Genomic DNA, 70,516 nt, shown 5'->3' on the forward strand with positions numbered 1-70,516 from the left:
CATAGCAAGCAATATAGGCCCATCTCTTCTGACATGTATTCTCAGTAAGACTAAGGGTTTTTAAAATCTTGATTGTATTGTTACATTTAGATAGGTAATACTATACATCATGTCCCTCGGGGGCATATCCCTTGATAACAGCCAGTGCGTCTGTGAGAGTCAGGCCAGTCCTCTCGCCGTCCCCCAGAGCCAACACATCACACAGGGTCAGAGCTGTGGGCTTCCCCCCTCTCTCTGACCGGATGTCATACGACTTCAGCTGGGTAGATAAGGAGAGCGGACAGTGTTTTGAGAGCAAGTGTTTTAGACAAACTCAGACGACAGCTAAAGAGACAGACATACAGAACACACATTCCCTCATCCCTCCCACCCACAGGGTGAGTCCTCACACTCATGAACACATTGATATGGCAGTCCAGATGTTCCCAAACATCAAGCATGTCTCTGTCTGCTACAAATTATACTCATTGGGTTTCTATCTCAGTATCTTAAAGTTGCTAGTGAAAGTCTACACCACTTGCAGTCTTCACATTTTTTCGGCCTTAAAATGTAATATTAAAAGGGATTAAATTCGATTTTTTCCCCCCCCTACAGATGCACACAACCTATTCCGTATATTCAAAGTGAAAGAAAGAGACATTTTTAAAAATGTATTCAAAATAAAATAATGAAGTTGTCTTGATGTTGTCTTCACATCCTAGAGTTAATACTTGGTGGAAGCACAGTTGGCAGCCATTACAGCTGTGAATAATTTTGAATAATATATTCTACCTACTTTGCACAACTCTTAGGGCAACATACAGTGCCTTCAGAAAGTATTCACACACCTTGACTTTTTCCCACATTTTGTGTTACAGCCTGAATTTACACACCCAATCCCCCATAATGTAAAAGTGGAATTGTTTTTAGAAATGTTTACTAATTCATGAAAAATGAAAAGCTGAAATGTAAACCTCTTTACTATGGCAAGCCTAAAAAAGTTCAGGAGTAAACATTTGCTTAAGTCATAAGTTGCATGGACTCTGTGTACAATAATAGTGTTTAACATTATTATTTAAGGACTACCTAATCTGTGTACCCCACACATACAATTATCTGTAATGTCCCTCATTCAAGCAGTGAATTTCAAACACAGATTCAACCACAAAGATTCAAGTTTTTCAATGCCTCACAAAGAAGGGCACCTATTGGTAGATGTGTAAAAAAAAAAAAAGATATTAATTGCACAGATACAGGCGTCCTTCCTAACTCAGTTGCCGGAGAGGAAGGAAACTGCTCAGGGATTTCATCAAAAGGCCAAACTTTAAAACAGTTACAGAGTTTCATGGCTGTGATAGGATAAAATTGAGGATGGATCAACAACATTGTAGTTACCCCATAATACTAACCCAAATGACGAAGTGAAAAGAAGGAAGCCTGTGCAGAATAAAAATATTCCAAAACATGCACCCTGTTTGCAATAAGGCACTAAAGTAAAACTGCAAAAAATGTGGCAAAGAAATTAACTTTATGTACTTTATGGCAAATACAACCCAACACATCACTGAGTACCAGTCTTCGTATTTTCAAGCATGGTCGTGGCTGCATCATGTTATGGGTCTGCTTGTCATCGGTAAGGACTAGGCAGTTTTTTAAATAAAAAGAAACAGAATAGAGGTAAGCATAGGCAAAATCCTTTAGGAAATCCTAGTTAAGTCTGCTTTCCAACAGACACTGGTAGAAAAATTCACCTAAAACACATGGCCAAATATACACTGGAGTTGCTTACCTAGATGACATTGAATGTTCCTGAGTTGCCTAGTTACAGTTTTGACTTAAATAGCCTTGAAAATCTATGGCAAGACTTGAAAATGCCTGTCTAGCAAAGATCAACAACCAACTTGACAGAGCTTAAATATTTTTTTAAATAATAATGTGCAAATATTGCACAACCCAGGTGTGCAAAGCTCTTAAAGACATGCCCAGGAAGACTTACAGCTGTAATCGCTGCCAAAGGAATACATTCTAACATGTATTGACTCAGGGATGTGAATACTTACAGTGCATTCAGAAAGTATTCAGACTCCTTGACTTTCTCCACATTTTGTTACATTACAGCCTTATTCTAAAATGGATTAAATGAATAAAAATCGTCAATCTACACACAATACCTAACCATAATGAAAAAGTGAAAACGAGTTTGGAAGTTTTTGCAAATGTATTAAAAATAAAAAACAGAAACACCTTATTTGCATAAGTATTCAGACTCTTTGCTATGAAACTCAAAATTGAGCTCAGGTGAAACCTGTTTCCATTGATCATCTGTAACGATATGCGCTGAGAGTCGGGAAGCAAGTTCAGGGAGTGAGTGTTTTAATAAAATAAACATAATCCAAAACAAGAAACACTAACAACGCACAGACAGGAAACTGAAACTGAAACAATAACGCTTGGGGAAGGAACCAAGGGGAGTGACATATTTAGGGAAGGTAATCAAGGAGGTGATGGAGTCCAGGTGAGTCTGATGACGCGCAGGTGCGCGTAATGATGGTGACAGGTATGTGCCATAGCGAGCAGCCTGGTGACCTAGAGGCCGGAGAGGGAGCACACGTAACAGTACCTCCCCGACACGCGGCACCAGCCACAGAATGCCGACCAAAATTACGATCCCGGGGATCAGGAGAGGACCGGTCACCCCTGCTGATGCACCTGACAGACCGGCTGAGGCAGGGGAGCCTCCTCAGTAAAAAGGCACATGACAGCCCGCTTGGAGTTTGCCAAAAGGTACCTAAAGGACTCTCAGACCATGAGAAACAAGATTATCAGGTCTGATGAAACCAAGATTGAACTCTTTGGCCTGAATGCCAAGCTTCATGCCTGGAGGAAACCAAGCACCATCCCTACGGTGAAGCATGGTGTTGGCAGCATCATGCTGTGGGGATGTGTTTCAGCAGCAGGGACTGGGAGACTAGTCAGGATCAAGGGAAAGATGAACAGAGCAAAGTACAGAGAGATACTTGATGAAAACCTGCTCCAGAGCGCTCAGGACCTGACTGGGGCGAAAGTTCACCTTCCAAAAGGACAATGACCCTAAGCACACAGCCAAGACAATGCAGGAGTGGCTTCGGGACAAATCCCTGAATGTCTTTTGAGTGGCCCAGTCCGGCCTTGAACCAGATCGAACATCTCTGGAGAGACCTAAAAATAGAGGTTGAGAGGATCTGCAGAGAAGAATGAGAGAAACTCCCCAAATACAGGTGTGCCAAGCTTGTAGTATCTTACCCAAGAAGACTTGAGGCTGTAATCGCTGCCAAAGGTGCTTCAACAATGTACTGAGTAAATTGTCTGAATACTTATGTAAATGAGATATTTCTGTATTTCATTTTCAATAAATTAGCAAAAATGTCTAAAAACATGTTTTCACTTTGTCATTATGGTGTATTGTCTGTAGATGTGTGAAAAAATAATTAATACATTTTAAATTCAGGTTGTAACACAAAATGTGGAATAAGTCAAGGGGTGTGAACACTTTCCAAATGCACTGTATGTTCCTTGTTTTTGTCAAAAAGGACAGCAATATGCAAACTTTGTCTCTGATTTTCAAGCAAATTTAAGTCAGGACTGAGACTAGAGCATGCAGGAACACTCAAAACCTATTGGAAAGCCATTCTGGTTTGTCTTTGGCATAACAATTTGTGTCTCGCTGAAAATAAAACTATCCCAGGGTTAGGTTTTCGGAAGACAAAGGCGTGTTCTCCTTTAACTTTTTACCTGGGCTTTGATCATTTGATATTTATTTTGATTCTGACAAACTCCCCAGTCCCTGCAGATGAAAAGCATACTCATAACATGATACCACCACAAGGTTGATAGAATCTTATTCAAAATGATTCACAGATGTAATGGCTGCCAAAGGTACTTCCACCAAGAATTAACTCTGGGATGTGAAGACAGTGTCCATTAGAAACCAAAAAGGTCAGATCAGGTTTGCAATAAATAACTTCAATCAGACCTACTCTCACCCTAGAGGGGGAAGGAAGAACTAGAGGGGGTTAACAACTCACGCCCTGTTGTAAATCAAGGGAGAAGATTCAGGTCTGCTCTCTCAAGATTCACCAAAGGAATGTCCTTTGTTTCAACAGACTTTTTACTACTGAAACTCTAGCACGTTCAAAAGCGAATACTGGAACAATATTTCTAACATAGAATGTAGGGAATGGTCTATGATATCCCATTTTACCAGAGAGAGGGGGTCACTGGGGAAGAATCTGGTCTCCTTCAAACCGGCCAGCCAGTCTCTGAACCAAGTCAGGGTTCTGCTGATGGGTCCTCCTGGGTCAGGAAAATCCAGCTTCATCAACTCTGTCAGATCTGTGATGTTCGGAAGAGTCCTTCTCCTGCCTTTTATTGGCACTGCAACATAAGGTTTCATCAAGAAGGTATAGTGTCTGTAACAAAGAGTTTTTAGCATATAAGATTGATAATGCCTTGACAGAGATAGAAAGCTAAGGAGTAACATTTGTAACAGACAGAGAAATGCTTGATGCTTGAGAACATCTGGACTGCCATATCAATGTGTCTCTGAATGTGAGGACTTGCCCTGTGGGTGGGAAGGGATATATACCAAAGATACTCCCCTTTCATCTATGGATATACTGTATGTTTGTCTTTTTGGTGGTTATTGTCTGAGTTTGTCTCTAACAAAACTAGCTTACAAAAGACTGACAACATTGTCTGTCCTCTCTCTATCTACCCAGCTGAAGTCACATGACATCCGGTCAGAGAGAGGGGGGAAGCCCACAGCTCTGACCCTGTGTGATGTGTTGGCTCTGGGGGACGGTGAACCGACTGGCCTGACCCTCCCAGACGCACTGGCTGTCATCAACGGGCACGCCCCCGAGGGACACAAGGTAGGTAGCATTTGTTTTCCCTCTGGGGGTAGCAATGTCTTCATGATGATTCCTAGCCTTGCTTGGGATAAAGATCAAAGGAACCTCCATGTAATATTTTACTGAACATGTTATATTATTAACATATTATTCACTTTGTAACCAACTTACACACATTATAGCTAACATAGGGACAGGGCCGTGAACCCAATAGGGTTAACCCAGTTGGTGGGAATTATAACATGGCTCATTACTGGACCGCAACAATATTAATTACGTTTGCTTTTTATGGCAACACAATGACGTTGTCCAACACAATAGTTTCAAAGTGATGCGCCCATCAAAGCTGAGACTTCAGGTTACAGACCTAATCCATCAGTAAATGACCAAATCCATTGTGCGGTGTTTGTTTTGAATGCCTGCCAAGTCATGACCACCAGTGAGGACCTTACAGAGACACTGAGGACACTTCAAGCTGAAATCTCAGACCTAGGTGAGATTTCAGAAACACACACACACACACACATTGACTACTGTATACAGATGTAGGATCTTAATTAGAGCTAGTTTGCTACAGCAGGAAATGTTAATTATTATGTGGATTATAATTAATGCACATTTTTGCAGAGGTTGATACGTTTTACATAAGGCAAATCAAGTCTGAAATTTCAACGTGGAAATTACAAACTTTAGAAGACTTTTTAAAACTCAAATACACTACAAGTTTGCATTCTCAGCAGCAAAAGAGTGATAAAATGAAGATCCTACATCTATATGACCCTGTGCCCTCCAGACATCCCCCAGGTGGTTCTGTTGACCCATGTGGACCAGGTGTGTCATGCCGTCCAAGAGGATGTGAAGTTTGTCTACTCCAGCCGGATCCTACAGGAGAAGGTAGGCCTACTTCAAAAGTTGAAGAGTAGGTGTAGTTTAATGTGTTGTAAAACCGTTATATCTGCAATCCATCTTCTATCTTGTGTTTTGCTGTGCCACAGATGCAGAAAGCAGCAGAGGTGGTGGGGTTGTCTGTGTCCCATGTGTTTCCAGTGAAGAACTACTCCAGTGAACTGTCTGTGAGCTGCAACACTGACATCCTGCTGCTGAGTGCAGTTCATCACATTCTCCAAGCTGTGGACGACACATTTGAGGATTACTGCCCTCCAACCCCTGCAGATGCCAGTCCAGTGACTGTTTAATCTTTGATAAGTAACTGGGTAAAAGGTGTCGTGCTGTAATGCATGTGTCATTAGCAGTGTTGGGAGTAGTTACTTGAAAAAGTAATATTACATAATATTACATGAAAGTAATGCGTTATATTACTTGTTATATTACTTTGTGTTGCTTTCATGAAAATAAATCTCAAAACCTCAGTTTGTTTAACTTTCTGAGCCTCAGAGGGAGTGAGGTAAGCCTCACACGCTCTACAAAAGATAGGTTCATCTAATTCATTTTTTTTCTTCCTTCAACCCGATCAGGAACATCTTGGTCACAACTATTTCCTAAGTGGTATATTCTGATCTATTCACTGATGTATTTATGTTTGCATTGAAGATTATACCAGAGTATAGGTAACCTCTCACACAAGACTACCTTTTTATGCACTGTGAGATGCACAGGAGGTTGGTGACACCTTAATTGGGGAGGACAGGCTTGTGGTAATGGCTGAAGCGGAGTAAGTGCAATGGTATCAAATACATGGTTCCATGCGTTCCGTTCCAGCCATTATAATGAAGAGTCCTCCCCTCCGCAGCCTCCACTGGTGAGATGTAGGCTAAGCACTGTTGTTTTCATCCATTTACAAATCAAGAAAATATCGCCCTACTCTTCTGTAAATTCAACCATCTAAATCAATAATTCCATGTGTCCTCCTTTGGCTTGATAGAAAACACATTGTACAAATTGATCATCCACAAACCGCAGCCATATTCCAGCGCACTGATCATAAAATTGAAAGTCTGTCTAAACAATGCGCAATGGTAATTTATAGTCTATATGCATAGGCAATAGGCATACATACAAAACTACGAGTAGACCATGCTATTTGCTGAATCATTTCATGAAGATGGATAATTTGGAACAGGGAAATAATTTTAAGAGAGTGCTGTCAGATAAATTCCCTCGCATTGGGAAAGTTAAACTAATGAAAAATAAAAGGTAGAAAAATAGGAATTACCTATTTATGTCATCCAATGAAATGGTTGTTGTTGCACAACGAGCCTATTATATAAGCAAAATCTCTGTATTTCCTTTTCATTCACAATATGCCGCCATTGCATAGAGCGCACATTTGCCACGAGACGGTGAAGCCCTCTACTGGTTTTGCTATCACAGAAGCGATCAATGGCAAAGATCAGAGGTGCGCCCTCTATCAATTTTTATGGACAGCTGTTGTGACAATTCTCCATATAGCTTTCTCCGCTCGCCGGAGGACCAAATGAGGAAACAAGTCCAGATCGGATCATGGAAACGGTGGTGAAATCTTTTCTGAATAAGTAACGCTTTACTTCCCCAACATAGGTCATTAGAAGATGTTTGTAATGTCTATGTATGTCTTTAAATGGTACTGTGAGCTTTCTCATGGATTTAAATGGGGTTCATAGGTTGGTTATTTTTCTAGATACTGTCAGGGCTATACACTTTTTTTTAAAGCTCCAAAAATCAACTCAGGCTATCTTTCACCATTGTTATTTTTTTCCCGCTCTGTTTCAAATGTCAATAACTCCGTTTTTTTCGAAACCTCCTAATGCCTCTTAGGTTATTTTAAACAACTCGCCATTGGAGTACAGTCAACATAATAATCATTGCAATATAAAAATGTAGAACAAACTATTGTTTTGTACTTAACAGCTAGCTTCTGATCATTGGAAATATGAAAATGTAAAAAAATATGTATTTCAATAAAATGTCTACTTGTTCCAAAGATATTCCTAGGTTTTACACACAAGAGTAAAAAATACTGAATGTTTTATTATTTCCACTTCATAAACTGAAGACAATTTTATTTTAAATGGACCACAGTCCTGAGTCGACCCCAGTCCTGGGGATAAGCCTGGACTCCTCTTAAGTTGTGGGATCCCAGCCACTATCTCTGATTCGATGCCACATTCGTCCTTTCCCTGCAGGATCTTGAAGAACCCTTCAAAAGAGAATACAGATCAGTAAGAGCAAGCGGGTTGACAAGTTTTTTTACAAGACTTACAATGTTTTATTGTAGGCTGTGTAGTAACATAGTTGGTGCTACTATAAATGGAGCAATACCATTTAACAGTATGACCCTTCAAAAAGCAGCCACTTTGACATTTAGGTTTCCAATGATGGACCATAATGGCGTGTACTATTAGCCCTTACCAGTGGTGATTTTAGCATGTAAATCTTGGTGGGGCAAAAAATAAACAGGTGGAATGCATGCCAGCAAAGGCACAACACAGCACTAAACAATACATTAATTGCACTATAACGGTGACAAACGGTGCCCACAAACTGTTAGGACTGCTGTTGGGACAGCTTTTTGTAGGCCCTAACATATTACCACTGCTACACCTGGCTATCAGCAGAGCCTTGTCTGGCAGCTAAACAGTTCATTCAGCCTCATTTACTGCCTTTAAAAAAAACATAGCTGATATGGCTGACTTGATTAAACAAATGTGGTTTCTAATGACAATTGAGATGTACAAACTATGGCATAAGGGGATGACAAGTGGATAAGAGGCAATCCGTAATTTTGATTAAGACAATGAGTGAGCTAGGACGGCCGTAACGTTAGTCAATATAACTATTTGTTTAACACTTCTGAAATGTACAACGACAGAATACAGAACATGGGCCGTTCTTACAGTTCTTACAGGGGCGGCAGGTAGCCTAGTGGTTAGAGTGTTGGACTAGTAACTGAACGGTTGCAAGACCAAATCCCCGAGCTGACAAGGTAAAAACCTGTGGTTCTGCCCCTGAACAAGGCAGTTAACCCACTGTTCCTAGTTAACCCACAGTTCTTACTGTTCACCAAGTTAGAACCTGTGACGTAGAAGTCCGTCACTGGCCGCGGGCAGCATTTGGTTCTTTAACGCACGCACACATTCATCACTCCTCCCTGCTCCGTTATAAGATAAGTTAACAATGTGGGTCGACACACAAATTAACTTCTGTCTTAGTACATACATTTCACACTTGTCAGTGTTCATATTTAAGATATGCAATATTTATTATACTTATCAATGTTGTGGATGAACGCTTTGTTTGTTCGTTCTGTTCCTCTCTCTCTCCATCTCTGTAGCTTCTGGGTATGCTGGAAAAGGACCCGAGCTAAGGGATTGGGCTGACTTTATAGTGCCTGTCCCAAATGGCTCATTAATGTAAATGGGCATATGGGCATATTGAAAGATACTGTCAGTAGTGATGTAATGTTGTAAATGTTATGTTGTGATATTGTTTAAAACCGTGTTGCAATGTATATCCTTTAGTAGGTTTAGTTAATGGAAAATGTAGGTTTGTATAGTTAATTGCTTAATTAATTAGTGTTATTTGTTCTGAGGGGAGGGGCTAGCCCTAAAAAAGGAGCCTCTCTTTCAGTTCATGAAAGAAGCATTTTGGATCGAGCTGTGGATGGGGACAGGTTGTTATTGGACAGCTTGTTTTTAAAGCTGTCCAATAAGGTAGACGTTTGATGGCAGTACTGTTGTTTTTTGTTCCGGATTCACCTTGTATATAAACACCTTTGCACAGAAGAACTTTGCGGCTCCGCCATCTTTTTATTTTGATAGAGGTTAGGTTTTCCAGTTTAGCCTTCTGGCCTACTCTACGTGACAGAACCGTAGGATAAATAAAGGGGGCGGCAGGTAGCCTAGTGGTTAGAGTGTTGGACTAGTAACTGAACGGTTGCAAGATCAAATCCCCGAGCTGACAAGGTAAAAACCTGTCGTTCTGCCCCTGAACAAGGCAGTTAACCCACTGTTCCTAGTTAACCCACAGTTCACCAAGTTAGAACCGTAGGATAAATAAAGGGGGCATATAAGCACACAATGAAAGCGCTTACAATATTTGATGTTTACATTTCTCTAAAGCAGGTTATAGGCTACAGTAGAATAGTAGGCAAAATTAACAGGTGTAAATAGACCAAATTGTTAGGGTGAGGCACATGGGCTACTAACCTCGTACTACACAACATACACTTAGTATTACTTTCTTAGCTACAGTATGCATATCTCCCTGGCATATTACATAATTTATGAAGCAGCATACAATACATTTTTGGACTCACATTGTTGTGCTCGGTTCACTTGAACAGGAAGGTGGCGCGTTGGTCCTCCGAGTTAATAGTTGTTTTGAGCGCGGCACAATCATGCTTCATTGACAGCATGGCCAATGTTGAATGTTTATCATTTTAACTTGGAAAAGAGCCCCTTAATCCCAGATTTGGGACCACACAGCCACTGATTCCTTCCTAACCACTCATTGAATTTGCGATTTCCAACTTGTGTAATGTTTATGGCCGATGAGCCCCGACATGTTTTATCTATAATTTCTCTCCATTATTTCTCTTCATATGACAAGGATTTAAAAGGATTTGCCAGTAGATTGTCAACTTGATTCATGATGACTGCTAGCTAAGATGGTGAAAGTATGATGTTGACATGATCAGTCCAATTGAAGCTACTGTACATATAACGTGTTTTGACGTCCTTTTATCTGTGGCCAATGACCTTGAGCCTTCATGGATGGGCACTTCTATGGCAGCAGCCAAAGGGCTCGAATTTTCAAGGTCTGCTCTTACACTTGGCAGTGATGTAAAGTCCCCATGAGTGACAGAACACTGAGCCAATCACAGTGCAATGTTCTGTATTTTCTGCTGGCTTGCCCCACCACCACAGAAAGCACTGAGCTAGGCTGAAACACCTGCATTTTGGAGCTGCCATACTCAAGAAACAAAAAAGAGACCATGTTTGTATGTGGCTTTATTAAGTCAATGATATAGATTTTTTTTTTTACATTGTTTCTAAACTAATATGTGACAAGTGTTAATGCCAAAATAACATGCTGTCACGCCCTGACCTGTTTTCTTTATATTTTGGTTAGGTCAGGGTGTGACTAGGGTGGATATGCTAGTTTTTGTATTGTCTAGGGGTTTTGTATTGTCTAGGGTTTTTGTATGTCTAGGGTTTTGTAGGTCTAGGTATTTGTATGTTTATGGTGGCCTGATATGGTTCCCAATCAGAGGCAGCTGTTTGTCGTTGTCTCTGATTGGGGATCATATTTAGGTAGCCATTTCCCCTTTGGTGTTTGTGGGTTCTTATTCTATGTTTAGTTGCCTGTCTGCACTATTTCATATAGCTTCACGTTTCGTTCGTTTTGTTAGTTTGTTCAGTGTTCTTTCTTTAATAAAGAAGAATGTACGCATACCACGCTGCACCTTGGTCCGATTCATATGACGAACGTGACACATGCAAAACAGGCAAGCCCACCCAAAAATGTTTTGCTAAAAATGTGGGGCTCAAAACCCTGAATGACAGGTCGCCACTGACCCTTACCATTCTCATCCCAGTCTGTGTTCCATTATTTGGCAACCAGCCAGTAGGGAGTGTTGTTTTCCCAGGATCTTGATGGCATAACCCCCCAGCATCTGTCCTGTGAAAGGGTTTATTTACTGTACATTCCTGGGTGTGTGAGTGCAGGACATCCTCATAGGTGGATACATGTGCGCAAAGACGGAACGTCTTTCTAGCTTGTTGTAGACCAGGCAGTCCTTATTATACTAGTTGTGTGTGTGTGTGTGTGTGTGTGTGTGTGGCACCTGTATGTCTGTGCATGTCTGCAACATGCATGTCTGGGGCGGCAGGTAGCCTAGTGGTTAGAGTGTTGGACTAGTAACTGAACGGTTGCAAGATCAAATCCCCGAGCTGACAAGGTAAAAACCTGTCGTTCTGCCCCTGAACAAGGCAGTTAACCCACTGTTCCTAGGCCATCATTGAAAATAAGAATTTGTTCTTAACTGACTTGCCTAGTTAAATAGAGGTCAAATATATATTTAAAAAAAATAAGAGACGGTCTCACCGGTCTTGTAAAGGAGGAAGTCCTCAGACAGAGAAGGCTGCCTCCACCGGAAATTACAGACCGTTAATTTCAGAAAATTTGGGTAGGGTTAGGGTCAATTTAAGGTTTTGTTTAGTCAGTTTACGCATCAGCAGTGTCCTAATAGTCTCTCCAGCCTCTACCGTGCCGTTCTTTTAGAGCTCAGACATGATCTGCTGTTCCTTGGAGAGAGCGCAGTATGTCTACTTTCCTACAGGGGGCGACAGAGTGGTCAGCACCAACACAGGATGTAAACAGAGGGCAAAAATATAGCTGAAGGCTATTGATCTACTTCATGGGAAATTATGCGAGGTTATGATAATGTGACAGACCAGATTTAGCTTGGAAGTCATTTAGATACACTCGTACAACGTTGTTTAAGTCTGAGGTGCTATTTAACAGTGGTACACAGTGAGGTCTCTTACCTTAGCTTTTGTCCTTCATGTAGGAGGGGTATCCAGGGTTGCACTGGGTCACACAGTTAGGGGTGTTTCCCTCACCTTTACAGGGAGGACGGGTGCTGTTCAGATGATGCTCACAGGGAGCAATGCTGTAAGGTCTGCAACCTGTACGAGACAAACACACACAGTAACTAGGATGTAAGGACATAATTTAATCCTCTAGAAAGCCAAACTTATAGTCCATTCAATTGCATCCATATTGGAGGCTTCACAATGCCAGTGCCAGAGTCATCCAGAACTCACCTACAGTGAGCTCCAAAAGTATTGGGACAGTGACAATTTTTGTTGTTTTGGCTCTGTACTCCAGCACTTTGGATTTGAAATGATAAAATGACTGAGGTTAAAGTGCAGACTGTCAGCTTTAATTTGAGGGTGTTTTCATCCATATCGGGTGAACCGTTTAGACATAACAGCACATTTTGTACAAAGCCCCCCCCCATTTTATGGGACCAAAAGTATTGGGACAAATTCACGTATGTGGGAGAAAGTCAGACGCACAAATATCATAACCCCGCTCTCCTCCAAATACTAAACCTGCCCTGTTATTGTAATGGTGAGAGGTTAGCATGTCCTGGGGGTATGATATTCGTGCATCTAATTTAGGGCAGATCCCAATTAGACGACTAGTAGGTTGTTTGGTCGTTAGGCTGTTGGTCGACCAAGATTGTTTTAGTCGAGCAAATATATATATATACACACTATCGGGCAAAAGTTTTATAAAAGAACACCTACTCATTCAAGGGTTTTTCTTTATTTTGACTATTTTCTACATTGTAGAATAATAAGTGAAGACATCAAAATGATGAAATAACACATATGGAATCATGTAGTAACCAAAAAAGTGTTAAACAAATCAAAATACATTTTATATTTGAGATTCTTCAAATAGCCACCATTTGCCTTGATGACAGCTTTGCACATTCTTGGCATTCTCTCAACCAGCTTCACCTGGAATGCTTGTCCAACAGTCTTGAAGGCGTTCCCATGCTTTTCCTTCACCCTGCGGTCTGACTCATCCCAAACCATCTCAATTTGGTCGGGGGATTGTGGATGCCAGGTCATCTGATGCAGCACTCTATCCCTCTTCTTCTTGGTAAAATAGCCCTTACACAGCCTGGAGGTGTGTTGGGTCATTGTCCTGTTGAAAAACAAATGATAGTCCCACTAAGCCCAAACCAGATGGAATGGCGTATCGCTGCAGAATGCTGTGGTTCTCATGCTGGTTAAGTGTGCCTTGAAATCTAAATAAATCACAGACAGTGTCACCAGCAAAGCATCCTTACACCATAACATCTCCATGCTTTACAGTGGGAAATACACAAGATCATCTGTTCAACCACACCGCGTCTCACACAGACACGGCCATTGGAACCAAAAATCTTACATTTGGACTCCATACCAAAAGGACAGATTTCGACCGGTCTAATGTCCATTGCTCGTGCTTCTTGGCCCAAGCAAGTCTCTTCAGGCAGAGGTTGGAGGAGACCAGCCAGAGCTTGCCGAAGATTCTTGTTCTGTGCACACACCGTGCAAGTGGCGACGAATGCGTACACGTCAGAGACCATAGTAGGGCACCAAAAGCGATGTCGCACAAAGGCCAGGGTCCGAGAGCAGACGGCGTCAGGAACGAACATCCAGTTATCAGCCCCCCCGGGATCGACTGGGAATGCTGCACCTCACGGACCTGCTTTTATAATATCTGTACATTATAGGAACACCTGTAATTACAAAAGTACAAATCAGAGGGGACTTGATGAGCAGGAACTAGATTACCTCGCTGTGGTTCCCTGACACCCGTAGGTTGATGGGAGTGGTGTGGTGGCCTATAGAGCGCCCGTCCAGCGCTCTAATGGAGAGTGCTGAGTGGGGATGTTCAGCTCGGACGCCAGGGTAGCGTCCAAAAAGCTCTCGTTGGCCCCAGAGTCAATGAGAACCCGGAGAGATTTGGACTGGTTTCCCCACAGCAGAATGGCATGAAAAGGGATGCGAGCAGGGGAAGCAGGAACGTTCTCCATATGGCCTAGCAGAGTACTTGCTCCTACCAGTGAGCCTGGTTTCTTTAAAGGACAAGAGGACACGAAATGACCAAGAGTCCCGCAATACAGACAACTCTTCATGTCGATCCTGTATTGCCGTTCCGCTGGCGATAGCCCAGCTCTGCCTAGTGGCATAAGCTCGGGAAGCGGTGACTCGGCCTTCTTCGGCAGCCCTCGGGGCAGACCGGGAAGCCTCGGGTTCTCTTGGCAACGAGACCGTCGGGAGTTCCGGGATTGACTCGGAGGCAAGGTGGGTTTCCTGGGCGTGCAAGCGAAATTCAATTTCCTCTCCCTTCGTCGTTCCCGTAATTGCCCATCGATACGGATGGTCAAAGCGATGAGGGAATCGAGCTCCGTAGGTAACTCCCGGGCTGCAAGCTCATCCTTGACCTCCTCTGAGACACCGTGCAGGAACATATCGAACAGTGCCTCTTGATTCCAAGCACTCTCTGCTGCCACGTGTGGAAATCCACCTCATAATCAGCTATACTGCGGGAGTCCTGCCGAAGCTGGATTAGCTTCCGGGCGTCCTCTCGCCCGGACAACGGGGCATCAAAGACCTTCCTCTCCATTGAAGCGTTCTGGAGAAGGTAAGTGGAGCTCCCGAGAAGGTGGAGTGACCGATGAAACAGCGCTGCTAGCAGCTGAGTCACTGAGTGGGGTTACCACCGTGGTGAGCAGCCTCCCAGACAACCCGTGGAATTGCTCCAGCGAACTGTCCAACGCCCGGTCATGGCATTCAGCCAACATTTGGACCCCCTCCACAAGGCCATGACGCAATTCCTCGTGCATACCGATGGTGGCTCCCTGGGTGGAGATGGCATTGCGCAGCTAGCCCGGGTCTGCTGGGTGGCCAGCTCGTACTATCAGGTATCAAGGTAAGACCGACATGCAGACCGTGTTGAAGTAACAATGTTTATTACAGCAACAGGTGCAAAAGTACAGAACGGTAGGCAGACTCAGGTTCAATTCAGGCAGGTACAGGGTCAGGACAGGCAAGGGTCAAAAACCAGGAGAGCGAGAAACGAGACTGGGGAGAAGCAGGAGCTGACACAAAACCGCTGGTTGACTTGACAAACAAGACAAACTGGCAGCAGACAAACAGAGAACACAGGTATATATACACAGGGGATAATGGGGAAGATGGGCGACACCTGGAGGGGGGTGGAGACAATCACAAAGACAGGTGAAACAGATCAGGGTGTGACAATTGGTGTCCTTTAGTAGTGGTTTCTTTGGGATATCGGTTACTGCTAAGGAGTACTGTCTACATTGATAGCTGTGCTTGCTGTGGATATTGTGAGGAAACCTGCACGGAACTGCTATACTTCGCTGAGGGAATATCTAACAGTAGTGAGTAACCACAACGATGGGGTGCTTCTGGACTTTGTGTGTCTTCATTTTGTTATGAGCTCCAACGCACTCCAATGGGTTAAGCAAGCTTGAAATAATTTGGACATGGGTTGTGCATGACTCATTGGGTTTATTATTTTTAATTTATTTTAATGTGGTACAGGGAAAATGTAATCATACACATCTTGAATCTTATGTATGTTGCCTTGGTGGAGTCATTTACTGTTTCAATTTAATTTAATGCATGGGAAAGCATATCCTTATACAATAAAACAAATCTATATAATCATTCTATCTGAAGTTAATACCCTAGTTGTCATCACCTTAGATAGTTTATTCTTATTGGAGATGTTCTTCTCACCTAACATCCCATGCGGTTGAGATATTCTATGTAAGATAATATTGTGAGAGTCAAATTCGAGCCTGGTGAGACTGTTACATAGGTAAGCCAGTTAAGAACAAATTCTTATTCACAATGATGGCCTACCAAAAGGCAAAAGGCCTCCTGCGGGGCCTGGGATAAAAAATAAATACAATATAAATATAGGACAAAACACACATCACAACAAGAGAGACAACACTACATAAAGAGAGACCTAAAGACAACAACATAGCAAGGCAGCAACACAGCATGGCAGCAACAAAACATGACAACAACATGGTAGCAGCACAAAATATGGTACAAACATTATTGGGCACAGACAACAGCACAAAGGGCAAGAAGGTAGAGACAACAAATCATCACACAAAGCAGTCACAACTGTCAGTAAGAGTGTCCATGATTGAGTCTTTGAATAAAGAGATTGAGATAAAACTGTCCAGTTTGTTGCAGCTCGTTCCAGTCACTAGCTGCAGCGAACTGAAAAGAGGAGCGACCCAGGGATGTGTGTGCCTTGGGGACCTTTAACAGAATGTGACTGGCTGAATGGGTGTTGTATGTAGAGGATGACTGGCAGAACGGTTGTGGTATGTGGAGGATGAGGGCTGCAGTAGATATCTGAGATAGGGGGGAGTGAGGCTTAAGAGGGTTTTATAAATAAGCATAAACCAGTGGGTCTTGCGACGGGTATAAAGTGCAGTGATGTGTCTTATAAGGAGCATTGGTGGCCAGAATGGTAAAGAACATCTAGCCGCTCGAGAGCACCCTTACCTGCTGTTCTATAAATTATGTCTCCGTAATCTAGCATGGGTAGGATGGTCATCTCAATCAGGGTTAGTTTGGCAGCTGGGATGAAAGAGGAGCGATTACGATAAGAGGAAATCAAGTCTAGATTTAACTTTAGCCTGCAGCTTTGATATGTGCTGAGAGAAGGACAGTGTACCATCTAGCCATACTCCCAAGTTCTTGTATGAGGTGACTACCTCAAGCTCTAAACCCTCAGAGGTAATAATAACACATGTGGGAGGAGGGGCATTCTTACCATATGACTTTTGTTTTGGGGGTGTTCAGAACAAGGTTAAGGGTAGAGAGTGCTTGTTGGACACTAAGAAAGCTTTGTTGTAGAGCATTTAACACAACATCTGGGGAGGGGCCAGCTGAGTATAAGACTGTATCATCTGCATATAAATGGATGAGAGAGCTTCCTACTTAGCCTCTGCTATGTTGTTGATGTAAATTGAGAAGAGCCTTGGGGTACTCCCTTGGTGACAGGCAGTGGCCGAGACAGCAGATTTTCAGACTTTATACACTGCACTCTGAGAGAGGTAGTTAGCAAACCAGCCCAAAGACCCCTCAGAGACACCAATACTCCTTAGCCGGCCCACAATAATGGAATGGTCTACCATATCAAAAGCTTTAGCAAAGTCAATAAAAATAGTGACACATCCATAACCTGAGCGGAAACCAGATTGCATACTCGAGAGAATATTATCAACATCAAGAAAGTTAGTAAGGTGATTATTGACAAGTTTTTCCAACACTTTTGATAAACAGGGCAAAATAGAAATAGGCCTATAACAGTTAGGATCAGCTTGATCTCCCCCTTTAAATAAAGGACAAACCGTGGCTGCCTTCCAAGCAATGGGAACCTCCCCAGAAAGGAAAGACATGCTTGGCGATGATAGGGGCAGCAACCTTAAAGAAGAAAGGGTCTAAACCATATGACCCAGATGTTGTTTGGGGTCAAGTTTAAGGAGCTCCTTTAGCACCTCAGACTCAGTGATTCCCTGCAGGGAGAAGCTTCGTAGCAAGGCAGGGGAAAAAGAGGGAGAAGCGTCGGGGACAGTTGCATTAGAAGGGGTGGGAGATGAGGTAATGTTGGACGGGCAAGGAGGCATGGCTGAGTCAAATAGGAATCCTGACTTAATGAAGTGGTGATTAAAGAGCTCAGCCATGTGCTTCTTGTTAGTAATAACCACATCATCAACATTAAGGGACATGGGTAGCTATGAGGAGGAGGGTTTATTCTCCAGGTCTTTAAACGTTTTCCAGAACTTCTTGGGGTTAGACCCACAGAGAGAGAACTGCTCCTTAAAGTAACTAACTTTGGCCTTCCGGATAGCCTGAGTGCACATATTTCTCATTTGCCTGAACGATAGCCAGTCAGTCGGAGTATGCGTGTGCCGAGCCTTTCGCCAAATGCAATTCTTGAGGTGGAGTAACTCTGCAAGATCACGGTCGAATCAGGGGCTGAACCTGATTTTAATTCAAATTTTCTTTATGGGGGCGTGTTTGTTAACAATACCACTGAAAAAGAAGGTCCAAGCGTCTTCGACAAGCGCTGATTCTATACGCTGAATCAAGCTGATTCTATACCATTGTACAGAGGCAAGTTCATGAAGGAAGGCTTGCTCATTGAAGTTTTTAGGAAGCTGGCCTTCTAGGCAGGAACTCAATGTTGACGTTGAGACTGGTGTTTTGAGGGTACTATTTAATGAAGCTGCCAGTTGAGGACTTGTGAGGCATCGGTTTCTCAAACTAGACCATCTAATATACAGTGAGGGAAAAAAGTATTTGATCCCCTGCTGATTTTGTACGTTTGCCAACTGACAAAGAAATGATCAGTCTATAATTTTAATGGTAGGTTTATTTGAACAGTGAGAGACAGAATATCAACAAAAAAATCCAGAAAAACGCATGTCAAAAATGTTATGAATTGATTTGCATTTTAATGAGGGAAATAAGTATTTGACCCCTCTGCAAAACATGACTTAGTACTTGGTGGCAAAACCCTTGTTGGCAATCACAGAGGTCAGACGTTTCTTGTAGTTGGCCAACAGGTTTGCACACATCTCAGGAGGGATTTTGTCCCACTCCTCTTTGCAGATCTTCTTCAAGTCATTAAGGTTTCGAGGCTGACGTTTGGCAACTCGAACCTTCAGCTCCCTCCACAGATTTTCTATGGGATTAAGGTCTGGAGACTGGCTAGGCCACTCCAGGACCTTAATGTGCTTCTTCTTGAGCCACTCCTTTGTTGCCTTGGCCGTGTGTTTTGGGTCATTGTCATGCTGGAATACCCATCCACGACCCATTTTCAATACCCTGGCTGAGGGAAGGAGGTTTTCACCCAAGATTTGACGGTACATGGCCCCGTCCATCGTCCCTTTGATGCGGTGAAGTTGTCCTGTCCCTTTAGCAGAAAAACACCCCCAAAGCATAATGTTTCCACCTCCATGTTTGACGGTGGGGATGGTTTCTTGGGGTCATAGGCAGCATTCCTCCTCCTCCAAACACGGCAAGTTGGGTTGATGCCAAAGAACTCCATTTTGGTCTCATCTGACCACAACACGTTCACCCAGTTGTCCTCTGAATCATTCAGATGTTCATTAGCAAACTTCGGGCATGTATATGTGCTTTCTTGAGCAGGGGGACCTTGCGGGCGCTGCAGGATTTCAGTCCTTCACGGCATAGTGTGTTACCAATTGTTTTCTTGATGACTATGGTCCCAGCTGCCTTGAGATCATTGACAAGATCGTCCTGTGTAGTTCTGGGCTTATTCCTCACCGTTCTCATGATCATTGCAACTCCACGAGGTGAGATCTTGCATGGAGCCCCAGGCTGAGGGAGATTGACAGTTCTTTTGTGTTTCTTCCATTTGCGAATAATCACAGAAACTGTTGTCACCTTCTCACCAAGCTGCTTGGCGATGGTCTTGTAGCCCATTCCAGCCTTGTGTAGGTCTACAATCTTGTCCCTGATATCCTTGGAGAGCTCTTTGGTCTTGGCCATGGTGGAGAGTTTGGAATCTGATTGATTGATTGCTTCTGTGGACAGGTATCTTTTATACAGGTAAGAAACTGAGATTAGGAGCACTCCCTTTAAGAGTGTGCTCCTAATCTCCGTTCGTTACCTGTATGAAAGACACCTGGGAGCCAGAAATCTTTTTGATTGAGAAGGGGTCAAATACTTATTTCCCTCATTAAAATGCAAATCAATTTATAACATTTTTGACATGCATTTTTCTGGATATTTTTGTTGTTATTCTGTCTCTCACTGTTCAAATAAACCTACCATTAAAATTATAGACTGATAATTTCTTTGTCAGTGGGCAAACGTACAAAATCAGCAGGGGATCAAATACTTTTTTCCCTCACTGTAAGTCCTCTTGCTCAGTTGTGCACTGGGGCTTCCCACTCCTCTTTCTATTCTGGTTAGAGCCAGTTTGCGCTGTTCTGTGAAGGGAGTAGTACACAGTGTTGTATGAGATCTTCAGTTTCTTGGCAATTTCTCGCATGGAATAGCCTTAATTTTTCAGAACAAAAATAGACTGACAAGTTTCAGAAGAGAGTTCTTTGTTTCTGGTCATTTTGAGCCTGTAATCGAACCCACAAATGCTGATGCTCCAGATACTCAACGAGTCTAAAGAAGGACAGTTTAATTTCTTCTTTAATCAATTAACCTTTTTAAAATGATGAACTTGCATTAGCTAACACAACGTGCCATTGAAACACAGGAGTGATGGTTGCTGGCCTTTGTATGCCTATATAGATATTCCATAAAAAATCTGCCGTTTCCAGCTACAATAGTCATTTACAACATTAACAATGTCTACACAGTATTTCTGATCAATTTGATGTTATTTTAATGGACAAAAAATTTGCTTTTCTTTCAAAAACAAGGACATTTCAAATTGACCCCAAACTTTTGAACGGTATTGTTGGTTGCCGTTGTGTCAATATATGGAAAAATACAAGTTTAAAAAAGTTCACCAATCGTTTGGTCGAAAGAACACACGACTTTCGGTTGACCAAGGTTTTTTTGTCAGGGACGGCCCTAATCAAACTCTCACTCATCATTATTCACAATTCATTCAGGACTATCCGTAATCATGGTAGCATCCACATTATGTTTCTAAACACTTTAACATTATTCTATTCTTATTTACAATAAAAGTTACTTAAAAATTACAGAATACATAATTTTCCATTAATTTCTATTGGGCACAAACAGCAAATGCATCCAACAAGTTTGTAGAGTCACATGCTAGGAATATGGGACCAAAAACAAAACTTTTGACTACTTTAATAAAAAGACAAGTTCATTTCTTCCAATACTTTTGGTCCCCTTAACCTTTCTAGGGTAGGGGGCAGTATTTTGACATCCGGATGAAAAGCGTGCCCAAAGTAAACTGCCTGTTACTCAGGCCCAGAAGCTAGGATATGCATACAGTGGGGCAAAAAAGTATTTAGTCAGCCACCAATTGTGCAAGTTCTCCCACTTAAAAATATGAGAGAGGCCTGTAATTTTCATCATTGGTACACTTCCAACTATGACAGACAAAATGAGAAGAAAAAAAATCCAGAAAATCACATTGTAGGATTTTTAATGAATTTTTTGCAAATTATGGTGGAAAATAAGTATTTGGTCAATAACAAAAGTTTCTCAATACTTTATTATATACCCTTTGTTGGCAATGACAGAGGTCAAACGTTTTCTGTAAGTCTTCACAAGGTTTTCACACACTGTTGCTGGTATTTTGGCCCATTCCTCCATGCAGATCTCCTCTAGAGCAGTGATGTTTTGGGGCTGTTGCTGGGCAACACGGACTTTCAACTCCCTCCAAAGATTTTCTATGGGGTTGAGATCTGGAGACTGGCTAGGCCACTCCAGGACCTTGAAATGCTTCTTATGAAGCCACTCCTTCGTTGCCCGGGCGGTGTGTTTGGGATCATTGTCATGCTGAAAGACCCAGCCACGTTTCATCTTCAATGCCCTTGCTGATGGAAGGAGGTTTTCACTCAAAATCTCACGATACATGGCCCCATTCATTCTTTCCTTTACTTTGCAGAAAAACAGCCCCAAAGCATGATGTTTCCACCCCCATGCTTCACAGTAGGTATGGTGTTCTTTGGATGCAACTCAGCATTCTTTGTCCTCCAAACACGACGAGTTGAGTTTTTACCAAAAAGTTCTATTTTGGTTTCATCTGACCATATGACATTCTCCCAATCTTCTTCTGGATCATCCAAATGCTCTCTAGCAAACTTCAGACGGGTCTGGACATGTACTGGCTTAAGCAGGGGGACACGTCTGGCACTGCAGGATTTGAGTCCCTGGTGGCGTAGGGTGTTACTGATGGTAGGCTTTGTTACTTTGGTCCCAGCTCTCTGCAGGTCATTCACTAGGTCCCCCCGTGTGGTTCTGGGATTTTTGCTCACCGTTCTTGTGATCATTTTGACCCCACGGGGTGAGATCTTGCGTGGAGCCCCAGATCGAGGGTGATTATCAGTGGTCTTGTATGTCTTCCATTTCCTAATAATTGCTCCCACAGTTGATTTCTTCAAACCAAGCTGCTTACCTATTGCAGATTCAGTCTTCCCAGCCTGGTGCAGGTCTACAATTTTGTTTCTGGTGTCCTTTGACAGCTCTTTGGTCTTGGCCATAGTGGAGTTTGGAGTGTGACCGTTTGAGGTTGTGGACAGGTGTCTTTTATACTGATAACAAGTTCAAACAGGTGCCATTAATACAGGTAACGAGTGGAGGACAGAGGAGCCTCTTAAAGAAGAAGTTACAGGTCTGTGAGAGCCAGAAATCTTGCTTGTTTGTAGGTGACCAAATACTTATTTTCCACCATAATTTGCAAATAAATTCATTAAAAATCCTACAATGTGTTTTTCTGGATTTTTTTTCTTCTCATTTTGTCTGTCATAGTTGAAGTGTACCTATGATGAAAATTACAGGCCTCTCATCTTTTTAAGTGGGAGAACTTGCACAATTGGTGGCTGACTAAATACTTTTTTGCCCCACTGTATGCATGGTAGTATTGGATAGAAAACACAAAAGTTTCCAAAACTGTTAAAATAATGTCTGTGTATAACAGAACTGATATGGCAGGCAAAAACCTGAGGAAAATCCATCCAGGAAGTGGCATTCTTTTGAATTGAGTGTTTTTCCATTGAAAGCCTATCCACCATATAAATGGATGGGACCTAGATTGCAGTTCCTATGGCTTCCACTAGATGTCAACAGTCTTTAGACGTTGTTTCAGGTTTATTCTGAAGAATGAGTAAGAATGACAACATTTTCTGAGTGGTCGCTCGAATGAACAATAGCTTTTTGCGCGCACGACCGGGAGCGCGCCCCCCATTCTTTTTCCTTTGTGTTGAATACGCTATTGTCCGGTTGAAATATTATTGATTATAAAGACAATAGACACCCTGAGGATTAATAAAAGACACCGTTTGACATGTTTCTACGAACTTTACCGGTACTATTTGGATCTATTTGTCTGCCTGTTGTGACCGCCATTGAGCCAGTGGATTACTGAACAAAATGCGCCAACAAAACTGAGTTTTTTGGATATAAAGAGGGACTTTATCGAACAAAACAAACATTTATTGTGTAACATGGAGTCTTGTGAGTGCAACCATATGAAGATCAAAGGTAAGTGATTCATTTTATTGCTATTTCTGACTTCGTGACTAATCTACTTGGCAATTTCACCGGATATTGGCCAGGTAGGACCTACCCTAGAGAGGTTAAAAATAGGGTGACTATGTGCAAACAGTGCTATAATTTCTAAATGGTTCACCCGATATGGATGAAAATACCCTCAAATTAAAGCTGACAGTCTGCCCTTTAACTTCAGTCATTGTATCACTCCAAAAGGCTGGATTACAACCAAAACAACACAAAATGTGTCACTGTCCCAATACTTTTGGAGCTGCATATTGAAGCCATAGAGCCCCCCTGTAACCAGCCAAGACTCAGTCCAGTAATCCCAGGCAGCTGAGGGGAAGCACCCCCAATACATACAGTTTTGGACGGAAGTTTACATACACTTAGGTTGGAGTCATTAAAACTCGTTTTTCAACCACTCCACAAATGTTTTCTTAACAAACCTATAGTTTTGGCAAGTCGGTTAGGACTTTGTGCATGACACAAGTAATTCTTCCAACAATTGTTTCCAGACAGATTATTTCACTTATAATTCACTGTATCACAAATCCAATGTGTCAGAAGTTTACATAGACTAAGTTGACTGTGCCTTTAAACAGCTTGGAAAATTCCAGAAAATGTCATGGTTTTAGAAGCTTCTGATAGGCTAATTGACATAATTTGAGTCAATTGGAGGTGTGGATGTATTTCAAGGCCAACCTTCACTCAGTGCCTCTTTGCTTGATATCATGGGAAAATCAAAAGAAATCAGCCAAGACCTCAGAAAAAAAATTGTAGACCTCCACAAGTCTGGTTCATCCTTGGGCGCAATTTCCAAACACCTGAAGGTACCACGTTTGTCTGTACAAACAATAGTACGCAAGTATAAACCCCATGGGACCACTCAGCCGTCATACCGCTCAAGAAGAAGAGATGAACGCACTTTGGTGCGAAAAGTGCAAGTCAATCCCAGAACAACAGCAAAGGACCTTGTGAAGATGCTGGAGGAAACAGGTACAAAAGTATCTATATCCACAGTAAAACGAGTCCTATATCGACATAACCCGAAAGGCCGCTCAGCAAGAAAGAAGCCACTGCTCCAAAACCGCCATTAAAAAAAGCCAGACTACGGTTTGCAACTGCACATGGGGACAAAGATCACACTTTTTGGAGAAATGTCCTCTGATCTGTGTTGTGGAAAATATTAAAACAAATACTATTCAGATACCGGCGCTTGTGAATTCAATTAGACTTTTATTGCAGAGAGCAACAAAGCCGAGCACCTCCATAGAAGACTGCCTTCTCATTCTTAGTGCTTGGCCTTTATACATTTTTACCTTTACATAACATCATCACCCCATTTGCTTTGTTACATAGTTTCCATTCTCTTATTGGCTCAGATATTGGGGCATAGATTCTATTGGTAGCATGTCATGCATACCCCTTAGCTAATGTTTCTGTCCAAAGGTCTTTACAAGTTCAGACCTATATTATCAATGTATGCTTAACTTGTGTGCGTGTCCAGTAGCCTTCACAAGATCAGATATGGCCCAGACCAGTCACGTCTTGTTAGTTTACCTTGCCTCATCTACACAAATTCTGCTTACGTTCTGTTTTTTACATGTCCAATGGTCAATTTGATGTTGATCTAGCCTGGACACTCACACAGGCCCAGTCTCCATTCTGCTTACATATGTCTAATATTTAAGCTTATATTGATTATTCTTTCTACTTCAAAGAGAACAGTATAAGTTCCTGAAAATCATCCGATGACTGGAAAATCTCCAACATCTGATGAAACAAAAATAGAACTGTTTGGCCATAACGACCATTATGTTTGGAGGAAAAAGGCGGAGGCTTGCAAGCCGAAGAACACCATCCCAACCGTGAAGCACGGGGGTGGCAGCATCATGTTGTGGGGGTGCTTTGCAGCAGGAGGGACTGGTGCACTTCACAAAATAGATGGCATCATAAGAATGGAAAATTATGTGGATATATTGAAGCAACATCTCAAGACATCAGTCAGTAAGTTAAAGTTTGGTCACAAATGGGTCTTCCAAATGGACAATGACCCCAAGGATACTTCCAAAGTTGTGGCAAAATGGCTTAAGGACAACAAAGTCAAGGTATTGGAGTGGCCGTCACAAAGCCCTGACCTCAATCCTATGGAAAATTTGTGGGCAGAACTGAAAAAGCGTGTGCGAGCAAGGAGGCCTACAAACCTGACTCAGTTACACCAGCTCTGTCAGGAGGAATGGGACAAAATTCACCCAACTTATTGTGGGAAGCTTGTGGAAGGCTACCCGAAACGTTTGACCCAAATTAAACAATTTAAAGGCAATGCTACCAAATACCAATTGAGTATGTAAACTTCTGACCCAATGGGAATGTGATGAAAGAAATAAAAGCTGTAATAAATAATTCTCTGCTATTATTCTGACATTTCACATTCTTAAAATAAAGTGGTGATCCTGACTGACCTAAGACAGGGATTTTTTACTAGGATTGAATGTCAGGAATTGTGAAAAACTGAGTATAAATGTATTTGGCTAAGGTGTATGTAAACATCTGACTTCAACTGTGCATGCATGCATACACTGCTCAAAAAAATAAAGGGAACATTTAAACAACACAATGTAACTCCAAGTCAATCACACTTCTGTGAAATCAAACTGTCCACTTGGGAAGCAACACTGATTGACAATAAATTTCACATGCTGTTGTGCAAATGGAATAGACAACAGGTGGAAATTATAGGCAATTAGCAAGACACCCCCAATAAAGGAGTGGTTCTGCAGGTGGTGACCACAGACCACTTCTCAGTTCCTATGCTTCCTGGCTGATGTTTTGGTCACTTTTGAATGCTGGCGGTGCTTTCACTCTAGTGGTAGCATGAGACGGAGTCTACAACCCACACAAGTGGCTCAGGTAGTGCAGCTCATCCAGGATGGCACATCAATGCGAGCTGTGGCAAGAAGGTTTGCTGTGTCTGTCAGCGTAGTGTCCAGAGCATGGAGGCGCTACCAGGAGACAGGCCAGTACATCAGGAGACGTGGAGGAGGCCGTAGGAGGGCCTGACGTCCACAGGTGGGGGTTGTGCTTACAGCCCAACACCGTGCAGGACGTTTGGCATTTGCCAGAGAATACCAAGATTGGCAAATTCGCCACTGGCACCCTGTGCTCTTCACAGATGAAAGCAGGTTCACACTGAGCACATGTGACAGACGTGACAGTCTGGAGACGCCGTGGAGAACGTTCTGCTGTCTGCAACATCCTCCAGCATGACCGGTTTGGCGGTGGGTCAGTCATGGTGTGGGGTGGCATTTCTTTGGGGGGCCGCACAGCCCTCCATGGGCTCGCCAGAGGTAGCCTGACTGCCATTAGGTACCGAGATGAGATCCTCAGACCCCTTGTGAGACCATATGCTGGTGCGGTTGGCCCTGGGTTCCTCCTAATGCAATGCTAGACCTCATGTGGCTGGAGTGTGTCAGCAGTTCCTGCAAGAGGAAGGCATTGATGCTATGGACTGGCCCGCCCGTTCCCCAGACCTGAATCCAATTGAGCACATCTGGGACATCATGTCTCGCTCCATCCACCAACGCCACGTTGCACCAGACTGTCCAGGAGTTGGCGGATGCTTTAGTCCAGGTCTGGGAGGAGATCCCTCAGGAGACCATCCGCCACCTCGTCAGGAGCATGCCTCGGTGTTGTAGGGAGGTCATACAGGCACGTGGAGGCCACACACACTACTGAGCCTCATTTTGACTTGTTTTAAGGACATTACATCAAAGTTGGATCAGCCTGTAGTGTGGTTTTCCACTTTAATTTTGAGTGTGACTCCAAATCCAGACCTCCATGGGTTGATACATTTGATTTCCATTGATCATTTTTGTGTGATTTTGTCAGCACATTCAACTATGTAAAGAAAAAAGTATTTAATAAGAATATTTCATTCAGATCTAGGATGTGTTATTTTAGTGTTCCCTTTATTTTTTTGAGCAGTGTACATACTTACAGTTTATTTTTTTGAATTAATCTGGTAGAATATAACACAACTCAATTCTGGGAAGGCACACAATTTCTCCTGCAATATGCAATATCTCCATACACTGTGCTGGAATGGAGTGTGTGTGTTTTGTGACCAATTATTACGTGTTTTTCAAATGCAGGAATATCAGACAGGAGTACATGTAATATAACAAAGGCTAGCCTTTACAATGAGATATAAAATAATGTTTATCAATCAAACATTTAAAGGACAAATTTGAGATTGCTACATTTCACTTTCGACTTACCTGTCCATAGAACATTCTTCCAAGAGTCTTGATGATCACCCAGGTGCTTCCAGGTGCTTTTTGTGGAAAAATAGAGAAAGTGTAAGGGACACTTCACACATTGGAATTGGGCGTTGCATAACTATTTTACCAAATAGTGCTATCTTCTCTGTACCAACCCTACCATGTCACAACAACTGATTGGCTAAAACGCATTAAGGAAATAATTTTTTTAAAATGTACTTTTAACAAGGCACAGCTGTTAATTGAAAAGCATTCCAGGTGATTACCTTATGAAGGTGGTTGAGAGAATGCCAAGAGTGTGCAAAGCTGTCATCAAGGCAAAGGGTGGCTACTTTAAAGAATATAAAATATATTTTGATTTGTTTAACACTGTTTTGGTTACTACATGATTCCATGTGTTATTTCACAGTTTGATGTGTTCACTATTATTCTACAATGTAGAAAATAGTTAAAAAAATAAAGAAACCCTTGCATGAGTGGTACTGTACATGAAGATAGACTTACTCTGTAGTTCAAGTTGTATCTTCAAACCAAAATGAAAACCATGAGTTGCTTTATCTTTTACGCATCAATTTGTCTGATTGCAAGGCACCCTTATAGTCTTCAATAATCAAAAATGAAGATGTTAACTCTCTTGCTCTCTCTTTCAAGATCATTCAGTACCTCCATCCATCTCTCTACAGGTGCTACACTCTAAAGAATATAAGGTTCCTGGAGTATCCTTTAGGGGTTCTCCAAATTGAAACTGTGGGGGAACCCCTAAAAGTTCTTTGAAGAAGTCTTTGAAGAAGACAGGAGGAGAAATGGAAGTGAATGAGGGAAAAGTGTCAGAGGTGTAGGTGTGGTGAAGTTCTCGGAGCCCAAGGCTTGCACTGAGGGTCAGGATAAAGATGGATATGTGACAGGAGGAGTGAAGTTTTGGGAAAAAGTGGACCCTTGCCTTTTGGCTGATCCATTTGTTGTTTCAGGGTGGGTTAAAACAGAGTTGGGTGCTGTGTAATCAGTGAGGGTAACCAGAAGTGGAGTTGTGATAATTGTTTGTGTTTCTGCTGGTCAGAGGGAGCAGGCGCTCCGTGTTAAACAAATGGGGGCAAGAGATGTGAAGGGAACCATTGAAAGGAGTGATTACTGGGGTAGAGGTAAATGTGAAAGCTGACCAACTGAAGGGGAAGAGTCCCGGTGTTTGATGCTCGTCGATTGGTGCGACGCAGACAGAGTGGCGTGAGTCATTGTCTGTTCTTATGAGTTTTGATGTTGAGTCTTTGCCTGAAAAATTGATGTAAGGATATATAAGTTATCCTGTACGAGCTTTTATGCCAAATACATTAAGTTGTTACATGTGTCAAGCTTATTTGGCGTGTGGCACCAGTGTGTAGGAGGGAAGTTCCTAGATGTGAGAAGTGTGCAGAAGGGCATGAGACAAAGGAATGTGTAGCATTGGGGAAAGTAGTGGTATTCGTTAATTGTAGGGGTGCCCATGGGGCTGGGGATCAGAAATGTCCCGTGCAAGAAAGGCAGGTTGAGGTTTCCAGAGTTAGAGTAGTGCAGAAGTTGTCATATGCTGAGGCAGTGAAGAAAATAGAGGAAGATGGGTCAAGGGGGAGGGATCCTGAGAGGAGTGGTGTGAATAGAAGATCTGTACCAGTACAGAGGGATAGGGCAACAAGTGATATGTTTCAGCAAGATTAGATTTTTGGCATTTATAGCAATTGTTATCAACTGTACTGTAGGGATGGAACGTAAGTCGCAGAAAATAGAGGTGGTGGCAGATGCAGAGAGGTATTTGGGTGTTCCGAGACTTTACATCAGAAGAGTTACAAAGTGTGTTACGTGGTTGTCCCATCCTTTCAGGCTGTTGGCCTGAAGTAGGACAAAATATTTAAATAATGGAGTATGGTGTTTATTATTATTATTTTTTAAATTTGTGAGTGTGGCGTATTTGTTGTATTCTTTATTTGATTTTTTAATGCAAAGTATAAGGGAGGTACACTCCAGTCTAGTAGGTGGCGGTAATGCAACATTTATTGGACTGCCGTTAAACCTCATCATAGAAGAAGAAGAAGTAGTAGTTTCGTTTCATAGCGAGTGCTTTGGGACGGACATTTTCCACTACTACCTTGCGCTCTAGTCTACTTTGAGCCACAAAGGCAACATTTGTGAAGCCAGCCTAAAAGGAGTTGGCAACGTTTTTTCGAGATTATTATTCCTTGATGGCCTCCATCGTGCCTGCATTGGATTTGGAAAGAGAAATGCAGCTGATGAAGCTCTTTCCAGAACCTATCCGGCTTCACATGCTCTACAAGGGAACCCACCATGGATTTAAATTGACAACCATATTCTCCAAATTCGACAAAGTTGGAAGATTCATACTTTTGGTGTATTTGGAGTCAGGGTCAGTAAGAGGGGGCTACCTAAGCAAACCTCCTAAAGCGAAACAAGAGGATGGGGATGCATATCTCTTTGAGCTAAGTCCGCATAGTGTATCCAAATATTCACCACAGGATTGTTCAAATGCAGTAGTTTGTAGGCCAGACATGTTATCATTTGGTGGGTGCCTAACATTGCATATGGTTCTTGACTATGACTATTGCCTGAAGTTAGACCTTGCATCTGATGAGAGTTACACACGAACTGAGTGGGTTGAAGGGAAACATACAGCATTTGTGGAGGTGGAATTGCATCGTGTTCAAGGTGAGTCTGACGCTCAAACTCTAGGCGGCATTCTGCCTTCTCCACAGAGTTCTCAGCCGTTATATTTGGTTTGCCCACGACCGCCTCATGTTAACTGCAATCCCTATGCTGTGTTTTAAGGTTTAGAAACGTCAATCATTGTTTCGTAACATATGGCCCATATTTTACACCGGCAATAAATAATCCTTCAACTTAAAAAGGTACACTTACTGTAGCAGTGCCCAAATCCGTACAGATGGGTGCCTCCATCTGACTACATTTCTGATACACTTCCCGAGTTAGTTTACACAGGTGTTAGGAGCATGCTAGATAGCTGGCATGTTGTCTTCCATACACAAGCGCTGTAACACGGAGATATGGCTGTGGGAACATTAACACAAGGTGTTTATCAATTTAACCTTTTAGTTTTTGAAAATTATTTCTCGGTGATATGAAAGATAAGGTCCTTATGCTTCCAATACCATACCGCAAACAACGCGTTACACGGAACCCAAACCGGTGGTGCGCGTGCGCCATCGTGCATAAATATATTTTGCCCCCCTACACCAAACGCGATCACGACAAGCAGGTTAAAATATCAAAACAAACTCTGAACCAATTACATTAATTTGGCGAAAGGTAAACATTTATGGCAATTTAGCTAGTTAGCTTGCCCTTGCTAGCTAATTTGTCCTATTTAGCCCGCTTGCTGTTGCTAGCTAATTTGTCCTGGGATATAAACATTGTTGTTCTTTTACCTGAAATGCACAAGGTCCTCTACTCCGACAATTAATCCACACATAAAACGGTCAACCGAATCGTTTCTAGTCCTCTCCTCCTTCCAGGCTTTTTCATCGTTTAACTTATATGGGGATTGGCATCTAAACTTTCATAGTATTACCACAACAACTGGCAAAACAGTTCGACTTTCAATCACCCACGTGGGTATAACCAATGAGAAGATGGCACGTAGGTATGTAATGTAATGGAACTAAGTCATGATCAAGGGCTAGGTACGTCGGTGATCACTGTTATTTTGTTCTCAGCCAACACTACTTCAATCCCCCTACCCCACTGTTTTTAATTTAATGAGTTTATAAAGGGAATTTTGAAGGTAACCGATGGCTTAATTATAGCCAGTAACTACTGTACCATACATGGACTATGATGTCGCTGATGTAGCCTACTGTTCACTGTCCTAAGATGCTGGGAGTGTGCTACTTACCGGCCCTTGGAGGATCCTGGCATGGACTGAGAAGTAGGCTATGCATATCATTATTTCTAATATTTTAGAGAACAAGATTGATATGGTCATTTATACAGTCAACTTATATGCAAGGTCACATTTTCAATGACCAAATATTTACCCCACAAATCAAGAAATTGGTTGTAGCCTTCTTGCTATAAAAAGGCAAACACATCTGATGACTAAACAATATTTCATGATATTTATAACTTCTCTCAAACTCATGTCACTAGGGACAGGGATGCTCTGAAGGAGAATCTGGTCTCCTTCAAACCAGCCTGCCAGTCTCTGAAGCGGGTCAGGGTTCTGCTGCTGGGTCCTGCTGGGTCAGGAAAATCCAGCTTTATTAACTCTATCAGATCTGTGATGTATGGGCGAGTTGTTCTGCTGCCCAATATTGGCATTTCTGCTGAGGGCTTTACCAAGAGGGTAGGCCTATTAGTATATCTATCATCCAAGTCCCATTTCTTCATCTGTTTTTGTTATCATGTTGTGACAACCTATTTTACACCTAATGACAGCTTGAGTAGCCTACAAACCATTTCAAGCTTTTATTCATAAGGAAAATCTATCTTTTACACAAGACCAATCCATTTATATTAGGCTACAGGCTGTAGATGCTGTGATCTACTGTACATCTGATTTGACCCTTCCTGCTCCCCTTCATGCAGCTCAAATGCTATGACATCCGGTCAGAGAGAGGGGGGAAGCCCACAGCTCTGACCCTGTGTGATGTGTTGGCTCTGGGGGACGGTGAGACGACTGGCCTGACCCTCCCAGACGCACTGGCTGTCATCAACGGGCACGCCCCCAAGGGACACAAGGTATACATACATACATACATACATACATACATACATACATACATACATACATACATACATGTTATATTCACACTCCAGACATCGTTATCTTGGAAATGTGTCTTTTCATTCATTTTTGTTGATCCGTCTGCCTTTTATGTGCAATTGATCATAGCAATAGAATGAATAGAACAGGCTTGGAACCTCTGACCCTGGCAATTGAATGGGGATGCCCATTCTATTCATTATATTTCTATGCACGTGATTCCCAGTTTCAAAGTGAAGCCCCCATTGATGCCAAGTGTGCAGGCTACAGACCTGAGCCATCGATGAATGATAAAATCCATTGTGCGGTGTTTGTGCTGGATGCCTGCCAAGTGTTAACCTACAGTGAGGGCCAGCAAACTACAATGAGGAGATTCCATTCTGAGCTGTCAGACCTTGGTGAGATGTCAATTATAAAACTAGGTCATTTTTCAATGGCTTAAATATGGAATACAGGGTTCGGTTAGAATTGATTGAATTTGTTAGAAGTTTACAGACCTCATACATTAACCTAAAATGATTTAGCGGTGTCTATCATTCCTATTAATTTGGGATTGAGACACATTTCTGCCTCTACCATAGAGGTAGATGGAGATCACATCTGTGTATCTGTGCCATTATGGCATCTGTGACCGCATGGGCAGAGCCATTGAGGCCCCCTCCATTTTAAAGTAGTCAATTTCCTTTTTCTTTAGTGTTTGAAAAAAGTGTAAAGCTAATTTGGGGATTTACCGCTACCTGCAGTGCTGGAGACCCGAATCAAATCTTGTCATTTAATTTATTGTGGCCACTGGATGGCAATAATATAGCTTGAAATCATTTTCAAGAAAAATACAATGCTCTGATCATTGGCTGCTCGCTCCCAACCATCGATGGCAATGTCTATGCTAAAATGGGTCATGTCCTTCATATATCTATGGGCTCTGCACAAAATAGTTTTGATGCCCATAGAACGGCAACTCTCAACTCTGTCTCTCTCTGTCCCCACCAGACATCCCCCAGGTGGTTCTGTTGACCCATGTGGACCAAGTGTGTCATGCCGTCCAAGAGGATGTGAAGTTTGTTTACACCGGCCGCATCCTACAGGAGAAGGTTGTGTGTGTGTGTGTGTGTGTGTGTGTGTGTGTGTGTGTGTGTGTGTGTGTGTGTGTGTGTGTTCTGAAGGTTAGAACTGGTTAGGCAATTTTGAGGTTACATTTCTGCTTCTTCCAACAGATGCAGAAAGCAGCAGAGGTGGTGGGGTTGTCTGTGTCCCATGTGTTTCCAGTGAAGAACTACTCCAGTGAACTGTCTGTGAGCTGCAACACTGACATCCTGCTGCTGAGTGCAGTTCATCACATTCTCCAAGCTGTTGATGACACATTTGAAGACTACTGCCCACCATCTCCCTCTCCTTTATCTACTGGTCCCCAGCATTCCACCTAAACTCCAGTCACTGTTTAGAATGTGTTCCAAGTAGGCTAGTGTGTGTGGCCAGTCAATGTCAAAAATGAGTAACACCTTTTTCACATTTTTACCTCACTGACATGGTGCAAATGCATACACTCAACACCATTATGTATTTGGAGTGTGAAGCGAACATTTAAAATGTGTCTCTATACTCAAATATTTTAATTTGAGATCAAATGTTTCATGAGTCTTCTCTTTTATTTGAGGGTATTTTCATATCTCTTTTACCATTTATAAATGAAAGCACTTTATGTATATCGTCCCTCCATTTTGAAGTCCTAGTGTTTGACCAAATTCACTTAATTAAGAAATGTTCAGAAACACTCAGAAATAAAATGCCTCCAGTCATCATTCACCATTCAGTTCCTATTGGACAAAACGTTTGCTTCGAAGGAATTTGTAGCATCACAAGCTTGAAGTCATTTCGTGCTAGGAATATGGGACCAAATAGTGAAATTTTTATGCATTATTATTGAAATTGTCCCAATACTTGACTTCTAATAAGTTGACAAAGGAGAGTGATGGAGTGCTGCGTCAGATGACCTGACCTCAACCCAATTGAGATGATTTGAAAGGAGTTGGACCGCGGAGTGAAAGAAAAGCAGGCAACACATGCTCAGCATATGTGGGAACTCATTCAAGACTGTTGGAAAAGTTTATTTCATAGTTGTGATGTCTTCATTATTATTCTACAATGTAGAAAAGTTTTTTAAATTAGAAAAACTCTGGAATGAGTAGGTGTGTAAACTTTTGACTGGTAGTGAATGTATGAAAATATCTTAAAATAAAAGGTGACATTCTGTACTGTCACCTCATTTGAAACATTTTTATTTCAAATACAAAAGATTGGCACAGAGACATTAAAAAATGTAGCTTCACTGTCCAAATACACATGGTGTTGAGTGTACAAAACATTAGGAACTCCTTCCTAATATTGAGTTGCACCTCCCCTTTTTACCTCGGAACAGCCTCAATTCGTCAGGGCATGGACTCTACAAGGTGTCAAAAGCATTCCACAGGGATGCTGGTCCATGTTGACGCCAATGCTTCCCACAGTTGTCAAATTGGCTGGATGTCCTTTAGGTGGTGGACCATTCTTAAAAACACAGGAAACTCTTGCGCATGAAAACTCAGCAGCGTTGCTGTTCTTGATAGAAACCGGTGCACCTGGCATCTACTAATATTTTATCTTGGCCATTCACCCTCAATGGCACACATACACAATCTAAGTCTCAAAGCAAAACAATCCTTCTTTAACCTGTCTCCTCCCATTCATCTAGACTGATTGAAGTGGATTTAGCAAGTGACATCAATAAGTGATCATAGCTTTCACCTGGTCAATCTGTCATGGAAAGAGCAGGTGTTCCTAATGTTTTGTATACTCTATCTGCTCAATCTTACATTTTTCTCTTTTCAAAATGTAAACATTGTATTATGATAATTGCTTTATCTAATTAGTGCAATATAATGGTGGGTTTTTCTTCCTCGGTCATACCGTAATTGGTAGTGGGATCAATTGGGTGAGGGCAGGTAATAGCTCCCCCAACTGTTTGGGTTAAGGGTCAAATCAGGATTTGAGGCCCTAATTTGTATTTCCTGTGTTAATAACATTTACAACATATTCAATTGTTGTGTATTCTACACTTTTTGTGAATGCTTATCAATGAAGAAATACCCAAGTTGAATATTGCACCTGTCAATATAGAGAAAGTAGAGAAAATGACAACTAAAGCAGAATTCAAAAACATAAGCAGTTTATGAGTAGCTTTTAAATATTACAATCATAAAAGGCCGGTTTCACATACACAGATTAAGCCTAGTCAAAAGCATGGTAAATATATAATCTCCATTGAAATAGCCTTTAGTCCAGGACTAGGCTTAAACTGAGTCTGGGAAACCAACCCTAATAGCATAGAATGAATCTACAATTTAAAACGGATCAGTTATGAAACCCAGACATCCATACTGAGGATTATGCAGGACACCCTCGCTTTGAATTAGGAGTCAGGGTGGTGGATAGGCCATCGAGAGCACCCTCTGAACACAGCCTTAAAATATCTCTTTAAAGCCGGGGTATCCCCGCCACTATCTCTGATTCGATGCCACACTCGTCCTTTCCCCGCAGGATCTTGAAGAACCCTTCAAAGAGAACCAATACAGATGAGTCATACATTAGGCCGACGGTATCATAGCACACCATTATACAGCATGTCACACCAACAGTATTACACATGAAGATATTGAAATGTCCAACTATACAAAGCAAAATAAGAATATTGAGTCAAAGTGACAGTGGTATGCAATGGTGTCTGCTGTTAGCCACCCTCACCATTGTCACCCCAGTCTGTGTTCCAGGAGTTGGCAACCAGCCAGTAGGGGGTGTTATTCTCCTTTCCCCAGCCCAGGATCTTGATGGCATGACCCCCCAGCATCTGTCCAGTCACATGCTGGTACACACCTGGCAACATAGAACAGAGATGAAGTGACCCCTTGGGAGTGTACAACCTGTCAGAACATGTCAGATCTGTGAGTGCATGCATAGTCTATGGAGTTTGTGTGCGAGTGGGTGTGTGTGTCTGTGCTTGCGCCTCTGTGTGGATATGTGTGTGAGAGAGAAGAAAAAAAAGTCTCACCGGTCTTGTAAAGGAGGAAGTCTTCATAGACAGAGAAGGCTGCCTCCACTGGGCCGTTCTTATAGAGCTCAGTCATGATCTGCTGTTCCTTCGGGGGAACGCTGTACGTCTGCTTTCCTACAGGGGGCGACAGAGTGGTCAACACACTGAGGAGGTACACAGTTGAGAAGTGGTGTAAAGTACTTAAGTAAAAAATACTTTAAAGTACTACTTAAGTAGTTTTTTGCGGGTATATGTGCATTACTATTTATATTTTTGGCAACTTTTACTTTACTACATTCCTAAAGAAAAGAATGTACTTTTTACTCCATACATGTTCCCTGACACCCAAAGTACTTGTTACATTTTGAATGCTTAGCAAGAGAGGAAAGTGGTCCAATTCACACGCTTATTAAGATAACATCCTTGGTTATCCCTACTGCCTCTGATCTGGCAGACTCACTAAACACAAATGCTTCATTTGTAAATAATGTCTGAGTGTTGGACTGTGCACCAGGCTGTCATGTACATTTTTTTTTAATAAAAAAAATGCTGCCATCTGGTTTGCTTAATATAAGGAACATTTATACTTTTCTTTTTGATACTTAAGTATATTTGAGCAATTACATTTTCTTTTGATATTGAAGTATATTTAAGACAAAATACTTTCAAACGTGATAATGTGACACCAGATTTAGCTTGGAAGTAATTTAGATACACTCGTACAGCATTGTTTAAGTCTGAGGTTATATTCAACATTAGTACACAGTGAGGTCTCTTACCGAAGCGTTTGTCCTTCTTGTAGGAGGGGGTGTATCCAGCATTGCACTCGGACACACACTTAGGCGTGTCCCCCTCACCTGTGCAGGGGAGGCGTGTTCCGTTCACGTGATGCTCACACGGAGCGATGCTGTAAGGTCTACAGCCTGTATGAGACACACAGTCACTAAGGATGTAATTTTATCCTCTAGAAAGCCAACAATATAGTCCACTGCTGACATTTATATTACATCCATATTGTAGGTTTCACAATGCCAGTGCCATCCAGAACTCACCTATATTGGATCCGTAGAGCCCCCCTGTAACCAGCCCAGACTCAGCCCAGTAGTCCCAGGCAGCTGATGGGAAGCCCCCCATACACCTACACACACACCCCTCAGTCAGGCCATGTGAGCTTGCTTACAATGTCATGGTGTCATGAGCTATCACATACACTGCTATTGGCTGTAATATACACTGTGTGTACAAACATTAAGAACACCTACTCTTTCCATGCCAGACTGAACAGGTGAAAGTTATGATCCCTTATTGATGGCCATCTGGCCAACTTTACACAACTTGGGAAGCATTGCAGTCAACATGGGCCAGCATCTCGGTGGAATGCTTGCGACACCTTGTAGAGTACATGCCCCAACGAATTGAGGCTGAGGGCAAAAGGAGAGGCTGCAACTCAATATTAGGGAGGTTTCCTTAATGTTTTTTACACTCAGTATATAATGAGAATAAGCTAAACCTGCTATACTTAAAGCCAAACTCACACTCACCCCATGCCACAGGCATCACAGCATGACAACAGATCCTCAGCTGAGATCTCCAGGGAGACCTTGCCATTGCTATGGATACAATACCTGTCGGAGATGGCCTCAGCTGCCCCAAAGGCCTGTGGGTTGGAAATGCATGGGAGAGAAGGTTTAGGAGGCGCAGCTACTCAGTCATAGCTACTAAGCTTTTAGAAAGGTTATTCTCCTCTATCGCCGTCTCCTATCGCACTAACACAGCGGTTAGGCCCCTTTTAAAGGCTACTATTCTCCTCCTTACTCCTCTTTTTCCCTAATATTTTCCTCCATTCCTCTCCATCCATCCACCGTCTTACCCAGCAGGAGCCACAGGATCCCTGGTCTCTGATCTCTTTGATGGTGGGACAGTAGGGCCACTGCAGCCGTGCGTCAAAGCTGTCTGGCAGACTCATGCCCTCAGACTGCACCCTGTGGAGGGAGAAGAGGAACAAGCTTGGGCTTTTATAACTTACGTTGGCCTGCATGTGTAGGGTGGCATTAATATGAGAACAGTATGAATTGGGTCCATTTTGGTCAATCCATACAGACAAACACACACACTCACAGCTCTGGCGGCCTGGGTCCCTTCAGCAGGGTTCCACACAAACTCTTCACATAACTGATGTCAACGTTGTGGAAGTTCTGGCCAGCCTGGGGAGATGTAAAAAAAAAAAAGGAGTGAGAGAATATGGAGAGATGAAGATCGGTGGAAAGATTTCAAAGAGAACATTTGCATAGACTGGGTTTATTTATTATATTTGAATGAGTTAGATTATTATCTATCTATAATTATAACATTATCTCATCTGCTATAACAGGAAGACCTGGTAGGACTTACCGTCCATGTGGTGTCTGCGTTGTTGATGTACTGAACCATCTCAGGAGACAGTAGAGGGAGGCGGGGCTTAGCCCAGCTAACAGACAGGGCCGAGAGAAGACACAGGAGGGCCAGACGACACATCCTGGAGGTGGACAAGAGACAACATGACTTAACTTTTGTATTTCAAACCGTGATGTAGGCTACTCTTTGTCTACTGGGTGTAAGAATAGAGTTTGAGGTTGCAGCTCAGCACCTGTCACAAGGCAGCCTCCTCCCAGTAGACCACTAGAGCTGCAGAGGTGGAAGTGAGAGTGAAAATGTACCTTGAGTTCCATGGTTACTTATTAACAAGAGCTTTAAATAAGTGGCCTTACTGCAGGCTGTTTAAGCAAAAAGGACTGAAGGGGGCAGGGCAACCGCATTTGGGGCTCTATTTTTATTTTGGGGGGGAGAAAAAAAAGGGAAAAAAATAAAATAAATAAATAGGCTTACTGCATTTCAACACATTTTGCCATGGTGCAAAGAGAAAAATGCTGTTTTTTAGCTCATCATGCTTTTGTTCACCCATGAGGGTGAGAGAAAATGTTGCAGTTTTATAGCAAATGTTCTGCAATTCTACACATTTTGCTATCATAAGCGACTAGATACAGCCCTTAGTGTCACGTATACTCCCTCTCTGACCTCTAGGTCATCAGGCTGCTGATTATCCCGCGCACCTGTCACCATCGTCTTGCGCACCTGCGCCTCATGACACTCACCTGGACTCCATCCCCTCCTTGATTATCTTCCCTATATCTGTCCCTCCCCTTGGTTCTTTCCTCAGGTGTTATTATCTCTGTTTTCATGTCAGTGTGTTTGTGGTGATTGTTTCTTTTATTAAAACACTCCCTGAACTTGCTTCCCGATTCTCAGCGCACATCGTTACACTTAGCCTTGATATATTGGCCATATACCACAAACCCCCCTTATTGCTATTATACACTGGTTACCAACGTCAATAGAACAGTAAACAAGTTTTTTTGCTTCATACCCAAGGTATATTGTCTGATATACACACACGGCTAAAATGCTGTTTCATTCAATCAGCATCCAGGACCCAAACCCCAAAATTGCTGGTTCAAATATACACAGTATTTATTAGTAATAATACACTTGACAGATACTACAGTTTAAACTGTATCATTCCTCTGACGTCAAATGAACACTCTTTAAAACATGAACGTGTCGCTATTGCAAATACTAGAGTTGATAATAGCACAATCAATTCAATTCAAAAACCCTCCCTCTTCTTTCAGTGATAGGCTCTGGAAAATAAACTATGGCTCGTTCTTTCATACCAATACAAGTCTACCTCACAAATACTGGCATCTAGAGAAATACCCAGTTAAAATAACAAACCAGAAGAAAACATATCTACCTGTATGGTTTGTGTGGTAGAAGATCCTCAGACAGTTAATCAGTAGTCTGTCAGTTCTTCTCTGATTCTGAATCTCTGCAGACTCTCCTGTTTTAAAGGAGCCTGGATTACTGTCACATGACCAGTCCAGTCTTTTGCCCTGGCAGAAATATCACATGATTGTGGCGAAGGCTATTTCCAAAGGTGGATAACAAGTGCCCTGAAAGTCATTGTAAAATGTTTTGCTTGGATTGATACCATTTATGAAAGTCAAAGTTAGTTATGTCTGCAACAATGTTAGAAAACTGTAAGAAGAAAACATTCCCTTTCTTCCATTCAGTTTGAGTTATGTTTGAAATAGAATGTACAGTCTTACATAAATGAAAATCACTGTTTTAGCAGTCTTTTCCCCCAGGACTTTGAACTAGCATGACTTCAGCTCGTCTGTAAACTATAAAACTATCATCCATTGTCTTGTCAGCAAAGTCAATGTCCAAAACAACAGGGTTAATTTACAAAGGGCCAACATTGATCTTTGTGACACTGATGAGGCAGAAAAGAAAACATTCAGAAACACTTTATTTGGAGTCTTTTATTATTTGTTCAATTTTGTACAAATGAAAACCACACATTATATAGAAATAGTCATGTCTTCTTTGGTTGTGTACAAGGATACACCACATTACTGCAGCCTTCCTACTCACCAAAGCTCTGTGTTAAGGACATTTAGCAGCCTGCTACTGTGTGCTCTGCTGCAGTCCCGTTTCTACCAGTCTCTGTATCAAAAATCAAATCAAATGTTATTTGTCACATGAGCCAAATACAACAGGTATAGATAGACCTTACAGTGAAATGCTCGCTTACAAGCCCTTAACCAGCAATGCAGTTCTAAGAAAAATAAGTGTTAGAAAGTATTTCCTAAAATAAAGTCAAGAGATTCTTCAAAGTAGCCACCCTTTGCCTTGATGACAGCTTTACACACTCTTGGCATTATCTCAAATCAAATCAAAATAAAATAAAACAACTACCTTATACACACAAATGTAAAGGGATGGATAAGAATATGTACATATAAATATATGGATGAGCAATGGCGTGCGGCATAGGCAAGATGCAGTAGATGGTGTAGAATACCGTATATACATATGAGATGAGTAATGTAGGATAATGTAAACATTATTAAAGTGCCGTTATTTAAAGTGACTAGTGATACCTCTATGTAAACATGATTAAAGTGGCGTTATTTAAAGGGACTAGTGTTGGAAAAGTATTCCACGTGAAGCTGGTTGAGAGAATGCCAAGAGTGTGTAAAGCTGTCATCAAGGCAAAGGGTGGCTACTTTGAAGAATCTCAAATATAAAATATATTTTGATTTGTTTAACGCTTTTTTGGTTACTACATGATTCCATATGATATGTGTTATTTCATAGTGTTGATGTCTTCACTATTATTCTACAATGTAGAATAATGGTCCCGTGTGGCTCAGTTGGTAGAGCATGGCGCTTGCAACGCCAGGGTTGTGGGTTCATTCCCCACGGGGGGACCAGGATGAATATGTATGAACTTTCCAATTTGTAAGTCGCTCTGGATAAGAGCGTCTGCTAAATGACTTAAATGTAAATGTAGTAAAAATAAAGAAAAACCCTAGAATGAGTAGGTGTGACCAAACTTTTTACTGGTCCTTTAAGTCAGGAGGCGGGGGTGTAGCTATGGTAACCAGTGAGCTGAGATAAGGCGGGGCTTTACCTAGCAGAAACTTGTAGATGACCTGGAACCAGTGGGTTTGGCGATGAGTATGAAGCGATGGCCAGCCAACGAGAGCGTACAGGTCGCAGTGGTGGGTAATATATGGGGCTTTGGTGACAAAACGGATGGCAATGTGATAGACTGCATCCAATTTGTTGAGTAGAGTGTTGGAGGCTATTTTATAGATGACATAGCCGAAGTCGAGGATCGGTAGGATGGTAAGTTTTATGAGGGTATGTTTGGCAGCATGAATGAAGGATGCTTTGTTGCGAAATAGGAAGCCGATTCTACATTTAATTTGGAGATGTTTAATGTGAGTCTGGAAGGAGAGTTTACAGTCTAACCAGACACCTAGGTATTTGTAGTTGTCCACATATTCCACACAGGGTTTTTGTCCTGGGACAGATCTGTCAGGGACACCCTCTATAACAGGGCTCTTTCCAAAGGTTGATAACAAGTGCCCTGAAAGTTACTGGCCAGGTCACAGTTGTAAATGAAAACTTATTCTCAACTGGCCTATAAACGTGAAATTAAAAAAATTATATATATATTTTTTTAACTGTAAAATGTTTTCCTTGGAATGATACAATTTATTTAAGTCAAAGTTAATGAGCATCAGGTACTCACTGGAATTATGTCTGCATTGAACCAATGTTAGAAAACTAAGAAAAAAAAACATTCACCTTCTTCCAATCAATTTGAGTTATGAAATGTTTGAAATAAAATATACAGTCTTACATAAATGACATCAGGTTTAGCAGTATTTTCCCCCAGGACTTTGAACTAGCATGACTTGAACTCATCTTTAATGAATGTACAATTTGTCTGTAAACTATAAAACTATCATCCATTGTCTTGTCAGCAAAGTCAATCTCCAAAAAAAACTGGGTTATCTTACAAAGGACCAACATTGATCTTTGTGACACTGATGAGGCAGAAAAATAAACATTCAGAAACACTATTTTGTCTTTTATTCAATGATATACAAATTAAAACATCACATTACATAGCAATATTCATGTGTTCTTTGGTTGTGTACAAGGATACACCACACTATTGTAGCCTTCCTACTCACCAAAGCTCTGTGTTAAGGACACTTAGCAGCCTGCTACTATGTGCTCTGCTGCAGTCCCGCTTCTACCAGTCTCTGTATCATCTTACATTGGGCATGTCTCAAAAGACAAATGTGGCTTCCGCTCCTTGTTCCCTTTCCTTTGTCCACAATGAGAAAGACACAGACATATAGATGAAAGCCAAGCTAGGCTTCTGTCATATTGTTAAATATTTGCTATTACGTCTTTTCAGATCAGTGCAGTTGAGGTAGAGAATACGAGGGGAGGAGGCAACTTTAGACTATTGAGATGTGCCCAGTTTACTATGATTGAATGTGACAACAGTGTCAATATTTAGCTATACTGTACATAAACACAGTACAGCCATCTTAGTTCTTACTATGGAGATAGACAGACACTTATAAAACACATCAAACAGAACCATTGTGTTGTCATTAGTTGCTATTGAAAATAACATTACAAACCAAGACAAAAGAACCGACTATAAGAAATGCACAATGGTTTAGTTGATGTTTCTTAATCTCAATGTCCTGTATGTGTGTGAGCTGTGTGCTTTAGGTTTGTGTGATGGGTCCAAGACTTTACTAAATCCTATTCACATTTCAAATTAATGTTGAAAAAAATTTGAAATACCAATCCATTATAGCTCTATTGGAATTCTCCCTTTCAAAACATGTTGAAAAAAATGTAACAAACAAAACCAGGGTTGTGGTTACAAAATAACTCAAATCAACATAAAAACAAACCAAAAAAACAAATGAGGAAGAGAGATGTGCCGTGTGTATCTGACGTGAGTATGACCAGTGTGTTAGAAAATAATGTTACGGAAAGTAAGACTACTGCAAATCCCTATCAAACACAATAAGACAACCCTGCTACCAGTGACTCCCATAGTACAGGCCTCTACGGACCATCACAGGTGAGTTAAACAGGACAGGTGAATGGGAGGGTAAGATTCCTCCAGGGGAGAGGGAGAACCAGGCCTCAGGAGAGAGGAGAGCATCTCAGTTGTGCACCCCGTGCAGGGTGAGGGTTAGTGGGGGTTGAGTGGGCTCAATGGCCCTGCATGTCAGCAGTGCCGGGAGGTTGTCCGGCTGTAGTGCTTAGGTACTGCCAGCTGAGTGCGGCGAGGATCATGGCAGCGGAGAGGTACATGGGGGAGAGGTGGGCAGTCCGGGAGGCCAGGGTGGCTTGGGAGAGAGTCCTCTCCTGGATCACACCCAGGATAAACAGGGTTTTGTCCCGGGATGGATCTGTCAAGGACACCCTCTGTAGCATCTGGAGAGAGAGAGAAAAAGAAAGAGCGAGAGAGATCAGAAAACTCACAAACATAAAGTAAGAACACACACTCAGATGCACAATAACACAAACAAACACAATTGAATACATGACACACCCAAAGATACACACACACACACACCTCCTGGCTGTATTGGGCCATGATGCTTTGCACGGCACCCATGTTGGTGGCTTGCATCATGAGGGTGACGGCCTGACCCTTCCTGATTTTCACCACGCCTTGGAATACCTGAGGGTTGTTGTAACAGGCTGAGAGGGTCGCTATCGCCATCACCTGGACATTATTGAAACATACAGTACAGCAAAATGAAATGCTTCCTGAGGATCCTGACTCAAACAACCAGGAATGAAAAGTGAAAACGTGTTGAAATGAAATGCATCTAGCAGCTTTCTCCAGTGGGAATGTACTTTGAAATGTAACATTTCAATGGTAGCATTTACCTGTGGTATGGCGCAGAAGTTGAAGACGCTCTGGTTGCGTAGGCGTGCCAGATAGGTGATGACATCAGGGACGTGGTGCAGGGCATCTGTCACCAGCAGGTTGAGACAGGACAGGGCTGAGGTCAGCTGGTCAGGCTCTGCCAGGTCCTCCAGACGACATGCAAACTGACTCCATGCCTACAGCGGGACATGCAACACGCACATTAACTACACACACCCTATTAATGACACATACAGTGCACACACACACACAGTGTAGTTACCTCTTGTGGCCAGAAGGCCCTCGCCACCTGTATATCCTCCAGGTAGTCTCTGATGATGTTGGTCTTCTGGAGGAACAGGCCCATGGAGTTGGCCAGCTCTGTGTCTTTGCCCACCTCGGGGTCCTCCAGCTGGGAGGCAGAGAACAGCTGGGACAGACCTATACCCACCAGCCCTGCCACATAGTGACAGTACTGCACAGGGGGTAATGTTAATACACATGTATTTAACAGTCAAAAATCTATTACAGACTGGTGTGATGTGAAGAAATCAGTGGGTTTAAGTGACTTTCATGTAGCATCAAGCTATTTGTCATTTGATACACATCAGGCTACCACTAGGTTATAGCGACACACATCAGGCTACCACTAGGTTATAGCGACACACATCAGCCTACCACTAGGTTATAGCGACACACATCAGGCTACCACTAGGTTATAGCGACACACACCAGGCTACCACTAGGTTATAGCGACACACACCAGGCTACCACTAGGTTATAGCGACACACACCAGGCTACCACTAGGTTATAGCGACACACACCAGGCTACCACTAGGTTATAGCGACACACATCAGGCTACCACTAGGTTATAGCGACACACATCAGGCTACCACTAGGTTATAGCGACACACATCAGGCTACCACTAGGTTATAGCGACACACATCAGGCTACCACTAGGTTATAGTGATGGGGGGAGAATATATATTTTTCAATTATACAGTTACATATCAGGACATTATTTTTGACAATATATCGTATTCTATCGTTTTGACAATATCACAATATTATTTTTGCGCTTGTTGGCTGTACCTGCACCAAAACTCCAGCATTTTTCCTTCATAGTTTGTTCTCCATCTTCTTTTTAAATAAGGAGCAAATCGGTTTTAGCACTTTTATTTCCATGACTGATCAAAACTTGTTTCCATACTGCTCCCTCGTCTCTGCAGCAGACATATGGTGAGCAATGTTTGGAACATCGAATCGCAATTAATCACAGTATCGAATTGCAATACATATTGCATCACCACCTACGTACGGTAATAATATTGTATCGTGATGTCCCTGGCAATTCCCAGCTCTACTAGGTTATTAACCAGCAAATGTGGAGCCGTTAGTCTAACACGTGTATAATGCTTGCCTAACATTAAGGTAACATTTACCTGGTCCCACTCCTTCATGGAGCCCACTTTCTTCTCCAGAAACTCAGCCATTCCAACTCCCATGCGGTGGCAGATATCCGATATCACATCCTGGTATGCCTGACCCAGGTTCCTGAACTCCAAGGAAATCTGAACAGAAAATAGATTCATTTAAATACACACACATAGCATGATGACCGATGCCCATTGTATGATGTCTGCTACATATTTCATTGTCATGACAGTGTTATGCAATCCTTATGTAAACAAAGGCAGGCCCATTCCACCTGACTGGCATGTAGCCCTGTCAATCACCATTCAGACCTCTGTTCATCCAACCAATCAGGGAGCTTCGATGCACTGCAGGAAAACGGCTCCGCTCACATCTAGTTAGTGCATGTTTTTCCATTGCAAAAGAAGAAGCAAATAGTTGTGTTGCTGACAGACTGTCACATGCTGTTCCTAACTGAAGTGTTGTCCATCCATTGACAAGTAAGTGTTGGAAATGCTATTGGGTGTAATATACACTGATTATACAAAACATTAAGAACACCTGCTCTTTCCATGACATAGACTGACCAGGTGAAAGCTATGATCCCTTATTGATGTTACTTAAATCCACTTTAATCAGTGTAGATGAAGGGGAGGAGACGGGTTAAAGAAGGATTTTTGAGCCTTCAGACAATTAAGACATGGATTGTGTATGTGTGCCATTTAGAGGGATAATGGGCAAGACAAAAGATTTAAGTGCCTTTGAACGGAGTATGGTAGTAGGTGCCAGGCACACCGGTTTGAGTGTGTCAAGGTCTGCAACGCTGCTGGGTTTTTCACACTCAACAGTTCAAGAATGTGTATCAAGAATGGTCCACCACCCAAAGGACATCCAGCCATCTTGACATAACTGTGGGAAGGATTGGAGTCAACATCGGCCAGCATCCCTGTGGAACGCTCTAGACACCTTGTAGAGTCCATGCCCTGTCGAATCGAGGCTGTTCTGAGGGCAAAAGGGGGAGGTGCAACTTAATATTAGAAAGGTGTTCATAATGTTTGGTATACTCAGTGTGAGTTATGGTTACCTTATCGTGTAACTGTGAAGATAAGATACAGTGTTGTTTGCGAGCCTTCACCTTACGCTAACTCCACTATATGTTTGGATTAGAGGAATGGTTGTAGGTACCCCGTGCATGCTATTTTCTATCAGTGTGGTTATCATTGCTATGTGTTTTTGTAGAATGCCAATAGGTCTACTCCTTATTGTATTAGCAGTATGTATTGTTGGTATGCTATCGCTGCAATGCTTATAGCCTACATACCGCTGTAGTGATTTGCACATGTCAGTATAGAGATTCTGGAAGCATCTAGAAGGTTCCGGTCCCTTCTGGGCACCCACGCATGCGCAGTGATTATTTATGATAGTGCCACCAGAGGCCTGCTAAATAAGATTTAGCTCTACGGTGTAAATATCCCTGTTAATACCATTGCATTCACCAATATGCTTATATTAAGGGCTCCTGATTGGCACAGAGGTCTAAGGTACTGCATCTCAGTGCAAGAGGCATCACTGCAGTCCCTGGTTCTAATCCAGGCTGCATCACATCCAGCCGTGATTGGGAGTCCCATAGGGCGGTGCACAATTGGCCCAGCGTTGTCCAGGTTTGGCCGGGGTAGGTTGTCATTGCAAATAAGAATTTGTTCTTAACTGACTTGCCTAGTTAAATAATATATATATAAAATGTAATGTTTACAGTCTCTCTACATTGCTAGTAGATTTGTATATTATTGCACATGTATTTATCTTAGTATCTTGTAATATGTCCTCATGATTGTATTGTTCCTCCCTTTTTAGAATCACGTAAAATACCTCAAATAGAAGCAGATGTGTCCACATGTGTGTGGTGGTGACAAAGTGTACAGTAATGTGCCTCAACATAATATTCTAACCCGACAACACTATAGTGGGCAGATCTAACTGAATCAGTAACTAGCGGGTGAGGAGTCAGAAGCCAACTACTCAGACGAGCTTGCGATAGTTTTTACATGTTCCTAGTTCTCGGCGGATTTAGCGACCAACAGATGTTTACACTTTATGTAGGGTTATATAGTACGCAGTAGTGTCAGCGGTTCCACTGACCGTGGGGAAGTCCTCCAGGACCTGCCTGTCCTTCTCGTGGCTCTCAGTGAAGCACCAGTTGGCCTGGTAAAGGTATGTGTGGAAGTCATTCAGCATGGGCACCTTCTTCTCCAGGGGGATGGTCATATCATCTTCCACCGTGTCAAGGGCCCGTAGGACCAGGTAGAAGATACACACCGCATGCCTGGACAAAAAGAAGGGACAGGGGAAGAATTTATTTATTTGAGAAGGTTAGGACCTGCTCACTGAAAACCTAACTGTTACAGAGTGAGCAGGCAAGGGCTGACACCAACCCTGGGCATTCAGGAAGGCGCTGACAGACACCAATATTGAACTTTAATGTAACACTTGACATGTGATGTTTGGTATGAAGCTTAATAAATTTTACTGTGGGGACTCGTGTGTAAACTATCTACTGTAGGTCCTCTGTGTAGGGAAACTGCATGCCATTTGAATTATTTAAAAAACCTGTAAGCAACCTTCCGGAACACACACACTTTGCTCTTAAAACCAGCTGTGTCACTTCTGTACACTGAACGGTGGGATTAGACAATGTACAACTGGCTGTAATATAAGCAGTTTACATTGAATTCCACCGCCAAAAAATCAGTTCAGTTACCGCAGGCCTGCCCTACAACTTGCCTACAGCTTGTGCACTTGCAGTCTATACTGTATGTTTGTCACTTGAAGTTTAGGCTATTTTACTGTCATATCAAAATATGTTTGTTTTTAAGCCCTAAAGAGGTAAGGAAGTGAACTCAAGGTCAAAACTGATTACTGACCATATGTTCCAGGGTCAATAATAAAAAATAACCTAAAATTCTCCAAGTTCCAATATCTAATTTTGTCTGGCATGTGCCAAAGTGCTGCCATTCAGCTGTCATGGTTCCTTACTTCGACAGGCTGAAGAGACACCTCTTACTAGGGACGTCAAAGGTTCAGGTTGCTGCACAGGCACCCCTTTTGTTTTTACACTGCTGCTACTCGCTGTTTATTATCTATGCATAGTCACTTTACCCCTACCTACATGTACATATTACCCCAATTACCTTGACTAAGCTGTACCCAGGCACATTGAGTCCCTACCAGTACCCCATTATTGTTATTGTGTTACTTTTTTAACATTTTATTTAGTAAATATTTTCTTAACTGCATTGTTGGTTAAGGCCTTGTAAGTAAGAATTTCATGGTATTCGTTGTATTCGGCACGTGACAAATAAAAATGTATTTGATTCGAAGCTCTAGTCTAGAGCGCCCAATGAAATTATGTTTAGGAGTATTTTTAAACTCGCTCTATAGTTAAAGTAGTAAGTGGTCCCGTGTGGCTCAGTTGGTAGAGCATGGCGCTTGCAACGCCAGGGTTGTGGGTTCATTCCCCACGGGGGGACCAGGATGAATATGTATGAACTTTCCAATTTGTAAGTCGCTCTGGATAAGAGCGTCTGCTAAATGACGTAAATGTAAGAAATATATGTAATTATTGTAAAAATCTATGACTGTGCTTAATTTACTATCATCCTAACTTAAAATATTCAATTAGTTTGACATGTTGAATTATTTTATATTACGCTGATTCCCTATGGTGGACAAACGTGTTACTACATTACACAGACAAACATTTTCACCACACAATATTTACAGGAAATACACATCCTTTTCACCTAGGATTGGTGATGATAGTGTAAATGTTTATAGTAATCACAATTACGCAAAATTGATTGCTTAAAACAGACCAATATCTTTGCTTTAGTATGAGTGTTTTTGTCATATGCGCCTGTTGGTGGCAGGTCTTACCCTGTGTTCATAACCAATTGGGAAGGTCGAATTTACCACATACACTTGGGAAGAATCCACTTCAATGCCCCTCCAACTGGTAATTACTGGTGGGAAACTCGACTATCATCCCCGAGCTTCGACTTCTCCCACATGCTGACCTCTCACGTCACCTACTAAGGAAATGACCTCGATTACAGCATTTTCGTCAGTTCAATGCAACAATAAACATTATTTATAAAAGGCAATCTATTAATATGGTTTTTGAACACTATAATAGGAGCATGATAGCTGTACTTTTATTTATAGTTGATGCAGTTTGTTGGCCATTAGCCAATCGCCGTTTCTCAACGAGATCAAAACATGTGAATGCATCCAACTGGTATTCATGACTTCACAACTACTAATATCTACCTTCCCACTTAGTTATGAACGCAGCATTAGAACGTGCCTGTCATTTTCCAGACCACGGTGGGAAGAAAAATGTGGGGACTCCTACAAAAAACATCTAGGGCCTCAATACCACACGGATTTGAGGGTCACACGATCACAGAAATGTGTGCCAAACCCTGTCACTATTTAGAAATTGTTGTGCGAATATGATTTGCCGAAGTTAACCAGTAGAAGAATGATTACAGAAGGAAATACAACACTTTAACAGGTTAAGACTTTTCCTACTAGTTCACGTTGGAAAATCATTCTCTCATCGATTTCTAAATAGCAACAGGGGTCATTTGACATTCAAATCCGTGTGTGGTATTAAGGCTAGAGACGTTTGCAGGAAGAGCCCCAGAATTGTTTCTCATCATCGTGGTTCCATTGATTTCAACACAAATAGATGTGAGTGATTCATTTGTGTTGAAAATGTTAGGACCGGCACACTGAAAACCTAACTGTTACAAAGTGAGCAGGCAAAGGCTGACACCAATATTGAACTTTAATGTAACACTTGACATGTGATGTACAGTATGGTATGAAGCTTCATTTTACTGCAGGGACTCATGTCTCAACAAAGTGTGAACTAGCTACTGTAGGTCCTATGTGTAGGGAAACTTCATGCAACATTTCGGGAACACGCACAAACACACAATTTGTACTTAAAACCAGCTATGCCACTTCTGTAAACTGAATGGTGGGAATAAAATAGACACAGTGCTGCTGCAGGGGAATATGGCTGGCAGTAATATAATTATAAGCAGTTACATTTAATTCCCCGCAAGCAAATCAGTTCAGTCACAGTAGTGCCCTACAACTTGCCTACAGCTTGTGCACTTGGCTATACATTTTCCACTTTGTAGGCTAGTTTAGACTACTTTTCTGTCATATTAAAATCAGTTTCTTTTCCAGATTTAAAATGGGTAAATAAGCGAACTCAAGGTCAAAACTGACCATTGTTCCAGGGTCAATAATAATACCCTAAAATCCTCCCAAGGTCCAATAGCCTATCACATTTTTGTCGTGTATTTGCCAAAGTGCTGACATTCAGCTGTCATGGTTCCTTGTTTACTTCGACATGCTGGAGACACACCCCTTACCTGCATAGTTGGAGAGCAAAGTTGGCAAGGTTATGCAAACTTACCGTAACTCTCCGTCTAGCGCCTGGATAACAGCGGCGAAACTGCGACTGGTCTGGTTCAGATAGAGGTAGCATGTCCGCAGGCTCTCACTCATGGATTCCTGGCAAGAGAAACAGAGAAACACGGGGTGTCGGTAAGCGCCTACTGTCCGCAAAGCGCTGGGGCGGGCGGCCCAACATCCCTCCTGCACGCCCCTCTCGCCCAGCCGTCCCCCGGAGAGAAGGGACCGTGAAGCGGGTCCAGGGCTCCGCGGGGTGACGCAGAGAGAGCGCTTGAACACCGTGAGAGAAACCGGACACTTGCAGCAAGCTCCGGCCATATGAGGAAAATGGACGCTCAGCCTTCCATGAGCAATTTAGACAACATTGTTGGCTATCCAATTATTAATATCCGTGGTATTCATTCGTGCGCGCAGTTCAGCAGAGGACATGGGGTGTTACTCTGTAGCGGGGTATAAACTTTAGGAAGTTATAGACTTTGCAGGGCGGGGTCAGTCGGTGATCTTTAAACAAGTCTCACGGCCTATACAGTCTCCAGACCAGAGTAATAAATCCATCCACATACCTCGAAGAATTTGTCCACGGGCGCACCCATTGAGCGCAGCAGTAGGCTGTGATGCAGTTTGACATCGGAGCCCCTCCCACTTCAGTCATAACACAGCAGTGTTTTCTGCAAGAGTAAGCAGTACCCCCCCGAAGAACATGTAACACACTATACGCCATGTTGGACACAGACCTATCAATTCCCCCAAATAATGACCATGCACATTATTCACACATAACTAAACGTTTTATTGTGTAAGCCTATGTGTTTCTCTCTGCAATCGTAATTTGAATTGCGTAGGTTTATATGGCCAACCCACTGACGCATAAGAAGTTGCTTGCCTACAATTTCCTCTAACAATTTTCTCAACATTGCAAAACGCATGAACATGGGGAAATGTTGAGCTGACTGACAGATGATGCTGTACTGTCATCTAGTGGCAGACAGTAGCAAAAACAAAGTGGTTATATTATGCCAGGTTTCCCCAACTGGCGGCATTTTATTTGGCCCCCAAGCTTTCTGAGCAAAATACATTTTATATATATATGTATGTAAAAGGATTATATTGTTGGACATAAAATACTGTAAAAACACCAGCAAATCAGCTCCAAGTGATTTCAATTTTGGAAACCTGTTCCAAAGTATTCCCACGCATAATAGAGAGATAAACAGTATGGGATCGTATACAAATGTAAGCAAGGGTGAAATGATTGTGTTTTAGTTAAATATTATATCCGTTTGGGCGTCTTGCGGTCAATTTGCAGTTTACAAATGATTTGTAATTATGTTCTGGACACTGACCATCCACTCAAGAAAAAATCGTCCAGCGGCCGAATCTAGTTGATAATCCCTGCATTATGCCCATCGTGGACTGGCAGGCTGCTCTGAACTCAGACGCACACCATCGTGCACTAGCCAGGGGAAGCCACTACGCGCTTTCACATGTAACTGGACTCTTGATTCAAGAACATCGCCCCCCTTTAATTGACACCTGAAGTGTCTTATTTCAAAGCTAGCTCTCGTCATAAAATACTCTCTATTTGGCTATAACGTTATGATAGTGTCATTCATCCATCATAAAGGGAAATCCTACTGGGCATTCACAGTGGTGTAAAGTACTTACGTAAAAATACTTTAAAGTCCGGGTTAGGCTTGACCGGGGTAGGCCGTCATTGTCAATAAGAATGTGTTCTTAACTGACTTGCCTAGTTAAATAAAGGTTCAATAAAATAAATACAGGTTTTTGGGGGTATCTGTACTTTACTATTAATATTTTGACAACTTTTACTTTTACTTCAAAATTCTGTACTCTTTATGTACATTTTCCCTGAAACACAAAAGTACTCGTTACATTTTGAATGCTTAGCAGGACAGAAAATGGTCCAATTCGCACACATATCAAGAGAACATCCCTGGTCATCCCTACTGCCTCTGTTCTAGCAGACTCACGAAACACAAATGCTTTGTTTGTAAATGATGTCTGAGTGTTGCAGTGTGATCCTGGATATCCGTATATTTAAAAAATGGTGCTGTCTGGTTTGCTTAATATAAGGATTTTTTTTATTATTAATTTTTTTGCTTTTTTTGCTTTTTTTGATACTTAAGTATATTTAAAACCAAATACTTTTAGATTTTTACTCAACTACTATTTTACTGGGTGACTTTTACTTGAGTAATGTTCTATTAAGGTATCTTTACCTTAAACTTTTTCCACCACTGGACATTCAACTATCATCATTCCAGGTCAAAGCGGTGTTTAAAGTGTCGGAAATCAGGCATTACCCGCGCCGTCAAACAAACATGCGCACAGCATCTGCTCCCGGAATGAACCCACAAAGGCTATTATATAACGCAAATCCCAGCCATTAAGTCAATGGTTATCCTTCTCTCTGACCTGCGCATCTATTATTTATTCTAGGCCTACACAATACAAACATAGAGTTAGAATAGGCTACCCTTCTAGTTCATTCATGGTAGTTAGTTGACTAGGTAACCTATTACTGTTACTACTGTACCATTGCTCCTGTAGAATGTGTATACGCATTTGATGAAGCTGGAAGCATTGTTGTGTAGAAAATGCAAGTGGGCCAATGTTGAAGAGATGCATGGATACAGACTGGCACTGTTAGCGCGCACATTATGTTGTGTAGGTCTATGCTATTCCAAAATGTATAACAAATGACAATAGCGAGTCGTGCCTTGGCCTAGGTTACAGGCAGGCAATACTCGAGGGGTTTAGAGCAGATAGCTACTCACATAGTCCAACTTGGGCATCACAGTGCGACAGCCCCCCATTTTAAACTTGAACAGGTTGAATATTTCCTCCGGGTGTCCTAACGATTTTACGATATCCATGTTTTATCTTTTGACCACAGGTACGTCGATGATGCTTTCTTGTATCGTGTGCTTATTCCACCCAAGTGCGCGTAAAACCTGGCAATATTTTCTCCATTCAAACGTTGAGCCGCTGAGCTATAGAGCAGCCGGCCCCCTTCTACCGAAAAAAAGTCGTCAGATCGAATGACGCCTGTGATTGGTCAGAAAATCATGGGCTCAGTGCCCATCGACCAGTGGATGACTAGAGCGGCTGGTGTGACGTCCCGCCCCGGCCGTGTTTCTCCAAACTGAGGCATCTGATTGGATGATACGTTGCTTAACGCGAGAGACCATCCGGACGGAGTGTGACAGATACTGTTGTTATGTCACACTGTACATCACCAGTTTTAATTACCAAAAAAATATAATGTTATTCTGAGGCCAAGTCAACAGTAGCCCATGTTCTACATTTTAGGCTAATTTATTTATTATAATTAATTTATCAACATTCCCTTTTTGTACATATGATGGAATAGTTTTCATAGAGTAGACTGGCATGACCTGTGTGTATGCTTGTGAGGTTGTGCATTTGTGTGTGTGTGTGTGTGTGTGTGTGTGTGTGTGTGTGTGTGTGTGTGTGTGTGTGTGTGTGTGTGTGTGTGTGTGTGTGTGTGTGTGTGTGTGTGTGTGTGTGTGTGTGTGTGTGTGTGTGTGTGTGTTTGTGTGTGTGTGTGTAATAAAGCTACTGTATATGTGTTGCACATTTTTACATTAGAAGAAAACAGAAAACACAAAAAAGTTTTCAGATTTACACTTGTACAGTAAAGCCTATCGAACCTGTAACTGGGGCAGGGGAATGGCTAAGCTCTGCTTTTCTAAATAGCCTACAGATCAGTGAGCTACACCAGCAGATTCACTACAATTTAGTGGATCAACCTGAAATATACCTTTCACCTGAAGGCCTTGAATCCCCCTCCCTGTCTCTCTCTCCTCCCCCTCTTTCTCTTCTCTCTTCTTCTTCTTCTTCTTCTCTCCCTCTCTCGGTTCAATTCAAGGGGCTTTACTGGCATGTGAAAGATATGTTTACATAGCCAAGGATAGTGAAATGGATCAACAAACGTGAAATAAACAATACAAAGTGAACAGTAAATATTACAAACACACAAGTATCAAAAGAATAAAGACATTTCACATGTCGAATTATGTCTATATATATGTCACAACCTGATCTGTTTCACCTGTCTTTGTGCTTGTCTCCACCCCCCTCCAGGTGTCGCCCATCTTTCCCATTTTGACCATTCTGCCTGCCTTGACCCTGAGTCTGCCCGCCGTTCTGTACCTTGTCACCCCACCCTGGATTATTGACCTCTGCCTGCCCTGACCCCGAGCCTGCCCGCCGTTCTGTACCTTGTCACCCCACCCTGGATTATTGACCTCTGCCTGCCCTGACCCCGAGACTGCCTGCCTGTTCTGTACCTTACGGACTCTGATCTGGATTACTGACTTCTGCCTGCACTTGACCTGTCGTTTTTGCCTGCCCCCTGTTATTGTAAGAAACTTTTGTTTCTTTGACTGCATCTGGAACTTTTCCTGAAACTTGATAATATACAGTGTTGTAATGATGCGCAAATAGTTCAAGTACAAAAGGGAAAACAAATAAACCTCAATATGGGTAGTATTTACAATGGTGTTTGTTCTTCACTTGTTGCCCTTTTCTTGTGACAACAGGTCACAAGTCTTCCAGCTGTGATTGCACACTGTGGTATTTAACCCAATAGATATGGGAGTTTATCAAAATTGGATTTGTTTTCAAATTATTTGTGGGTCTGTGTAATCTGAGGGAAATATGTGTCTCTAATATCGTCATACATTTGGCAGGAGCTTAAGAAGTGCAGCTCAGTTTCCACCTCATTTTGTGGGCAGTGTCCACATAGCCTGTCTTCTCTTTAGAGCCTTTCTCAATAGCAAGGCTGAGCTCACTGAGTCTGTACATAGTCAAAGCTTTCCTTAATTTTGGGTCAGTCACAGTGGTAAGGTATTCTGCCCCTGTGTACTCTCTGTTTAGGGCCAAATAGCATTCTCGTTTACTGTTTTTTGTTGTGGAGGCTGTTTGTGTTTGTAAACAGAGCCCCGGGACCAGCTTGCTTAGGTGACTCTTCTCCAGGTTCCTCTCTATGTAGTTGATGGCTTTGTTATGAAAAGTTTGGGAATCGCTTCCTTTTAGGTGGTTGTAGAATTTAACGTCTCTTTTCTGGATTTGGATAATTAGCTGTACCAGCCTAGTTCTGCTCTGCATGCATTATTTGGTGTTTACGTTGTACATTGAGGATATTTTTGCAGAATTCTGCATGTTGTCACGACTTCCGCCAAAGTCGGCTCCTCTCCTTGTTCGGGCGGCGTTCGGCGGTCGACGTCACCGGCTTTCTAGCCATCGCCGCTCCATTTTTCATGAATCCATTTGTTTTGTCTTGTTCCCTGCACACCTGGTTTTCATTCCCCAATCAATCACATGTATTTATTCCTCTGTTCCCCATCATGTCTTTGTGTAAGACTGTTTGTGTTACGTGTATTTTGTCTATTGGTGTTTTTGTTACGCGCCAGACATTTGCCTATGTTCCGTGTTTTGGGCACGTTGTTTGTGCTTTTGATATTTTACCAGAATAAAGTGTGCGCCTGTTCACTTCACTCTGCTCTCCTGCACCTGACTTCGCCTCCAGTATACATCCAGTGACACATGCAGTCTCAATTTGCTGTGGATGTTAGCTGTGGAACTGATGTTAAGGCTGAGGTATGTATAGTTTCTTTTGCTCTAGGGCAACGGTGTTTAGATGGAATTTGTATTTGTGGTCTTGGTAACTATACCTTTTTTGTAACACCATTATTTTTGTCTTACTGAGATTTGCTGTCAGGGCCCAGGTCTAGGTGCTGCTGTAGGCCCTCCTTGGCTCACTCTCTCTCTCACCCCCCCCTCTTTCTCTTCTCTCTTCTTCTTCTTCTTCTTCTTCTCTCTTGCTCTCTCTCTCTCAAATTCAAAACGTTTTGTCAATATTGCCAAAACATCACTGTATACGATATACGTTGTATTAAAATAATACATAATAGTAATATGAAATAGTGATAATAAAAGTAATTATAAAATAAATAAAAAAAATAGAAATATCTCTCTCTGTCTGTCTCTCTCTCTCTCTCTCTCTCTCTACATTTCTTCCCCTCTCTCTAACTCTCTCTCTCTGTCTCTCTTTCTCTCTCTCTCTTTCTCTCTCTGTTTCTCTCTCTCTCTTTCTCTCTCTGTTTCTCTCTCTCTCTTTCTCTCTCTGTTTCTCTCTCTCTCTTTCTCTCTCCCGCTCTCTCTCTGTCTCTCTATCTCTTTCTCTCTCTCTCTCTCTGTTTTTCTCTCTCTCTGTTTCTTTCTCTCTCTGTTTCACTGTGGAAATGTGGGTAAGTACCCACCTAAGCCCAGTCCCCCCAGGCAGTTCTGATCATTAAATATTATTTACAGTTTTTCTCAATTGCTAAAATACAATTTCTGAAACCTTGCTCCATTTCCTGAAAACATTAAACACAAAACCTCATCTTCAAGCACTATTTACATAACCTCTGACTCCTCTCGCAAAATGAAACATTCGCCTCAAAACAGTTTTACCTGTGTTCAAAATCAAACACTGCTCTCAAATCATAAACAAAGTGATCAAAATGATATACACTCTCAAGCAGTCAGTAAACAATACACCGAAAAATAGAAAACACATTGTTCAAAACATACAATTCTCAGGGAGAAGTACATTTTTTATCTAAAAAAATATTAATATTTTTCCGTCATTGTCTTTTGATGAACGAAAACATGTTTTATCATAGTAGCTCAAAATGGATCAGAAATTACTACTCTGCTTTGCTCTTTGCAATTTTGTTTTTTGTTCTTCCTCCTCCTTGTACCCCTATTTTTACAGTACTGTACCCTGCATCTCACAAACTTCTCCTTTGTCTCTGTGATACTGTAATTCTTGTTCTTTGTTGATATGAACCTGCAACCAGTCAAAATCTATTGAGCAGTCAGTACTGTTAATAAATTGAAAGCACAATGTTCAGGGCCATACAATTTGTACATTATACAGCCTACAATGCACTGTACTACAGTATACAATACTAAAAGGGCCAAAAATCAAAGGAGTAAACATGTGATCAATGTGCTTCTTCTTGTCTTTGGGCTGGGTCAGGCCAGAGCACTTCGTCGACATCACAAGCAATATTGTCCCTCCTGAGGCAACGGGGGAAGAAGCCTCTTGTGTGCCGTATCCAGCCCTGACATGATTCCTCACCTATATCACCACAGGCTAAATCCATGGCTTGCAGCAGATTTGCTCTGGTGTAGGGTTGTCTATCATACACTTTCCATCTCCAAGAGGAGAAAAACTCATCAATCGGATTCAGGAAAGGCGAGTATGGAGGGAGGTACAAGTTCATAAACTGCCCATTGATGTTAAACCATTCCCTTACCTGAGCAGCTCGGTGGAAACTGACATTGTCCCACACTATCACATAGGTGGGAATGGGATTCTCATTTAGCTCTTGACCCTGCTGCTCTTGAACCTGCTGCTCAAATAAAATATCTCTTAGATTGTCAATAAATCTTAGAAGGTGCTGGGTGTTATATGGCCCGAGTGTAACATGGTGATGTAGAACACCATGGTTGCTGATAGCAGCACAGATTGTGACATTGCCACCTCGTTGACCAGGGACTTCAACAATGGCCCGCTGTCCAATCATGTTTCGGCCTCTCCTTCTCCTCTTTGTTAGATTGAAGCCTGCTTCATCGACAACGATGAACTCATGGGGTCTGTCCAAGGATTCCAAGTCAAATATTGTCTGTGTAGAAATACAATACACTGTATGTAGGATTTTGTAAGTCGTACAGAGACAGTGCTATACTGTAGAGTACAATTAGGCTTCTGATTCACATACATTGTATGTACTGAAGAGTAATGTCATTCACATAGTATGTGTTAGTACTGTAGACAATCTGGATTACAGTAAATATTTCTGAATGTACACTTACTTGCACATACTGAGCTTGCAGTTCTTTCACCCTTGGTGAGTTGCGCTCAAAAGGTACTCTGTATACTTGTTTCATTCGCATCCTGTTACGATGGAGGACACGGTCAATTGTGGAAATGCTCACACTGTCGATTCCCTGGAAGTGTGTGTTGTCTTGTATCACTCGTTCCTGGATTTCTCTGAGTCGTATTGCATTATCTTGAAGGACCATGCCAACTATAACGGCCTCTTGCTCCCGAGTGAATATAGCTGTCCTTCCACCTGCATGTGGCAGCCTTGCAATTCTACAAAAAGTAGTTGTGCAGTTACAAAACATATTCATGCAGTACAATACATACAGTGATTGACTTTACAAATGTCTATTGAAACAGCTGCATATAGTGTAGTACAGTAAATTTGCAATTACAAAAATACAGTAGTATACTGTACCTGTTCTCTTCTCTGAATGTCCTTACTATGGTGGACACAGAAAATCGGCTCAAATTGGGTTGCACTCTAAGTCCTGCTTCCCTCATTGTCAGTCCATGGACAAGAACATGGTCTATAACTGTTGCTCGAATTTCATCAGATATTTCCACTCTTTGTCTTCCTCTTCGTCCTCCTCTTCCTCTTTCTTGCCCTCCTCCTCCTCTTCCTCCTCGTCGCCCACCTCGCATACGCACTCGTCCTCGTCCTCTCACATTGTTTCTTCTTGTAACGTCCTGACCAGAGTTCTTATGTGTTTTGCTTGTTTAGTGTTGGTCAGGACGTGAGCTGGGTGGGAATTCTATGTTGTGTGTCTAGTTTGTCTGTTTCTGTGTCCAGCCTAATATGGTTCTCAATCAGAGGCAGCTGTCAATCGTTGTCCCTGATTGAGAATCATATATAGGTGGCTTGTTTTGTGTTGGGGATTGTGGGTGGTTGTTTCCTGTCTTTGTGTTTTGTCTGCACCAGAAAGGACTGTATCGGTTTGCCACATTTGTTATTTTGTTTTGTATCGTGTTCACTGTTTATTTGTCGTATTAAACATGTTGAGCACTGGCTACGCTGCGTGTTGGTCTGATCCCTGTTTCACCCCCTCTTCTAGTGAAGAGAGGGAAGGCTGCCGTTACAGAACCACCCACCAATCTCGGACCAAGCAGCGTAGCAACGGGCAGCAGCGGCAGCAGCAGAGAGTTCAGGAGTGGACATGGGAGGATGAGCTGGACGGAAAAGGACCCTGGGCAGAGCCAGAGGAATGTCGCCGCCCCAAAGCGGAGCTGGAGGCAGCAAAAGCGGAGAGGCGGCATTATGAGGTGCTAGCAAGGCAGAGCGGCTGGAAGCCCGAGAGGCTCCCCCAAAAATGTCTTGGGGGGGGGGGGGGGGGCTAAAGGGGTGTGTAGCTGGGTCAAGTAGGAGACTTGAGCCAACTTCCCCTGCTTACCGTAAGGAGCCAAGGATGGAATCAGAGCCAGTGAGGGCGGTATTGGAGGTGAGCGAAGTAGAGACTGTGAAGGATCTAATGGGGAAATTGGAGGAGAGAGAAATGAGGGATTTGCTGGTTTGGTGCATGAGGCACGACATCCGCCCGACGGAACATGTCGGGGATTTGATGTCACCTGAGTCAGCTCTCCATACTCGTCCTGAGGTGCGGGCTAGCCGTCTGGTGAAGACTGTGCCAGCCTCACGCACCAGGCCTCCTGTGCGCCTTCCTAGCCCTGCACGTCCTGTGCCAGCTCAGCGCACCAGCTCTCCTGTTGCACCCCCATGCACCAGCTCTCCGGTGCCGGCGCCACGTACCAGGCCTCCAGTTCCAGCACCCCGCACTCGCCTTGAGGTGCGTGCCTTCAGCCCGGTACCACCAGTTCCGGTACCACGCACCAGGCCGATAGTGCGCCTCGAGAGTCCAGTGTGCCCTGTTCCTGCTCCCCGCACTAGCCTTGAGGTGCGTGTCTCCAGTCCGGTACCACCAGTTCCGGCACCACGCACCAGGCCTACTGTGCGCCTCAGCAGGTCAGAGTCGGCCGTCTGCCCAACGCCGCCTGCACGGCTTGCCTGCTCAGCGCCCTATGAGCTGCCTACCTGCCCAGCGCCGTCTGAGCTGCCTGCCTGCCCAGCGCCGTCTGAGCTGCCTGCCTGCCCAGCGCAGTCTGAGCTGCCTGCCTGCCCAGCGCAGTCTGAGCTGCCTCTCTGTCGTGAGCTGCCTCTCTGTCGTGAGCTACCTCTCTGTCCTGAGCTACACTTCTATTCTCAGACTTTCTCCTTCCCACCTTCAACAACCTGTTTGCTCTCTGAACTGGCTTATATCGGTTGTGTCGCATCATTTGAAACAGGTTAAATTAATTTTGAGTGGTTGTGTTCAATCAATGACATGTGTTCTCTATTTGTATTTGATTGTTGCCACTTGTGTTTACCAGTATGGATGACATGTCCATTAGAGTGCAGAATGTGTTTTGAGAATGAGAATGTGTTTAGAGTTTTGCTGAAAAGTCTAAGTGAGATCTGCAAATTGTGTTTTACCATGTGAAATGGTTTAAGGTATTGAAAACAGACTGCATAATTAGCTAAATGAGTCCAGGCAACTGAGAACTTTGTTCAGCCAATTGGTTTTAGTGTTTTAGCAATTGAGAAAAACTGTAAGTAAGACAGTGCCGTGCTAAGCCTGTCCAACATTTTATTCAGCATGACTCTGAGACTACTCGTGCTGTTTTTGAGGAGGCTATCTATACAATCCGTTGGAGGAGGACCTCTGTCTGTACTTTCCATTTAGAGAATAGGAACAGAAATAAACATGAAATAAATCCAGTTATAAACAGCTATTGTAGGCCTAACATCTGCAGGGATCCCCAGAGGAACTACTTCATGTTTAAATTAGAATGAAACCTGAGGCAAGCACCACACCTGGAGCACGGATTCAACAAAGACATTTTGTGTCAAGCCCAAACGGCAGTGTAGAAAAGGGTAATAGAGATATTATGAGCAATAATTACTCCTCCTCCTAAAGATTTGTTCCTTTAATTCCCACACTCCCTTACAGGTATTGACATGAACATAACCAGGGCTATAACAATAGGATATCATTTGAGTAATAGTCAAGAGTGAAAGAGTATGATGCATCCCATAAAATAGAAGAGGCCTATAGGCATGAACCCATACTGTGTGTCAAAAAGCTACATGTACATGTCAAGAAGTTATTTACAACCTTGGACGAACTTGCCAGACTGGATATGGGCCTAGTAGCCATCCGTGAGATCATTTTACTGTTGCTGAACTACTGTTTATGCATTGGCTACACACAATGATTGGCTGGCAAAAGGAATTCCTCACTGCTTTGCATTTAAGGCCAACACAAGGAGGAGCATAAAGACTCATGCAATACATTATATGGTTAATTTTCATAAAGGAGCCTTGACAAGCAAAGGAGGATCTTCTTTGCGATCCATGGCTCTGCCTTTGTCTAATACACAAGTCTACTCTGACTCATGTGTTGGATGACTGATACTTAAAATACTGGACTGTAGTCAAATATATTTGATCAGCTAACTGAAGCAGAAGTAAACTGAAATTGGTTTCAGTGTTTTCTGAGTTGCCTGAGGCAAGAAGTCAAGAAGTCAATAATACAACGGATTTTTCCCAGTAAGTAAAGAAATGCTTACTATTCTTGTAACAATCGTTTATAATAATATCATTATTTTAAGTAATCATGTTCTTATCATGAGATACAGTTGAAGTCAGAAGTTTACATACACTTAAGTTGGAGTCATTAAAACTCGTTTAAAACTCGTTTTTCAACCACTCCACAAATTTCTTGTTAACAAACTATAGTTTTGGCAAGTCAGTTAGGACATCTACTTTGTGCATGACACAAGTCATTTTTCCAACAATTGTTTACAGACAGATTATTTAACTTATAATTCACTGTATCACAATTCCAGTGGGTCAGAAGTTTACATACACTAAGTTGACTGTGCCTTTAAACAGCTTGGAAAATTCCAGAAAATGATGGCATGGCTTTAGAAGCTTCTGATAGGCTAATTGACATCATTTGAGTCAATTGGAGGTGTACCTGTGGATTTATTTCAAGGCCTACCTTCAAACTCACTGCCTCTTTGCTTGACATCATGGGAAAATCAAAAGAAATCAGCCAAGACCTCTGGAAAAAAATTGTGGACCTCCACAAGTCTGGTTCATCCTTGGGAGCAATTTCCAAACACCTGAAGGTACCACGTTCATCTGTACAAACAATAGTACGCAAGTATAAACATCATGGGACCACGCAGCCGTCATACTGCTCAGGAAGGAGACGCGTTCTGTCTCCTAGAGATGAACATACTTTGGTGCGAAATGTGCAAATCAATCCCAGAACAACAGCAAAGGACCTTGTGAAGATGCTGGAGGAAACTGGTACAAAAGTATCTATATCCACAGTAAAACGAGTCCTATATCGACAAAATCTGAAAGGCCGCTCAGCAAGGAAGAAGCCACTGCTCCAAAACCTCCATAAAAAAGCCAGACTACTGTTTGCAACTGCACATGGGGACAAAGATTGTACTTTTTGGAGAAATGTCCTCTGGTCTGATGAAACAAAAATAGAACTGTTTGGCCATATTGACCATTGTTATGTTTGGAGGAAAAAGGGGGAGGCTTGCAAGCCGAAGAACACCATTCCAACCATGAAGCACGGGGGTGGCAGCATCATGTTGTGGGGGTGCTTTGCTGCAGGAGGGACTGGTGCACTTCACAAAATAGATGGCATCATGAGGGTGGAAAATTATGTGGATATATTGAAGCAACATCTCATGACATCAGTCAGGAAGTTAAAGCTTGGTCGCAAATGGGTCTTCCAAAAGGACATTGACCCCAAGCATACTTCCAAAGTTGTGGCAAAATGGCTTAAGGACAACAAAGTCAAGGTATTGGAGTGGCCATCACAAAGCCCTGACCTCCATCCTATAGAAAATGTATGGGTGAACTGAAAAAGCGTGTGCGAGCAAGGAGGCCTTCAAACCTGACTCAGTTACACCAGCTCTGTCAGGAGGAATGGGCCAAAATTCACCCAACTTATTATGGGAAGCTTGTGGAAGGCTACCTGAAACGTTTTACCAAAGTTAAACAATTTAAGGCAATGCTACCAAATACTAATTGAGTGTATGTAAACTTCTGACCCACTGGGAATGTGATGAAAGAAATAAAAGCTGAAATAAATCATTCTCTCTACTATTATTCTGACATTTCACATTCTTAATATAAAGTGGTGATCCTAACTGACCTAAGACAGGAAATTCTTACTGGGATTAAATGTCAGGAATTGTGTAAAACTGAGTTAAATGTATTTGGCTAAGGTGTATGTAAACATCCGACTTCAACTGTATATGTAACTGATGTATCCTCTGACATTCCATTCAGATGAATAGGTATTTACTTTGAAATTATTTTGACTTGACTGTACATTTGATATACTTATGGCCGTATACAGCAGCCTCACACAACCCTATTCACTGGGGTTTATACTAAAGAATTGTACTAATCTTTATACAAACGCTTCAAAGTTGGGAGTTGCCATGTTTTCCAGTACTATATGTAGCTTTTTTTTGTGTGTAGCTTTTTTTGTATGTAGCTTGTTTTTGTATGTGGCTTTTGTATGTAAACATAATGATACAGTAATCACATTACATGCTCCTCGTATCAATGTTATACACATCTCAAGCAGGAGAAGACTTGCTTTAATGCTTTTTGGACTAATTTTTTATTTCCCTTTTTAAAGAATGAAGCGTAAATGGTCTCAGTTGGATAGTGCTGGAGAGGAGTTGGGAGGGGCTGACGTTTATTTAAATGGAGAGACCGAGGACTTGATATCCAATGGCAGATCATCTTTAGACAGGCTACATCCCTGGGCCGACCCACAGAACTCTGTCAACAGGGTTTTAGAGCATATCAAGTCTGGAGATGATGTCAATGACGTTTTTCTCGAAGATTCCATCAACAAAAAGTTTTTGGGATTTTATAATGACATCACAGAGGAATATGGACCAGAGGATAAGCAGCATTCATGGGCGGTTCTAGAGAAACCAGAGGAGGTCATCATGTATGGACCCTACTACCCCAATTATAACAATGGACAACACAGCGAAGATATTATCATCAAACAAACTCAAGAACTCCTTCAATCTGAGGATGTTTCTGAAGACTGGACTGTGTATCTATTCACCTTGAACAGCCCCTGTTTGGCAAGAACCATTGAACCATGTATGCTAAATCTAATGGGGAAGGCTTTTGAATGGTACACCCACCATGGGGTTAGGACTTCTATTGGCTACAGAAAGTGTTGGGGCTTCAAGGGAACCAAAGAGAATGTATTCAAAGATGTCAGTTATGCCCAGTTTGAGCTATTATTTGGAAGTCATGATTATGAAAACTACCTGAATAGGATTAAAGAAAGTCCTGGGAAGAATCTAGTCCCATTATGTGAAGTTCTGTTCTTGACTATCAAAAGATGGCTGAGCCAGGAAAACAGGGATTTTAAATTCCATCTAGATAACACTACTCCACAAAAGGGCAGAAAAACCTATTTCGAAAAGGTCTGTGTAATTTCAACATCGGGTTTGCAAGACGAGAGTGAAGTCTTGACACAGGAAATAACCACTATGCTTGAGGCTGTGCACCCCTCTCTTGTAGACGAAAAAGAGTGTTTGGAGGAGTACCTAGAGAAAGGGAAGGCATTTGCCCTTGATTACAGTTTCGACCCAGCAATATGTGACACGGATTGTACTAGACTTAGACTGTCATTTGAGCAGTGCTGGAGAGACATGGTACAGGACAGATATGCTGATCTTCTCAGGGAGAGATTCATTGAAAACTTCAACAGGGGGGTTGTCCAGCTTTTCATCAAGGATGTCACCGCTCTTACTAAAGACTACATACAGATTGGTCAGATAAAGTTTCCAGATCAGGCTTGAGAAGTTTTCGCCGATGCCCCTTGAATTGCTCTTTGCTTCAGCAGGGATATTGGCCCTTGACTTGTTGAAACACAATGCACAACAAATTCTATCTGTCTGCCTATTTGTCCTCTTATCATTTTGTTGAGAAAGAGTGATTTTCCTTTTGAATGCAATATGTATAATAACAATGATGTGTGAAAATGCTTGTCTTTATTACATTCCTCAGTACAGCTACAGGTGCACACTAAGGAAGGGCATCAAGTACAGTGTTAGTTAGTGCACCTCGAGCTCATGGAGATACAGGTGCCATCTCTCACTGTGTAGTAGGGCTTCTCAAGGGTAACTTACAGTATATCACAATGGTGTATTATACAATTATACTGGAGTGAAGTCTTTACATAGAAATGTATGTTCATATTTTCATGGTCAATTACATGTGACAATGCTCCTCTATTTACCATACCAAATGCGTGTTTAACCCCTGCAATTTACAAGCAAATTAAGGCATAACATTTTATAGTTAAAGTATATGTTTTGTTAACAGTATTTGCTTCCAAATGCTTGTCTCTTGAATGAAATATTGGTTTTGTTTTCAGTAGAATAAATACCAGGGTGTAGAACCTACCCATTTACACTGAAATAAACAGACATGGAAATATCAGAGATTACTACAATTATTTTGGGAAGGATAATCTTTTAAAGTTCTTGCTTGTAGGAACATACCCCTTTCATGGGTGCACAATTTCACTATAATCTACAGAGGGCGGTATGTGCCACTAAATCCATGTCCCATTCATCACACGCAGCTTAGTAGCCAGGCTAGGTAGTTAATCAGTAAGAGATGACGGTATATTTTTAAATCAAATAATAGTTTTGTCATACACAAGATCAAAGCAAAAAGTCACAGTAAAGATGACTAGGATGCAAATGTCATAGTAGCTAGTAATAATACATTAGGAAAAGGTGAAAATAATTGACAGCATTGTTTTTGCAGTAGGCAATCACACTATACAGAGTGATGAAGTCCATGGAGTTCATTCAACAGTGACGTCCGGCAAGTGGGTAAAAGGAAATCAAATCACTTTGAATAAACAGAGGATTGTTTTTGTCTTGTCCTATATTATCCCTCGCACATTGGAGGTTCCCGTGAGCACAGGGTAATTGAGGGAGTGCGATCAAGGCCTGCTATGTGTGCTTCACTTTTTCTCTCTTCTTTTTGTCATTGGTTCTATAGATATGTGTTTCTGCACCTGAACAGTTCTCCTTATGTGTTTAATTCCCATCTTTCTATGCCGGCTGGTTCTGTGTGTCTGTGCTCCAGACCTAACTTAGTACCGGAGCTCAGAAAGGCAGGTACAGTAGCTGTGCTGTGTGTAGCTCGGTGTGAGAAGTCAGTGGTGGTCCTCTCTGTCTTAGGCCAGGATCAGGCTGTTCCAGGGCTCGTTCTTGGAGCCCGAGGACCCACCGTGCCCCCCAGGGGACAGCTTGAGGGGCAGGGCCCCACCCTGGGCATTTATATATGCTGGGAGGCCCGAAACCTGGAGGGACAGGAAGACAGGTGGGCTAAGAGCTTTGTGTGTGTGTGTTTGTGTGTGTGTGTGTGTGTGTGTGTGTGAGAGAGAGAGTTCATTGACTAACCTGTGTGTGTGTGTTGTGGTGGTGTGAGTACAGGCTGAGTGCCTCTGGTTCTGTCTTTATCTGGCGAGGCTCCTCTGAGTTACAAGGGGCACTGGGAGTGCTGCTGGGGGTGTGGCCATCCATGCCTGGAGTCCCTACAACACAGAGACCAGGCTTACTTTACACACACACACAGACACTCACTCACTCACACAAACACACACACACATATTCACACACACACACAAACGGACCAGGTTTGGACTTGTTGAGGTTCTTGGGTTTGCGTTTGCGGGTCTGAATCCCCTCCTTCTTCATGGCTAGGGGACGAGGAACCCCATGTAGTTTCATGTAGAGACCACAGGCGTTGCAGACAGGCTCTCCCTCTGCGTTGCGTCTCCACAGTGTGGTGGTGGTGGTGTGGCAGTTAGTGCACAACAGACCCACTCTTCGAGACGCAGACTGAAACACACAGAGAGAGAGAGAGAGAGAGAGAAAGAAAGGGAGAGAGAAAGAAAGAGAGAGAGAGAAACAGCGAGAGAGCGAGATATAGAGATAGAGAGAGACAGAGAGAGAAACAGAGAGAAAGAGAGAGAGAAACAGAGAGACCGAGAGAGAGAGAAAGAAAGAGAGAGAGAGAGAGAGGGAGAGAGAAAGAGACAGACATAGAGAGAGAGACAGAGAGAGGGTGAATCAAATGAAATCCACCACATAAAATCAAATCAAATCAAATGTTATTTGTCACATGTACAGAATACAACAGGTGTAGTAGACCTTACAGTGAAATGCTTACTTACAAGCCCTTAACCAACAATGCAGTTTTAAGAAAATACGTGTTAAGTAAAAAATAGATAAGTAAATAAAGTAACAAATAATTAAAGAGCAGCAGTAAAATAACAATAGCGAGGCTATATACAGGGGGTATCAGTACAGAGTCAAGGTAATTGAGGTAACATGTACATGTAGAGTTAAAGTCGGAAGTTTGTAGGTTAGGTTGGAGTCATTAAAACTCGTTTTTCAACCACTCCACAAATTTCTTGTTAACAAACTATAGTTTTGGCAAGTCAGTTAGGACATCTACTTTGTGCATGACACAAGTCATTTTTCCAACAATTGTTTACAGACAGATTATTTAACTTATAACTCTCTGTATCACAATTCCAGTGCGTCAGAAGTTTACATACACTAAGTTGACGGAGCCTTTAAACAGCTTGGAAAATTCCAGAACATTATGTCATGGCTTTAGAAGCTTATGATAGGCTAATTGACATCACTTGAGTCAATTGGAGGTGTACCTGTGGATGTATTTCAAGGCCTACCTTCAAACTCACTGCCTCTTTGCTTGACATCATGGGAAAATCAAAAGAAATCAGCCAAGACCTCTGAAAAACTATGTAGACCTCCACAAGTCTGGTTTCTCCTTGGGAGCAATTTCCAAACACCTGAAGGTACCACGTCCATCTGTACAAACAATAGTACGCAAGTATAAACACCATGGGACCACGTAGCCGTCATACCGCTCAGGAAGGAGACGCGTTCTGTCTCCTAGAGATGAACGTATTTTGGTGCGAAATATGCTAATCAATCCCAGAACAACAGCAAAGGACCTTGTGAAGATGCTGGAGGAAACAGGTACAAAGTATCTATATCCACAGTAAAACGAGTCCGATATCGACATAATCTGAAAGGCCGCTCAGCAAGGAAGAAGCCCCTGCTCCAAAACCTCCATAAAAAGCCAGACTACGGTTTGCAACTGCACATGGGGACAAAGATTGTACTTTTTGGAGAAATGTCCTCTGGTCTGATGAAACAAAAATAGAACTGTTTGGCCATATTGACCATTGTTATGTTTGGAGGAAAAAGGGGGAGGCTTGCAAGCCGAAGAACACCATTCCAACCATGAAGCACGGGGGTGGCAGCATCATGTTGTGGGGGTGCTTTGCTGCAGGAGGGACTGGTGCACTTCACAAAATAGATGGCATCATGAGGGTGGAAAATGATGTGGATATATTGAAGCAACATCTCAGGACATCAGTCAGGAAGTTAAAGCTTGGTCGCAAATGGGTCTTCCAAATGGACAATGACCCCAAGCATACTTCCAAAGTTGTGGCAAAATGGCTTAAGGACAACAAAGTCAAGGTATTGGAGTGGCCATCA

At 42.3% G+C, this 70,516-nt stretch overlaps 6 protein-coding genes across 11 annotated transcripts in view; 2 read left to right on the plus strand and 4 right to left on the minus strand.

Moving 5' to 3' along the window:
• Nucleotides 1–9,151, minus strand: part of LOC139582822 (interferon-induced protein 44-like) — a 10,271-nt gene extending 1,120 nt beyond the window's left edge. The window contains exons 1-3 of one of the 2 annotated variants that reach the window (XM_071413191.1): nucleotides 7,042–9,151; nucleotides 4,220–4,392; nucleotides 107–259 (exon numbers count right to left, since the gene is read on the minus strand). In XM_071413191.1, coding sequence (XP_071269292.1) covers nucleotides 107–259; nucleotides 4,220–4,336 — 270 coding nt within the window. In that variant the 5' untranslated portion in view covers nucleotides 4,337–4,392; nucleotides 7,042–9,151. Of the gene's footprint in view, nucleotides 1–106; nucleotides 260–4,219; nucleotides 4,412–7,041 lie in introns of those variants that run through there. The other variant, XM_071413190.1, reaches the window with a different exon arrangement.
• LOC139582823 (interferon-induced protein 44-like) lies at nucleotides 5,252–6,238 on the plus strand. The gene is made up of 3 exons (XM_071413192.1): nucleotides 5,252–5,361; nucleotides 5,662–5,762; nucleotides 5,864–6,238. Exons 1-3 carry the CDS (start codon nucleotides 5,298–5,300, stop codon nucleotides 6,062–6,064), a joined length of 366 nt encoding a protein of 121 aa, XP_071269293.1. The 5' UTR covers nucleotides 5,252–5,297; the 3' UTR covers nucleotides 6,065–6,238.
• Nucleotides 9,152–29,952: 20,801 nt separating the features above from the next.
• LOC139582820 (interferon-induced protein 44-like) lies at nucleotides 29,953–37,281 on the plus strand. Its single transcript, XM_071413186.1, has 7 exons — nucleotides 29,953–30,585; nucleotides 31,768–31,822; nucleotides 32,044–32,239; nucleotides 32,482–32,634; nucleotides 32,886–33,057; nucleotides 33,650–33,750; nucleotides 33,874–37,281. The coding sequence occupies exons 1-7, from the start codon at nucleotides 30,105–30,107 to the stop codon at nucleotides 34,081–34,083; spliced, it is 1,368 nt and encodes a 455-aa protein (XP_071269287.1). The 5' UTR covers nucleotides 29,953–30,104; the 3' UTR covers nucleotides 34,084–37,281.
• LOC139582821 (cathepsin B-like) lies at nucleotides 35,845–40,644 on the minus strand. 2 transcript variants are annotated; one of them, XM_071413187.1, is made up of 10 exons: nucleotides 40,513–40,644; nucleotides 39,114–39,237; nucleotides 38,841–38,926; nucleotides 38,593–38,704; nucleotides 38,264–38,379; nucleotides 37,775–37,860; nucleotides 37,502–37,645; nucleotides 36,741–36,857; nucleotides 36,437–36,565; nucleotides 35,845–36,246 (listed from the first exon to the last, which is right to left on the minus strand). In XM_071413187.1, exons 2-10 carry the CDS (start codon nucleotides 39,234–39,236, stop codon nucleotides 36,170–36,172), a joined length of 990 nt encoding a protein of 329 aa, XP_071269288.1. In that variant the 5' UTR covers nucleotide 39,237; nucleotides 40,513–40,644; the 3' UTR covers nucleotides 35,845–36,169. The 2 variants fall into 2 exon arrangements, with proteins under 2 accessions (XP_071269288.1, XP_071269289.1); XM_071413188.1 differs by lacking the exon at nucleotides 40,513–40,644 and adding an exon at nucleotides 39,349–39,753.
• A 2,549-nt stretch (nucleotides 40,645–43,193) lies between these two features.
• Nucleotides 43,194–54,958, minus strand: fdft1 (farnesyl-diphosphate farnesyltransferase 1). Of its 4 annotated transcripts, none has more exons than XM_071413195.1 (8): nucleotides 54,735–54,958; nucleotides 51,938–52,035; nucleotides 48,586–48,769; nucleotides 46,476–46,604; nucleotides 45,314–45,505; nucleotides 45,051–45,227; nucleotides 44,731–44,883; nucleotides 43,194–44,588 (listed from the first exon to the last, which is right to left on the minus strand). In XM_071413195.1, exons 1-8 carry the CDS (start codon nucleotides 54,831–54,833, stop codon nucleotides 44,364–44,366), a joined length of 1,257 nt encoding a protein of 418 aa, XP_071269296.1. In that variant the 5' UTR covers nucleotides 54,834–54,958; the 3' UTR covers nucleotides 43,194–44,363. The 4 variants fall into 4 exon arrangements, with proteins under 4 accessions (XP_071269296.1, XP_071269297.1, XP_071269294.1 ...); XM_071413196.1 differs by lacking the exon at nucleotides 54,735–54,958 and adding an exon at nucleotides 52,500–52,589; XM_071413193.1 differs by lacking the exon at nucleotides 54,735–54,958 and having other exon boundaries at nucleotides 51,938–52,387.
• Nucleotides 54,959–66,935: 11,977 nt separating this feature from the next.
• Nucleotides 66,936–70,516, minus strand: part of gata4 (GATA binding protein 4) — a 13,907-nt gene continuing 10,326 nt past the window's right edge. Inside the window, exons 3-5 of the mRNA XM_071413197.1 lie at nucleotides 68,614–68,821; nucleotides 68,381–68,514; nucleotides 66,936–68,280 (exon numbers count right to left, since the gene is read on the minus strand). Of these exons, the coding sequence (XP_071269298.1) occupies nucleotides 68,155–68,280; nucleotides 68,381–68,514; nucleotides 68,614–68,821 (468 nt within the window). The 3' untranslated portion in view covers nucleotides 66,936–68,154. The remainder of the gene's footprint in view (nucleotides 68,281–68,380; nucleotides 68,515–68,613; nucleotides 68,822–70,516) is intronic.

The sequence above is a fragment of the Salvelinus alpinus genome, chromosome 8 (assembly GCF_045679555.1).
Source record: "Salvelinus alpinus chromosome 8, SLU_Salpinus.1, whole genome shotgun sequence".
Taxonomy (NCBI): domain Eukaryota; kingdom Metazoa; phylum Chordata; class Actinopteri; order Salmoniformes; family Salmonidae; genus Salvelinus; species Salvelinus alpinus.

Coding starts and splice junctions, on each gene's coding strand:
- LOC139582823 (XM_071413192.1), top strand. CDS start 5,298: ATGACCACCAGTGAGGACCTTACAGAGACACTGAGGACACTTCAAGCT. Junction 5,362..5,661: donor AGCTGAAATCTCAGACCTAG/GTGAGATTTCAG, acceptor TGTGCCCTCCAG/ACATCCCCCAGGTGGTTCTG. Junction 5,763..5,863: donor GCCGGATCCTACAGGAGAAG/GTAGGCCTACTT, acceptor GCTGTGCCACAG/ATGCAGAAAGCAGCAGAGGT.
- LOC139582820 (XM_071413186.1), top strand. CDS start 30,105: ATGGCCTCCATCGTGCCTGCATTGGATTTGGAAAGAGAAATGCAGCTG. Junction 32,240..32,481: donor CTGAGGGCTTTACCAAGAGG/GTAGGCCTATTA, acceptor CCCTTCATGCAG/CTCAAATGCTATGACATCCG. Junction 33,058..33,649: donor TTCTGAGCTGTCAGACCTTG/GTGAGATGTCAA, acceptor TGTCCCCACCAG/ACATCCCCCAGGTGGTTCTG.
- LOC139582821 (XM_071413187.1), bottom strand. CDS start 39,236: ATGTGTCGTCTGGCCCTCCTGTGTCTTCTCTCGGCCCTGTCTGTTAGC. Junction 36,566..36,740: donor CTTCCTCCTTTACAAGACCG/GTGAGACTTTTT, acceptor CTATGTTGCCAG/GTGTGTACCAGCATGTGACT. Junction 36,247..36,436: donor CACAGACTGGGGTGACAATG/GTGAGGGTGGCT, acceptor TTCTCTTTGAAG/GGTTCTTCAAGATCCTGCGG.
- fdft1 (XM_071413193.1), bottom strand. CDS start 52,254: ATGGCCGGAGCTTGCTGCAAGTGTCCGGTTTCTCTCACGGTGTTCAAG. Junction 45,506..46,475: donor CCATGAAGGAGTGGGACCAG/GTAAATGTTACC, acceptor CCCCCTGTGCAG/TACTGTCACTATGTGGCAGG. Junction 44,589..44,730: donor TGGCCCAATACAGCCAGGAG/GTGTGTGTGTGT, acceptor CTCTCTCTCCAG/ATGCTACAGAGGGTGTCCTT.